Genomic DNA, 72,089 nt, shown 5'->3' on the forward strand with positions numbered 1-72,089 from the left:
ATTATTATTATTATTACTATTTTGCCCTACATCCAAAGATATCAGGGTGTTACACAACAAGATCTCAAAATGTTCATATAATCCTAAAATACAATAAAAAAACAAATCAGAATAAAGTCATAAAACAATTTAAAAGGAAGTAAAATATAAAAGGACAAACTAAACAGCGCAACAACCAAGCAAGCAGAAAAAGTTCTCAGCAGACAAAGTTTGGATATGGTGCAGCCATTACATGATGGCAGCAGTTTCAAGTGATCACCATTGTGAGAGGAATCATTAAATGTCACTTGTGAAAATGCCCTTTTTTATGTTGTTCAGGTTTCACTAGCCTCAGCTTCATGGTATTTTATATTATGGTTTTATACTGTTGTTTTATACTTTGAATGTTTTTAATTTTTGTGAACTGCCCAGAGAGCTTCGGCTATTGGGCGGTATAGAAATGTAATTAATTAATTAATTAATTAATAAAGGGCCAAATTGAGCCCTCTGGGATTCCCCAATGGCCACGGCAACCTCCCCTGGTCCCATCCTTTTCCTCTGACTGCCTATTATTTGGTGGTTTTCCCGCTTTTGCTTAGTTTTGTCCACATTCTGAAATGTTGCATTGCCTCTCCTAAGACTTAGGCCTTAGCTAGACCTAAGGATTATCCCACACAAATGGAGGGGTCGTCCCTGCCTGCTACCGGGATCCCCTGTGTGTCATTTGGATGCACAGGGATGATCCCGGGACAATCCCAAGATATAGGCCTGGTCTAGCCATGGCCTTAGTTAATAGCTTTAAGCTGAAATATCCTGGCATTTTTGCCCCTGTCCATTTTTTTCTTTTGGCTACACCCACCGCTAGAATGCAACCTGAATGAGAAGGCTTTCAATGGCTACTAGTCCTAATGGCTATATGCTACCTCCAGTATCAGAGGCAGTAAACCTTTATATACCAGTTTCTGGGGAACATGGGCAGGAGGGTGGTGTTGCACCCAGGTCCTGCTTGTGGGTCCCTGGTTGATAACTGATAGGCCCCATGTGAACAGAATGTAGGACTAGATGGACCCTGGTCTGATCCAGCATGGCTCTTCTTGTTCTTATTTTTAACCCCCCAAGAACTTTTCTGAAACAGAATTCATTCCTCGACCTGAAAGAGGTTCAACAGCTCTGTTCTAGCCCGTCAATGTACCTTCTGTATCATTTCTTTGTTAACAGATATACAAATCTTAGCTTTGTTTGAGTTCCTAAACACATATAGTAGAGGCAAATACACACTCAAGGTCACCATAAAATGAAGATGTCCTTTAATTCCTTTGTGTTAACTCATTTTAATACGTACATAATATGTATTATGTAATACTTAAACATTCCTTTTTTACTTCTGGGTAAGTGAACTTAGGGGACTGGAGACTTTCCCCGTATTCATTCATTGACAGCTACTTCCAAGTCAGTAACACTGGATCAGAGCTTTAGGGTGCAGACATCAAAGCACTGTTGCTGCTGCATCTCCATGCATTTAAATTGTCCCTGCACTAGCAAAAGCCTCAACATCACATTACATCAATATTTATTTTATTTAGAGTATTTATATTCCAACATGCAACTCAAGGGTGCTTAAATGAGATTCCTAGAAGGTCTCCCACCCAGACACTGACAAAACCCAGATCTGCTTAGCTTCAGCAGAGTGGATGCAACATGTGGACCTCAGGACCATGGCCCCAGTTCCTAGTACTTAAGGACTGGACTCTTCATTTTTATGCACAGCTATATCCAGTGGAGGCTGGTGGCTCCCATGTCAGTGAGGCAGTGAATCTGCTCTGGGTTTCAGCTATAGCTCCTTTAAAGTTCTGACTGGTTCTGAGGCCGTTGCTAGACGAGGAGTTAGCCCGGTGTGAGGCCCGGGCTCCCTGCTGTGCAACCAGATGGCGCACAAGGGATCCCGGGGTTAGGCCGGGCTAAGTCCTCCCTTGACCCAGGATAACCAGATCCACTTATGGCCCAACTTTTCCGCAGTAGCCGGGAGAAGCCGTGCATTGGGCACAGCATTCCATAGGAGCGCTGTGCCCATCGGGCTGGGGGGGAATCACAGGGGCGGGAGATGGGAGCTGGGGGAAAGAGCAGACCTGGCAGGAGAGATGGGGGGGGAGAGCCGAGCCAGGGTGGGGAGATCACAGGGGGGGGGCGCAGAGGGGGCATCGGACATGGCAGGTGGGTGATTGGGTGGGCATGGCAAGTGGGCTGGTGAGCGGGCAGGGGGGGCATCAGACATGGTGGATGGGGGGGAGGGAAGAAGAATGGGGCCAGGGCATGGCGAGCAGGGACAGGCATGGCAGACAGGGCCAGGGCATGGCAAGCGGGGATGGACATGGCGGACGGGGGCGAGAAGAATGGGGATGGGCATGGCGAGCAGGGCTAGGGCATGGAGAGCAGGGACGGGCATGGCGAGTGGGGCCAGGGCATGGCGAACGGGGGGGAAGAAGAACAGGGATGGGCATGGCGAGCGGGGGGAGGATGGGCGTGCGAGCGGGCAGGGGGGCATCAGACATTGTGGGGGGAAATCAGGGGCAGGGGGAGCAGGGAACCCTTTATTTTTTAAAAAAAACTACTTATTTTTCCGTTGGTGCGCTCCTGCGCACATGGCCCTTTAAGATAAAAAAAACTGGAGGACGTGACGGGGCTTTCCCTTACCCCGTCGTGTGTTACGTCTAGCTAGGGGCGACGGCACGCACTAGCAGCTGCGCGGCCTCGCCCCGACTCCCCACCGGATTATCAGGTAGGTCTAGCAAGGCCCTGAATGAAATCCAGAGTGGATTCACCACCCCACTGACATCGGAGCCAACAGATTCCACTGGTCATGTCTTTGCAGGTCTTCCAGTGCAAATACATTGACCTGCAATTCTCACAAACCTCAATGGCTTTTGTAAGTGAAATAATTTAGAGTCATGAGCATATTTCAACAAATTGTCATTCATGGCCTTTTCCAACTCATTAGTATGTTAAATGCTCTGGTTTAGTAGACAACCTCATGGGTGTGTTGTTATTAACCTCTCTCAACTCTGAATAATCTTTTCACTGTAAATTTGCTTCCTGTTTATTGTGTTTTTAATCTGCAGCAAATCTTTGCCCTTTACTCTGGGGCTATTTACTTCTCCTTCATTATCTTCTGCCATAAGATTTGTCTTCTTCTTAAAATCAAAATAAATTATCTAATATATCTCTTTGTGCCACTGCAGTTCAACAACCCAGAGGCCCAGTTTCCCAGCCACTTAGAGGTAAATTGCATGCTAAGTGTAAATCCATGTGACAAAAGTCCTGGCCGTTTTGGAATGAAAAATAGCATTGGGGAGGGGTTATAATTTTGAGCAAAGGAGTAGCAGGAGAGAAGGAGATGCTTCACCCTTTCCCCTGCTTTTTTGTCATTTTTCTGCCCAGAATTACAAACGGCTTTCCCCTCCCCAAGCACATTTCCAGATACAAGTCTGATATCCTTTCAGGGGGGAGGGGATAGCAGCCGGAAGCAATTTTGAGTGGAAAGGGTAAAGCACAAAATGTCACTCTTCTGTTCAAAATCACCGTCTCCTCCTGCTGACTGCATTTCTTTTTTAAGTCAGGGCTTTGTTGCATGCGTTTGCATGTAACTTGTAATTTACGAATGAAACCTTTCATTCGTTCTTGAGATATTAACATAATATTTGATGGGTCTTCAGTTGTAAAAGAATTATTTCTTTGTTACATTTCCAAACTATACTAGACCACTCCAAAAATTCTTAGGGATTGACAAGGCTCAAACTGGAAACTTTCAGATCTGTGTATGTCACAGAAGGCTGGTGGCTCTGATGTCGGTGGGGTGGGGTGCCTACTCTAGGTTTAAGGCAGAACCAATCAAAACCAGTCAGAACTCTGGATTCACCGCCCCACTGACATGAGACCTACCACAACTTGGTTAGCATCTTTAGAGTTTTGACTGGTTCTGGCTGAAGCCCGGAGCGGATTCACTGTCTCACTGACATTAGAGCCATCAACCTCCACTGGTGTGTGGGCAGTCTCTGTGGTGAGTCACAAAATGGCAGGTTGGAGCAATAGCCTGGTTTGTGAAGTACTTGCAGACCCTGGACTTCTCTGGCCACTGAGGCTGATCATTGGACCAAACTGAAAAGTTCCTGTTTCAAAGCCAGAAACCAATCTTTCTGGTTCTCATATATTCCTGCATGTACCTCAGCTTTGCCATACTGAAATTACTTTAAAAAATAAATAAATCCATACACATAAAATGTATGGTCCCAATATATACTCTGAGGGCACATGATGTAGCACACAACACTGAAGCTAAGCAGCTTTGATTCTGGTCAATGCCTAGCTGGAAGACCACCTGGAAATTCCATGTGTGCCACCTTGCCTTCCATGATGGAAGAAAGGGAGAATAAGTATAACAATAAAACTGAATCACAAACACATAAAAATCAGCACCAATACCAGAATAAATCTCTCATCAGGAATCATTAATTGATAGTACAAAGCAAGTTCAGATGCCTACTTGGCATTCAAGCACATCAATGCAATTTCAATCTTCGTCAAAAGTGGTGCTTTGAGCGACCAATGCAAAAGTGGGTGGTAATGTGGTCATTTTCTAGAATTTAAAAATGGTAAGTGTTCTCCTCTGAGTTTCCTAATATACATCAGTTAAATGGTTCTCATAAACATGTTGATATTAATCATGAAAAAATGGTACCCACAGTATAAGCCAAAACTGATTGATTATTTTGTATTTACGCATCTCTTATTCTGTTTTTAAACTCTAATTTGGCAGCTGACACCCTCATTCAAGGTGAAGAATTACTTACTGAAACCCCCAAATAGTTAACCATTTCTTTTCTCCCCTGAAATCAAGAAATATGGCAGAATCCCTTTGCCAGACTCCGATAACCTGAAGGAGTACATTTGGAGGTACCTAAGATGATTGTCAAGGTTCTGTTCTAGAAAAGATCATGACTGGTCTGTGACCAATTCACTAGAACATGTCAGCTGATTTTATATCTATTTTTCTAGCTATCTATCTATTTTACATAGTTTGACAATGTAAGCAATTATATTGTGTTCTTATGTCTGCCTGCATTTGTGGATACAGTTTAGATTATGATGAGGATGCTTTACCTTTCCTTATGAGAATAAATAATGGATCTGAGTTCAATTCAATTATATAAAAAAAACTGTATTTGCCAAAATCATTAAACAAAATGGCAACCACAATTCAGCCATGCTTCATGCTGCTATTTATAGGAAAGTGGTTTCAGTTTAAGAAACAGCAACAGAGGAGATGATTTCACCATCAACCATGTTTTGTGATGGTGAGCCACCCAGATTAATTTTTGTGAACCACCCAGATTATTTTTTGTGAACCGCCCAGAGAGCTCCAGCTATTGGGCAGTATAGAAATGTATTAAATAAATAAATAAATAAATAAATGTTTTGGAATAAAGCAATTTTATTAACAACAAACTATAATCCAAGTTGGTACTCAACACTGGTTGGTCCCAAAGCAATACCCTGTCACTCAAAAGAATTCTTTAAATGAGCAAAAGTATGAAACAGATTATCATTCCTTACATGAACATATAGCTGTATTAAGTAAGCAAACACAAAAGTTAATCCATAGGAGAATAACAAGACTTGAAAAATCAGCCTAAGAATCTGTTGTTGACGACTGCATTTTTCAAGACCTTTGCATATATTTTAGCCACAATGTCGATCAGACTTATGGGCCTATAATTCAAGCGGAGCTTTCAATTTCCCTTCTCATAAATAGGAATTAGTATACTTAACTTCCAGCTGGGCAAAATGAAATCAAGAATGACCAATAAGTGGTACCCATCATTCTATGCTCTTTTCTTTCCCCAGCGCTGTCATTATTTGAGAGATTTGCAATCAGATCTTCCAATTCTGTAGGAGAGGCTGGGGGCCGTGGCTCGATATCAGCAGACGTGCTACAGAGCATTCCAAATTTAAAAAGAGATATGCTAGGAAGAAATGCTACTCCCAAGCATTGTTTGAAACATTAATTAACAGTAATTTCTTACCCTTGCAGCTGCCATTATTAATTCATTTCCAAGCATTATCAAGACCTTTGGATTTTAAAATAATAATGCTTGCCTTGATGAGGGAATTAACAGCCACAGTAGAGTTTTCTCCTAGCTGCTAGGCTAACCCTTTTCTTGGCCCCTCTACATCAGTCAAACCATGTGGGATGATTATATCTAGTATTTGAAGATTTATTTGGAAGAAAGGATGTATAACTATTCAAACTGATGTATGACTTTTAGAAGACAACTGAAGAAGTTACAAATTGATACATAACTGAAACATGGCCCCAAACATTATATTCCTCTTTGGGTGTTATACCCCTCATATATACCCCTCAGGGGGAAAATAGGGGGGAATGGGGATGAATGTGCTAGTTCTGTCCCTCTGTCACATCACTGTGTCTCCTTGCATTGGGGTGGCCAATTTCTGCAGCATGAAGACTTCTTTATTCATGGAGGCTTCCCATCAGGACATCATCAAGGGTAGGCATGATCAGGCACCTGCTAATCCTCCCAGCAGGAGCACACTGACAAGACCCCCTCCCCCTGATTTGCTTCTCCTCTGCACCCTTGCAACCTGCATGTTCTTCTGCCTCTCACTCTGGCCCAGACTATGGTGGCGATGAGAAGAAGGAGCAGTAGAAGCCTTTGCCTACTTGCTCACTGGCTCTCTGCATGTCAAGCAAGAAAGGGGTAGTAATGATGAGAACCAGGAGGAGGAGCAATAGAAGCTGATGACAATGGTGAGCACTCAGGGAGGCTCACTGAGGGAGGGGGCCCATTGAGTGTGTCCTGTCCAACGGCCCTCAAAAACCTGGAAGTGGCACTGCTCCCCGTGCAATCTCCCAGGGTTCTAAATTGTGTAGGGAGCTTCTACAAATAGAGAAGTCTCCCCACTGGAGAAGTTCACCTTCTCAGTGTGTGGAAGATTATGAAGATGCGTAGTGCATCATAACATCATGTCACCACATAATGTATCCCCTTTGTGATTTGTTGCTTTTGTGTTGCTTTTCTACATCCTCAGTGCATGTGCAGAAATAGTGCTTTAGTCCAGACTACACATGCTCAGAAACCCATGATTAATTCCAAACTCAGCAGAGAATTCATAAAATGCCAGTCCAGGCTCTTTAGAAAGGCAAGCATTACAAATGGGTGAAGTTCGATCAGCGAGTCAACTAATTACCAAATTAGGTGCATCACTACTCTAAACTCGTCCTTAATTAGTTGGTGATCACCTAATTGCTCACATGTATGCTAAAACTTCAGCAATCAGGTAGTAGACATAGAGGTGAAGGAACACATCTATAATTGACTTCACAACTACCTCAATATAATCATAATTACATCATTACCCACATGTTTAGTTTTTAATCGGTTTTTAATGCTTTATGTGTATATGTTCTGTGTTTTAGAGTTTTAAATTTTGTATACTTGTTTTTACCTCAATTTTAGAATTTCTGTAAACCGCCCAGAGAGCCCTGGCTATGGGAGCGGTATATAAGTTTAATAAATAAAATAAATAAAATAAATAAATGTGAAATAAAAGTAAAATCATCATATTTGCCATTTTACACTTACATTGCAATCCTGTGCTTCTCTATCAGAAGTCTCACCAAATTCAGTTCCCAAGGAAAGTGTGCATGGAACTGCAATCTTAGGCCTTAGCTAGACCTACCTTATAATCCAGGATGGAAGAGGGAAGATCTCGTGTTGCGATTAACGTGCGATCCCTCCTCTGTTTACACGTGAGGCGTGATGACCTCAGGAAGAGAACCGTCGTGCCTGCCATTTTGATTTTTATTTTTAAAGGAGGAGCAGTGCATGAATGCTCATGTGCTTAAGATAGGTCTCTTTTTTAAATTTAATTTAATTTCCCCGCTCCCCTCACCCTACCTCCAATGGGCACAGCGCTTCTGAGGAGCACTGCAACCTGTGTGCGGCTCCCATCTCTGCACGAGGAATCGCACGGAGCTGGGTCAAACCGCGGCAATGTAAATCTTGGCTCAACCCAAGACCATGGAAAAAGCGGGCCCAAAGGGGAAGGCTCTATCCCGGGGCAAGAGTGAGATGATCCCTCCCTGATCCCGGGATTCCCTGTGCATCATGTGGACGCACAGGGACGAGTCCGGGGTTCACCCTGTGATAAAGCCTGGTCTAGCTAAGGCCTTAGATTCAGATCCAGTGTTAAGTTCTACTTAGAATAGTCCCTTTGAAATGAATGGAATGTTAGACTAACACTAGATACCGCCCATTGAATGGAACCCTTGATGTATAAAGTAGGGCTGTGCTCCACTTTGCTTCGCCTTGGAGAAGCAATAGCGGAGCGGCCTGATTCACCTCCGACAAAGGCGGAGACAGAGGCGGAGACAGTCGGGGGGCTGTGGATCGAGGCAAAGCGGTTCGCCTCGTTTCGGAACATCGGACGCAGGTAAGTGGGGGAGGGGGACTCACCTGGCACCTGCACCGGCGCTGCAGTCTGTGCAGGGATGGCGATGGAGCCAGGGAAGGGGGAAGGGGGAGGGGGGGCTTACCTATGTCCGTCGCAGGCTTCAACTGAGGCCCCGGCTTCAAGCCAGAAGAGGCCGCAGCCTCCTCTTCTGGCTTCAAGCCAGAGCCTCAATTGAAGCCCGTGATGGACACAGATAAGGGGGAGGGGGGAGTTGGGCTTGTTGGACCCCTTTTTGTCCCCCTTTCCCCACTTACCTGCCTCCGCCACCGAGGCAATTAAGTAAGGAAGGGGGGGCAAAATCCCAATCCGCTCCTCCGGATCTTGCTCTGCGGAGTGGAGCGGGGGATGGGTGGATTGGCCCAAAGTGGTTCGGGCCCAATCCAGAAGTTCCAGATCGGGCCACGAAGTGGTTCGGGGGGGTCCATGCACAGCCCTAGTATAAAGAACTTTGAGCAATAAAATTCCACCAGTTTTGATTATACCATTCTTGGAGTTAAGATGTGTCATCTTCTTTTGGGCCCAGAACAGAGAGGGTACTACTCCATATCACTACCTCATGCCTTATGTATTAAAATACCTTAGCATCACAATAACTTAACATGGGAACTTTAGCTCTAACAATTCAATCACAATATCGGTATCATGAAATATAGATTCTTCAAAATATTCAAATTTTGGAAGGGAGGCTAAGAGTTGTATTCAATGTTAGTCTAACCCAAGACCCATTCTTTTCAATGGTTCTACTCTAAGCAGGACTAACATTAGATACAACTGTAAGCATCATCAACAAAATATAATGTTCTGAACAAAGCCTGAACACTTTGTACACTAAAACAAATTGGTCACGATGGCTTGGACCCCCAAAATGACTCTTCTGTTCATACAAGGAAGGGGACAAAATTTCTGCTGATACCACCTCTACCATCTCCTACACAATTTGCAAGTACCTCCCTCCCCCCAATTTCCAGGAGAAGAATTTTTTTTCAGAATTCAAGGCAATACAGAGAGAAGGGCATGCAGGAAAGCCCAGTTGCATGCAGAAGGAGTCTGTTCTGTTCATGGAAAGGAAGTTAAGATCCACACCAATGAATCTGGAAAATGAAACTGACAATAGGCAGACCATCTGCAGTTAGAATAGCCTTATCAGTACATCTGGCTACAAGGAAGGGCTAAACTTCTAAATCATGCAAGGAAAATTGATCGATATGAGATTCCATAATCCAGGTTTCTTGGAAACATCAGGTGTCTTTTTATTTATTTATTTATTTATTTATTTATTTATTTTTAATTTGCAAATATATAACATAACAAGCACAAACAAAACAAAAGGGGAATCCTCTAATAGAGAAGCTGGAAAAAAGAAGAAAAGTGGGGGAGGAGTAAGAACATGCCATGAACCATATCCATACACAATAAACATTTTTATAACTCTTAATGAAGAAAAAAGAAGAATTCTGATACAAATAATTGATACAAATAATTGATGAAACAAAAACATTTCAAGCCATCAGGTGACTTAAGTCAACCAACCTCCCCTCTGCCCTCCAGGTCTGTGCAAATTCCATCCCACTGTATTCCAAAATAGAACTAAAAAGCCACAGCTATGTACAGGATGCTGAGGAGAAGCCTGTTGTCAACTGCAAACTAAACTCAGCTTAAACAGAGAAGAGGTCATTTAGTGAAGACCATTAGTAAATCTTAAAATCAACTTAAAAGGCAAAAATATTTGCTGATCAATGTTCTCTTTAGACCTCAGGCAAGAAAGTCATTTCAATGAGATAATGCAACTGAAGTGCTTTGAAAACTATAAAATGCTGAAAATAAATGCTAAGTATCTTCATCCTCATCACCATCATTTTCTTACACAAAACATGGTTTTTAACTGGTCAGTGGCCCTGGATCTCAAATTTCAAATTAACTATACATGTTAGTTTGGCTCCAGAGATCCTGTAAGTAGAGTATGATGCTCAGGAGATCCTGCTGATGCGGTGGGTGTGTATGTGGATTTCTGCCAATTCACTCTTCTCTCTGCAGCCCCCCTGTGCCCCTTGAAAATCTGATTTGGAGGGTTGGGGAGCACTAGAAAACTGTGAGAGGTGACACAGGGGTTTCCAGGGTGAAGCGGGAACTGGCAAAAATCAGCCAGAGCTTCCACTGGATGCAAGGCCTTTCTATGAATAGAAAGAACTCTCTTTTGTTTGCAGAAGGGTAATGCCAGATCCGAGCCATTCTTCCCAAGTTTGTTCTGGTTCTTTAAATGAAATAGCTACCTTGGCTTTTGATAGCACTATAACTTCCAGACCACTGCTGTAACCACAGACTGGAATGAATGCCAGATAAATGAGGTTACCAATGAGATAAGAGCCATCTGAACTTCCATGATACTGAACAGACATCCATACCTAGTTCCACTGTTTCAGCAAGTCTGTTGAAACTAGATTGATATTATTATTTTCATCTTCGGGCTACTTCATTGGCCATAATGCTTTCAGTTCCCACAATCCTTGGTGCTTCCTTATATCATTTAGTTAGACTAGACTAGCATTGTATCTCTCCAACTGCTCTGAATTCCACTGTGGTTGCTATTATTGCCTTAGTTTTTATTTTCATAAACATTATCAACTGGTGGCATGACATACAGTGGGGCAAAATGTGATGGTGTCATTGTAGAAAGGCAGTAGAAAGGGGCGTATTTCAATACCTGACATTTCAACAAAGAGAGAGGAGACAATTGAAAACTTATAGCAAATTCAGTGAGGGGGCTAAAACATATTTAACCAGTGACCATGGAGAATCTTCTAATCCCCCAGTATAAAGAATCCATTAGTCAGAGCCAGTTCATGCAAGAACTCATTTTGGGCATTTTTTATATGTCTACAGTAGGACACCCAACATATAGAGAGTTGTTTCTGTATTTCTTAACAATCCTATCATAACTGAATGTTCAGTTTTCCCCCTTTCATTTAAACCTTCTCCCTCCAAATTGTTTTTTGAAACCAATGGGTTGAATCTGCCTTCTGCGAAAGGTAGGGACCTTCCATGAAAGGAAGGATGCTGCTCCCAAAAAGTCAGTCTGACTGATTTTGGGGGACCCCTCCCTCTCCTCAACACCACAGCTCAGCCGGGTCTCCTGACTGCCTGTGTAGCATTTTTAGAGTCTGGAGGAGCCACTGTGGGAAGAAGCGGGCGTAGAAGTTCACTTCTGTTAGTGCTGTTGATCCAGTGTAAATCTGGATCCAACCAAATAAGATCATTTTGTGAAAAGTGATTTTAGAATTGCAGCATCTTATCATCTAATAAATATAGATGGTGTGGTGATGGTGATTGATGGATTTAAATTTAGAAGATGGGCCTTCATAACCCTTTCTTTGTGTGATTCCAGGATTATTTTTGTGATGGTCTGAAACATGAAAATTGTTCTCCTTGATCAAACTTGAAAAGTCTACAAGATGGTTCATTTTCCAGAATGTTTACGAAGTTGAAGTATGACTGTTTGCAAGTAGTCTCATCTGTCATCACTCAACAATATTGTTATAGCTGAAATACTAAAAATATGACAAAAGCAGTATGCATTGATCTGTTAACCATATGCCAGCTATATGCTGGTTGTGCAAACCAAACTTTATAAATTCATAATAAACACACACTCTATTTAGATTTGCAAAAAATGTTTATGAAACGTAACTAAATTGATCCCCACCTTCATACATGTGCGTGTGCGCACATACACACACACACACACACACTACAATAAAAGATATTGCTTTGAGAAAGGTGCAGAAATGTAAAGCTAAGGAACCAAAGAGTTATTTTGGCACACAATAAGGGTTGTCCACTGGAAATCCTGACTGTTTGGCTTTGATCAGTGGATCCCTCCATATTGACACATTGTAAGCTGAGTTCAAAACTTTCCTTCATTTCAGAAAATGCTTCCCGTGGGGCAAGAGGGCCTGCTGTTTTGAGAAACAAAAGACCAAAGCTTCCTTAAGCTCACAGAGGTAGTGGTGACTTAGGTCCCTCAGTCATCTGTGGAGAAGGAATGGGGGACAAATTCATTTCATTTCATATGTTTCAGTGCAAACGTAATTTTGCACATTTAAACCAATACATGAAACAAAATTCAGTTCTCCTTTGAAAGTCACATTTCTCTAAATTTTATAATGAAATTAATGATTTTCAAAAATGCATACATAAATGTGTAGAATAAGGAAACATGAAGAAAATGAGTGTATTAGAGGAAATGCATGGAAGGGGAGGCGAGGTCATTTTTGTTCTTTCACTCTGCGGTCTCCTGCACCATCTGCCCCATTCAACTGGACAGTCTTCCAATGCTCCGATGCAGAATTGGGGTGGGTGTATGACCACTGAACTCACTAGGACATACTTTTGTATACATATCCATAGGATTTCACTGCATAGAGTGCACTTTTGGCTGGATCATGTCCATAATACTTAATATATACCCCCCCCCTGTGTTTGGTTTCTTAGGCCTAATCTACACCAAGCACTATGAAAGTGGTATGAAAGTGATATATAAAAGGCAGGAGCCACACCAAGCTGTATGAAAGCAGAATATGGTATGTGTCCAGGGGCCCCAACAGTTGTCAGTGCACTTCAATACTGCTCTAAAGTAGTAGTGTGACTCCTGCCTTTTATATACCACTTTCATATTGCAATATCTTTCTTGGTGTAGATTATGCCTTAGGCCTTTATACCTCTACCTGTGCTCCATGGAACTTTTTCTTCTAGCACACCAGTCTCAAAAGTTTATCTTGTTTCTATCCCGTCATGCAGAACGTTTGATGGTCCAGACATTAGAATCTAAAGTTTGACAAATAGCATTGTCAGAGAAATGAGTTAGATTCAAATGAGTTAGAATTTCTATGACTCCAACCTGCAGATTTCACAACAGCCAGGCTTTTTCCAAGTCATGCGGATTCTGCAGACTTGCAGACCATTATTATTATTATTATTATTATTATTATTATTATTATTATTATTGAGTCTGCAAGAGCACACTTCTGTAAGTATGCATTAGCACAAATGCACATTAGCAAAGGAATGAAATTCTCATTCAAAAACCTCAATTAGCAATGGATCAAAACAAATCTGACAATCCGCGAAACACAGATATAACAAATTTAACAAAATCTGGACATCCCCAGTGAGAAGTCATACTTAAAGCAGGCTCAGATTTGAATATCTTTGTTATCCAGATCCAAATTCAGTTCATAACGTAATGTAAACAGTACTCTCATTTATCCTCCTGACATCTTCCATGCCATTCAGATCAATGAGGCTGTACTGTGCCCAGAACCATAGCGCTAAGACAATATGCAAGGTATGTGACCTTTTTGTGAATAGCTTATCTTGCTTTAATGGTTCCCTGAACATCTATTCCAGGGGAAGATTGAATGAGATGATGTGCTTCTCATGCAGCGTGAGTACGGTTTGATCCGAAAAGACTGTTTACCTTCTGAATATATATTTTCCAGCATATGAAAGAGGTACTTAAGTGAAGCTCAGGCAGCGCCTGTTTATTTATGTAGATTGCCCTTATTCTAGTTTAGGGTATCATAGAATCATAGAATAGCAGAGTTCGAAGGGGCCTACAAGGCCATCGAGTCCAACCCCCTGCTCAATGCAGGAATCCACCCTAAAGCATACCTGACAGATGGTTGTCCAGCTGCCTCTTGAATGCCTCTAGTGTGGGAGAGCCCACAACCTCCATAGGTAACTGGTTCCATTGTTGTACTGCACTAACAGTCAGGAAGTTTTTCCTGATGTCTAGCTGGAATCTGGCTTCCTGTAACTTGAGCCCATTATTCCGTGTCCTGCACTCTGGGCTGATCGAGAAGAGATCCTGGCCCTCTTCTGTGTGACAACCTTTTAAGTATTTGAAGAGTGCTATCAGGTCTCCTCTCAATCTTCTCTTCTTCAGTCTCTCTTCATAGGGCTTTGTTTCCAGACCCCTGATCATCCTGGTTGCCCTCCTCTGAACACGCTCCAGCTTCTCTGTGTCCTTCTTGAATTGTGGAGCCCAGAACTGGATGCAATACTCTAGATGAGGCCTAACCAGGGCCAAATAGAGAGGAACCAGTACCTCACGTGATTTGGAAGCTATACTTCTATTAATGCAGCCCCAAATAGTATTTGCCTTTCTTGCAGCCATATCGCACTGTTGGCTCATATTCAGCTTGCAATCTACAAGTAGTTGATGTTAAGGTGCAGGGATCCGTATTTGAAGTATTTCTGAGGCTATCTGAAAGTCTATATATACCAGTTGCTGGGGAACATGGGTGGAAGGGTGCTGTAGCACTGTGTCCTGCTTGTGGGTCTCTGGTCGACAGCTGGTTGGCCACTGTGTACACAGAGTGCTGGACTAGATGAGACCTTGGTCTGATCCAGAATGGCTCTTCTTATATTCTTATTATCCAAACAACTTTTGGAAACACGTTTCCAACTTCACTGTGCACGTTTCAACTTCACTGTGACGATGAAATCTGAGCTTCGTTCCTTTTTATCTTTTTTTTTAAAAAAAATTAAAAATAACTAAATAGAAACTCAGAAATCTACCAAAGCCACAAGAAAGCGCTCTCTTACGTGTCAAAATAGAAGGTTAGTATCTTTGGAATAAAACTCTGTATGCCCTTTAATCAAATATTACGCTGATCCTCCACAAATGTGCTGATCTTTTTCAAAGTGAGTGACCATTGCCTTATCTTTCAGATTTCAAACAGTGGAGCTTCCCTGCCCTGCGACTGATTGATATCCCTTAAAACACAACACCCCTACTTATTGTTTTCTTGGATTTTTCAGCAAGAAGCACAGCCACTTGATAGCGCTCCATTGCTCCATGCTTCCTTTTTCTGTGCTCTTCTTGACTGTAAAACTAGATAGGATATCTTTATTACAGTGTGATGTATGCTTAATGTACATCCAGGTTATCTTTGCTGCTCAAACAGAATTACTTGCTGTCTGAGCTTTCCAGATTTCTAGATGCTTAAAGAAATACATCAGTCAGAACATCTGCTTTTCTACAACGGGGAAGATGTTTCTGTAGGCTAAAAACTTTTTCACATTTTAAATTTTAAAAAAGCAAAGATACGGGGGGTGGGAAACCTATTATAAAGTATGATATGCAGTGATGTGACTTTCTTTTGGCAAGGCAGGAAATATTATTATGCCATCGTGACATTTGATTTCTAGCCATAGTTAGTTTAAGGAGCATGTTGCAAATTAAATTTTGCTTCACTTCAGACAGATGTAGAGCTGGAAGCAAAAAATCTTCTTAGGTGTTCTGAAATATTCTGAACTGTAAGAGCTCTTACGTTAAGCTTTGTTATATATAGGCAGTATGGTGCTAGCATTGCACTGATTGGGAGTATTACATTAACATTTCTAATAGAGAAGAAAGAAAATATTATCAAAATGTAAGTAATCACATTTGACTAACGTATGAGGGAGCAATAGAAAAGCTGTTGGCCAGAATGTTTAGAATTTTGGCCAACAATTAAGAACTAAGTATAAATAAACTTGGCCACTCACATATTTAATTTGGAGTTATTATTTGATCTTGAGTTAGGTGCAGGTTTAGTCGTGCTTAGAATAAACCCATTGAAATCAATGCAACAAATAAGTCATGATTAACTTAAACCCCATTGATTTCAACAGGTTAACGCTAAGTATGACTAAGTCTGAAACCAGCCCCGCATATGTGATTGGGTGATTATTATTTGTATAACTTTTCATTATTAATATAGTGAAGTAACTACAACCTGGGAACAAACAATTCAGTATTTGTTGTTACAGGGTAGAAATCTATCATCAGAGTTATACCAGAAAATTTCAACACAGTGTACAAACTGTGACGCCTGCCACACAGGCATTCCGCAGTCTCGGGATCAGCCTGGGACTGTGGAAAAACTGGGCTAGAAGAGTAGGGCAAAATCCCGGGGAAATGGAAGGATCATTCCTCCCTGCTCCCAGGATCCCCTGTGCATCATCTGGATGCACAGGGATGATCCCGGGGCCACCCCAGAGATAAGCCCTCATCTAGCTATGGCCTAAATCTTAATCAATGTCTTTTTTAAAACCCTGGACACAACAGGCAAATGCTCAAAAGGGATGTATATATTTGCATGACTGACATGAAAGGAAGATTCACAGTAGCACCCTTGAGGGCTGTGTTCACAGCACTTAATTGGTGCTGCCTTCCCCCAAATCCATGCAGTTTCCATTACCCTGGGTTGCATCGGTAATCCCAACACCAAAGAGGGATTGCAAGGTTTTTAGCAGTCATCTGGGTACCAGAGCAGGGGATGGACGGACACCCTCTTCCTGGTTTCTAGCAACCAATCACTGGTGGCTTTCCACCAGGACCACAACCTGGATCAGCCCCAGAGCAAGGTCATACTGCCCTCAGTCCCACCAAAAAAGCCAAGCTGAATCCCTGACTTTTTCAAACCGCAGCTTCATGGGAAAGCCCTGAGGTGGCTGCGAATCTGCGGCTGTGTCATATAGCTGATGCAGTGCAGATTCACAACCAACACAGAGCTTTGGCTGCATATGGAGGGGCTGTCTATATGCCTTCCCTCTCTTTATTTTTCACTGCAGCAATATTGGGATTTCCCCTTGTTTATAGATAACTTTATGCAACTCAGAGAAGACTCCAGAGTGAATTAAAACAAGAAACAAACACCCACCATGTTAACTAAAAGCTCTCTTAACAGGAAGGAAGCCCTCTTTGTTGAAAAATGTAAAAGGTTTGAGCTGTCCTCCCTTGAATCTTTAGATAAAACAAAGTTGCATTATTAATCTGTATAAATAATTAAAGAAGCACTTGCCACCTACATACTGAACTCTCTCTCTCTCTCTCTCTCTCTCTCTCTCTCTCTCTCTCTCTCTCACACACACACACACACACACACACACACACACACACACACACACACAGAGACAGACATCCCTCAGAAATGAGAAGGTCAACTCCTCCAAGATCTGGACTCTCTAAAAGCTTCCTACAGCAGTTCAACGGGTTCAACATTTGGGGCATGCAAAAGCACTGTATTATTCTATTTTTGTGTGCTTCCAGGTGTCTGAATGGATCAGGTTTTCAATCGCTTATTCTTTAGTCCCTACAGATGTCAAGGTTTCTTTATTTATTTCTCTGAAAACAATAGTTGGAAACCACCAGTAGAACATTTCCAATGGCTGTCTGACGCAGACCTTGACCTTCTCTGACGCAGAGTTTCCCTGTCCCCCACTTAGTGGGCACCCTGGTCCCTCTTGTACTGAAAATCCTTTCTAGCGTGGGCGTGAACATGCTACTCAGTGACCAAAACACAGCTTTAAAGAGAGAGAGAAAGAGAGAATGCTACCAGCTCAAGGACATTGTTCTACTAACTGTGTCTATGGGGAAAGAAATGTGAGAACTAATTATGGGGTGGTACTGATATCCAATACTGAGAGAGTGGTGCAATGGATCTTTTTCTTTCTCTCATCATCCCTGCAATTGCTTATAACTGCCAGCCCTCTGGTCCTGAAAAGCATCTTCAGAGGGGACAACATTGTGGGGCTGTAGTGGGAAAGGATAATTGCTGGAATAGGGAACCATGAACAAATGGACTCTATGATTTGCAACAGGAAGGGAGCCATTTTCATGTCTGTATGTCTAATAAACTGACTGGATGATGATGATGATGATGATGATGATGATATTTCATTTCTATATTGCCCAATAGCCAAAGTTATCTGGTCAGTTCACAAAAATACACACTTTAACAGCTAAAATGGTTACAATAAAATACTGGACCTGATAGAAACAACTGACATTACATATGCCATCAAATGCCTGGGAGTAGAGAATAATCTTCGCCCGGCACCAATGAATTGAACAGTGTTGGCGGCAGGTGGACCTCAGCAGGGAGAGCATTTTATAACTGTAGAAGCCACCACAGGGAAGGCCCCCTCCCTTGTCACCACTTTCCATGCCTCCCTTGGAGGAAGGCCTCTGGTGTTGATCGTAGTGTCCAAGTAGGTTCAGATCGGGAGAGGTGCTCCATCAGGTATTGCACCTCCCCCCCCCCACAATTTTCTGATTTCAGGAGACTTCCGTTCCCACTGCAAGCCTTGAAGACACAGCCCACACTGTTCAGTAACTCCCCCTGACCCTCTAGAGGGACTTTGGGGTGGAGGGTGAAAGGGTTGAAGGGGAAAAGAGGAAAAGAGGAAGAGAAATACTGTTGCGCAAGCAGTCTTCTGCACACACACCATTGGATATCACCATTAATTATTTACATTTAATCATTTAACAATGTTTTTAGGCCATCGTTAAGGGTGGAACCCTACCAAGGCACATATCACCCTTGCTAATAATTTTATTTATTATTTATTATTTTATTTACTGCATTTCTATATCACCCAATAGCCAAAGCTCTATGGGCGATTCACAAAAATTGAAACCATAACATACAACTTAAGTATAAAATTTAAACCACAATATAAAACCACACTACATCAATATAACCAGAATAAAACTGAGCAGCAATGCAGAGATTTAGAGCATCATCATGCCGGGGGAAATTGTGTTTCCTTTTTGTCACTTCTCCGCCCCCACTTTTGTTCCTCATTACTTCCTCTTTCTTCCCAGAGGGGAAAGAGGAAGTAAACAAAGAGCATGTGGCCCATTCAGGGGCTGTTTTTATCACACCGCTTTCCCTGCACACAGCACAACATTGTGGGACATTCTTAAAGGGGTCTATTTTGCAACAGAAAAACTAGTGGAAGGAGCAGGAGGTGTGCAGAAGGTGGATGTCATCATCTAAAGGATACATGCATATCTGTAAGTGGGCAGTAGCGAGCGTGCGATACAATGCTTGTCTGATGGACCTCTTAAAATACAAATGTAAAATAGCAAGTTAAAAGTCAGTATGGTAAAATGTTAAAATACTGGGAAAATAAAAAGGTCTTCACCTGGCGTCGGAATGATTATGTCGGTGCCAGATGCACCTCTCTGGGGAGCTTATTCCACAGCTGGGGTGCCACAGCAGAAAAGACCCTCCTTCTGGTAGTCACCCGCCCACAATGTCCAATAGCTTCCTAAGGCATAACTTATTGAATGGGATATGTAAACAGACTAACACGCAGTGTTGCTTAAGAGACTCTGGCTTCTGCCAATTCAAATGGGGGCATATTTCAGAATTGAGCCAACAACATCAGCAAAATGCTTCACGTGTGTTTCTCGGCCAAGCTGACATTAAGCTACTAATTGCAGACATACCTATAGAAGCTACACAGTTTAAGACGTGTGAAATGATCAATGTCTCTGTTGTTATAGGTCATTAAGTTGCCTTGTGCTTGTCACTTTCTACTCGGGAAAAGAATTAAAACAAGATGAACTGGAGAGAAATGAATAGGCTTAATTGGCACAATAGGCTATTACACTCTTGAATTTGCAACATTAGCCTGCAGTGATTTGCAACAGATGCGAAAAGGAGCTGTTGATCACATTCATATATCCAATGTGCGGCTGACAGATATGCTTTTTTTTTTCTTTGCTTAGTGTCTTTCTCACATGATGCAGATATCTGTATCTAACGCTAACTCATCTTGAAACACAATATAAGTTCTTGCTCTCAAATCTCTCTCTCTCTCTCTCTCTCTCTCTCTCTCTCTCTCTCTCTCTCCTTTTCAAAAAAGACATTACAACTATGTCAACAACTGTGATCTTCAAGCCCCCCTCCCAGCGTACAGCCCCGTCTTGATTATGATGATTGTGTTAGCGTATTGGTTTGTGGATCAGACTGAATGTTAGTAATTTGGTATTCTCAAAGCCTGCCTGCCAAACAACCTCTTGTAAAGCAACAATACTTTAAAGTGAGGGGTTCCAAATTACTGACAGGTAAAACAAGGCATGCATTGGGAAGCAACATCATCATAAAGAAAGCTCTCGGCACCAATTATTGCATTCAAATCTACGTGGGTTTCACATGCTGGAATGTAAAACAGGTGTTCAGTAAACTGACAGGTATTTGGCGAACGTATTATTCAGCATGAAGTGGGTGTCACACTTAGAAGAATAGCTTTTTCATCTCCTATTAGACTCAGTATGCAGACTCTGCTTTGCTTCTCTTTTAATCCATGACCAATTTTTTTTTAACACATAGCAGGATATGGGCTTAAACAAAATAAGCTTGCCCTGGCTAAGCTAGTAACAATACCCATGCTAGTTAATTTTACATTTTAGTTCTTCAAAACCTCTCGGATGAATGCCATGCTGCCCTGGGAACATGTCAGTCTGTCCATTGGTTCTAAGACTTCATCATTTCTTGTTTCTATTTGACGTAAAGCCAGATTGGCTTTGTCATTAGAGCAGCCCTCCCCAACCTGGTGCCTTCCAAATGTGTTGGACTGCAGCTCCCATGATTCCCAGTCAGCATGGCTATTGGCTAGGAATCATGGGAGTTGCAGTCCCATACATGTGAAGGGCACCAGGTTGGGGAAGGTTGTGTTAGAGTTTAAAGTTATAACTGAGGAGACCTAGGCCCAAATACCAATGTGAGGCCCTTGTCCCAGTTACTATCAAGCAGCCTAATCTACCTTATACATTTGTTGTGAAGATAAAACTGGAGGGGGAAGTCTGCTACCATGAGATCTTTGAACGTAATCAGCCTGGCAAGAGCACCTGGAAAATGACCTCTGAAGAAAGACATTTCCGCATAGTCTGGGTGTGTACGTGTGGGAGAGAGCTTGCGCCAAGAGATGTACGAATTTTGTGAAATCCATTCCACCTGCATTTCGAAGATTGTCAGGTGCTTTTCATTCCATCATCCACTCATTCTTGGAATTATCTGATGTCCCTTGTTGTACCTGGCTTTGAAGGGTCTTAAAATCCAAAAATCAGCCTCCAACCTGGCCCAGAAACAGATTGGTAGTCAGTGAATATGATGAACTACCGGTGTGAAGTGCTGATATTGCCCAATCCAAGTTAGCAGACTCATAGCCATATTCTGAACTAACTGATCTCTATAGACCATTTTCAAAGATAGCCCCATATACCACACATTTTAGTAGTCCAAACAGGCTATTACCAAGGCATTGATAGTGGAAGCAAAGCTGTCTTTGCCCAGGTAGGGTCATTTCTGGGATATCACCCTAAGATATAATGCACTATGGGCCATGTGCGGGACTTGTGTCTCCTGATACAAGGGTGGATCAATGATTATGAATCTGGTTTTTAGGGAGCAGTAGGCAAGCTGGTGCGCTCTAGATGTTTTGGAATTCAACTCCTATACTTTGCATCCAGCATAGCCAATGGTCAGCAGTTATGGGAGTTGTAGTCCAAAACATCTGGAGGGCAACAGGCTGTCTACTCCTTGCTTTATGGAGAACCCTAAAGCACAACCTGGTCCAGAACAGATTAAACTGGGCAGACACTCTATCCACTAACAAAACCCCAATTCTTGCCATTTATAAACTCTTTGACTTTTATTTATTAACTTATTTAACTGTCAGAACCCTTTTGAACTAGTTAGTGCATTTTTTAATCATTTCATCTAAGCCTTTATTACAGAAGCGTTGAATGACCTCCACATGTCCTGAACTGATTTGCCGGCTCCTGATCATCTGTTCAGTTTGCTTTTAATTAATTCTACAATTTTTGAGACATTTTTTGTTTCAAAATTAAGTGTGATCACTTTGGACAGTCCAGGCTATTTTCCTTCTCAAATCAATGTTGAATTAGTTGAAGTACTGTTTTAAATCTGTATTTTAATCTGTAAAATCTCTGTGTTGGTACTCAATTTTATTCTGGTTGTATTTTTATTGTGGTTTTATATTGTAGTTTAAGCTTCCATATTTTATACTTTAATCTGCACTTATGGTTTTAATTTTTTTTAACCCACCCAGAGAGCTTTGGCTATTGGATGGTATAAAAATAAATAAATAAATAAATAAACAGACTCTATCCAAGCAGTTTGAGAACACTAGAACTTTGCGCTAGATCAAGCTCTTTTTGCAAGTTCCCCTATATCAGTCTTTCTGTTACTTTGATAGTATTCTAAAACTGATCCAGAGTATAGTCAGGAGATGTATGATATAACAATATTATTGAAGATAAGTAGGTCTGGGTCTAGTAGCTCTAGATTTCCTGGAAAGAACCCCATGTATATTACATTTAATTCCATTATGGAATGAACAGTGGGTCTAGATCAGGGGTTCCTGAATTTTTGGGAGTTGAGTGGACACATTTGGAATATTGAGATTGGGAGTGCTCTCACAAAATGGCTGTCATGGAGGGCTTGCCCATGGACACAATGATAGAGCTAGGATCTGAGCTCCAAAACACACACAAAAACACTTTTTGAGCCCACATTTTTCATCTCCAACACTCATTTCACAGAAGGCAAACTGTTGAGGCTTTGAGATGTGAGACCCAGAGGCATGGTGTTGGGTGCTGACACTTGACTCTGAACCATTCCCGCCAGTTATTTTTTTTAATTTAAAAAAGTTTAAAATCAAATAAAAATCAGGAGGAGCAGAAGCCTCATGGGCACCAAGAGAGGTTGAGATGCAGTTTTGTAACTTAGGTTATATTTCTATTTCATTTTTTATATATATATCATCACCTTTAGCTTTATCTATCATCATGTTTACATAATACATACATGCCAACAGCATGTATGTATTCAGAAATACATACTATTCACTATTCAGAAATAGTGTCTCCTCATGTCAATCTTAACATGGATTTGTATCTTCTTTCATAATTTAGAAATTTGACCTGTGGAAGGTAATTTGTCCCACACAGGCATTGTTGAAAACCCTGGCATGCCAGTTTAGCATGCCACATATTGTGAGCTATGTCCTGCAAAGGCTCACCTTGGAATTTGCATTTAATTGTTTCATATTCCCTCTGTGTAACTGGTAAGGTTTATGCTGACAGAAGATTTTTAAAAACAAAGACATGTGCAATCAGTTCTAAACAGTGGTCTTGTCACATTATTGATTTCCCATCGGTGATATTTTGTGATTTCTAATGTTTTTCTTCTACATTTCAACCCTGTGGGATCCCCCCAGATCCTTTTAGACATTTAGGGTGCAATCCAATGCATGTTTAGATAAAAAAAAGTCCTACAACTCCCAGCATTCCCCAGCTAGCACTGCTGACTGGGGAATGCTGAGAGTTATAGAGGGTTTTTTTCTGTCTCGACATGCATAAGATTGCATATTTTATGTATTAATGTATATCTGACTTCATTTCAGAAACCAGCTCAAACTTTAGAGTCCCTTACAAGTCTCACTAAAAAAAAAACAGTGCTGTGCCAATCATTTTGTCTAAGGAGAGAGGAGGGGTGAAAATAAATTTCCCTCAAAAACAGGAGTATGAGGAGAATTCGGGGAAATTTCAGGGGGTGCAGGGGTTTCATGTTTACTTTAAGGCACAATAATGTTATGAGATGGCTGTTGTGAGTGTATTGTTGTTGCTTTAAAAAATGTGTCCTGTGTTCTTGCCCCCAAATTACAACAATTTCTGTTACACATCAGTCTGTGATGTGCATATATTTTACTACATTGGCTCCAGATTCTTTGTCTCCTGTATTCTAAGATTTTAAGTGGTTTTACAATTATGCATCCATTGAACCTATGGAGGTTGTGGGTTCTCCATCTCTGGAGGTTTTCAAGAGGCTGGACAGCCACCTCTTATGTATAGTTTAAGTGGTTTTCCTGCATGTTGCAATGGGTTGGGCTAGATGATCTTTGTGGTCCTTTCCAATTCCACGATTCTGTGATTCTGGAAGAAAGAAGTAGAAATTGTAAGGAATCAGTTTTTTGGTTAAACATTTGGTGTAAAAATCCAACTCCTATTTAGAGTAGATCCATTGAAATGAATGGGACTTCAGTCTAGTCTAAGTAGGATTTATGTTGGATTTCCACCTAGGATAAATTTCCTAACCCTAGAAGCTGTTCAACAGTGAGACAGACTGCCCTGGGAAGTGATGGGCTCTCCTTTGTTGCAGTTCTTTTAACCAGAGACTTGATGGGCATCTGTCTGGAATGCTGTAATTGCATCCAGCAGTATAGATCCTGCATTGAGCAGCAGATTTGATTGGATGACCTCCAAGGCACCTTCCAGCTTCTATAATTTTATAATTCTTTGGTAATTCATCTCCAGTTTTTCCCTGTTGAACATTTTCTTCTCTTGCACTCAAACTGCTGTTCACGTTCATCAATGGAGGCTGGAGGCTCCGATGTCAGTGGGGCAGTGAATCCACTCTGGGTTTCAGTCAGACCCACTCAGAACTCTAAAGGAATTATCCAAGGTGAATCAGTGAAGTCAAACTGGATTTGAAATACATTTCAGATACATTCCCACTATATTCTGTTCTCAATCAGTGATTACAGTATTTGCCTCTATATAAATAATACTATACTGCTAAGCATTTGCTTCATTCTACCCAATCCAGAGCTCGGGTTATCAGTATGAATCCTGTTCCCACTGCCTTATGATTATCATTCCTTGGAAAGGAAAAAGAAAGAAAAGGAACACCTTTCTCATTTGATGTGAACAAGTTAAGGAACAGCATAACCTTTACTTCCCAAGGGATCAAGTCACACGTGCACAGCACTTTATTGGCACCCTTCTAAGAAAAGGGGGGAACTTGGTCAAGGTTACATCCACAAGCATTTGGGTCCAAGGTTTACAAAAGTACATCAATTACACAACTAGGAGTGATTTTGAATGATTACACTAGCCGACAGCGATAATATCAAGTTGCCAAGAAGGTAGCTAGCTGGCTAGAACAGAGCATCTGATGCTATTCAGCGGTGCCTTTGGAAAAAATACTCTTGAATGCAGATGGATGCTCTTGCCAGCCAGAAGATAAAGAAGAGTAATGTGCCGCTATTTGACATAATGGGAGCAGTGAGCCTATCTGAAATATTTGTAACACGGCTGCATTCCAAGGAGCTTCATGAGGCGCCAAGAAGAAAGCAAACCTGCCTAAACACTTGCCACTGTACGTAAGAGACTGCCTCCCAAAGAAGGGAAGTGAACCATTGTGGGGAGAGGCAGTAGCTACCAGGAATGCCAGAGAAATCTGCAATCAAATCAAACGAGTTTGGAATTTTATGAAACCGGTGGATTCCACAGACTTGTGAACCATTTTTCTTACTTTTTAGAATTTTGCACACATTTAGTAATAGAAAAATACACAATATATATTTTAAAAAGGGGGAAAAAACAGCCCCAAATGTTCATTTCCTCCAAAGGCTAAAGTGTGAAAATGCGGATTTGGGGAGGATTGTTGGGGGGGGGGGGACCATTTACACCTGTAACGGTGCATAAATGGCTGCTTTGCTCCCACCACTTATTTATTTATTGATTATTGCATTTCTATACCGCCCAATAGCCGAAGCTTTCTGGGCGGTTCACTTGTGTAAGAATCAATTTACAGAAAAGTACAAGTCACCATTTTTATGCAAATTGATGGGATGAACAGCTGCTGGGCACTGGTGGAAAGGTCGGGTAAGGGCTGGGGACTTGCATGTCTCACCAAACAGAGGCAGCGGCTCGCTGAGTGGGGTCTAAGAGGCCAGGATGGGCTCGTCCACCCAGGCACTTTGCCCCTGGATTGCTTTGGGGTGGCGGCAGGTGATCTACTACATTCCTTCCCATGTAGACACTGGGAAGGAGCGTCAATGCAGCTGCACTGCTGGGCGCATCATTAACAAACTCGTATAGACCATGAGGGAGTTCACCAGACTCCTGGACCCAGTCGGGTAGTTGAGCTGTCCCCACTGACAATCCACAAAATTCAGATGGAACAAATTTTACTAGGGCTGTGTGCAGGCCACCACCACCCCAACTTGTCTTGGAGGCTGTTTTGTAGCCTCCAAAACAGTGCCAATTTGACTTGGGGTGCTTCACACAGTGCCCACCTCAGTACCAAAGCTGAGGCAAGATTCACCCACCCACCCCGCCAAAAGTGGGTACTGGGTGCCGGCCGCACAGCCAGTACCCAGGAAAGCTAGGAGCAAGGCCGACCAGGAGTCCACTGGACTCCGGACTCCCTGGTCCTCTACACCTCCTTGCTACCCCTCCATGTTCCCAACTCAGAGCCACCACTGACTTATCTGGAAACGCATCCTCCTCCTGAGAGCCAGGCCATGATTTAAAGTTATTGTGGGGGCTCTCTATTTTAGTACAGCTATGGCTGCAAACTACAGCGGCCATAAAAAAAAAAAAATCTCCTTTATGGCTGCCATAGTTTGCAGCTATAGATATTCTAAAAAGATAGAGCCTTCACAATAACTTTAAATCGCAGGCCTCAGCTCTCAGGAAGAGGATAAATTTCAGGTAAGTATCGGTGGCGGAGGCCAGGGAGAGTGGGGAGGGAGGGGGAAGTGAGTCCAGTGAGTCCAATGGACTTACCTGGACTCACGGTCGGCCTGCACTGGCTTTCCTGGGTGGCCGGGTGGAGGGAAGGGCCCAACACCACCCTGAATCAGCCCGAGGCACCCTGAAGTTTCGGTGCCAGTCTGCCTCAGGCACAGGGCACTTTGGGCTGACTCAATACCACTCTGGGTTTGGTCTGAGGTGGTGCACTTCCCTAGGTTTTTCACAATCCATACGTCCCTAGTAACCACCATATACACAGTAAATACATTAAGTTTCACTATTTGAGAGTTTACACCATCCACTGAAAGTGAAATAAAAGAAAATGTTCTATGATTCTATGTCAGGTATGCTTTAAGGTGGATTCCTGCACTGAGCAGGGGGTTGGACTCGATGGCCTTATAGGCCCCTTCCAACTCTACTATTCTATGATTCTATGAAAATCATCCTCATCATAAGGCTGGCACCAAGGGTAAGCATGGTTGGGTAGTTACTGAGGATCCACAACCCAGCAGGTGCCCACTAATAAGATCCACCTGAAACGGCTTCTCCTCTGCACCATTGCAACCTGCTTGTTCCCTAAAGAAAGGTGAACTCACTGGCATTGTTCCATTTGATGCTTTCCCCACACACACTGGTGTTGCCCCACCCTCCACTCGTCAGGCCAGGCGGGCTTCCTTTGAGGCTCAGCGAGGCCTGAGCAGTGAGCCATCCACCCTGGCTCTGGAAAGTATTCATTCCCTCCATTGTGTAAATGGCAGCCATAAAGGCCCTACTTACACAAGAGTAAAGGTTTGAATGGATGGCTCTTACCTTGGAACATGGGTCCACTTGGAGCATGGGTCCGCAAGTGTGCCACAGGAGCCTGACTGGGTCTGGGGGGTGGACTCAAAGGAGTCCATCAGACTCCAGGACTGATTCAGGCAATTTAATGTAATTCTGATTTCAGTCATTTGAAAATTGGGCAGTACCTTCTACTGAGTGCTAGAATATACTTTATCATTAAAAAAAATAAACAAACATTGAAAATACATTATCATTAGCAACATCAATCCAAGGACTGTCTCTGTATTCTCCACTGGTGTTTGAAGGCTCCTTTTTCTTTTACTATCACTGCTGCCTTAGCCCAATTCAACTGCCTTTTAAGTATCCTTAGCTTTTGCTCTACACTTATTTTTCACTGGCATACTGGCTTTCCAGTTGACTTGAGTCAGCCACCAGTTCCAAATCCATTAAAAACTGTGGTTGCCCTCAGATAGGTGTTGGGAGAACGAAAATGGAAGAAGTCTTTTCAGATAAGAATAATAGACCTGTCAGACAGGATCACTTGTCTCACTAAAGATAAAGTGCAGTTCATGGAGTATTTTGTTTAGGGATGTCATGGGAGTCTGATTGGGACTCAAGCTCAGCAATTTCTCGTCAGCCCTGCCCCTTGTGATGCCAGTTGGTATATCCCCATTTTTGCCCAACTTGGTGCGTGCCAGTTGGGGCAAGCATGAGGATCCCCCCTTGTCCACGAGCTGCCATTTAGAGACAATGCCATCTAAAGGATGCATGCACATCCATAAGTGGGCAGTAGCGAGCATGCGATAAAATTCTCGTCTCGTGAACCTCTCTATTCCCACTCCCACCTGGTTTTCTGGGTTTTCCATCCACAACAGTGAGTAAAAATTCCTGGTCAACTGAGCATGCTCAATCCTTATTGAGCTGCTTTGAGGTTCCCCCATCTCTTTTGGGAGTTTCCCCACCGGAAAATTAAGTAGAGTAATGGTGGGTTGCCTGGTGTATTTTCTCTTCCAAAGGCACCCTATATGGCAGGAGTGTCTCACATACATGTGAATCTAATTTGGAAAATGGAGCAACAATTTGCCACCTTTAAAGGGAATATTATTTTTTTGCCAGTCAGAGGGCTGGCACGGGCCAGCATCAAGAATAGGCATAGTTGGGTAACTGGCTAGGGCCCACACCCCAGGAGGGGTCCACGGTCAAGAGCCCCTTGGACTTGCTCCTCCTCTTCATGCGATCTGTAAGATCTTCTTCATTCTGGATCAGACAATGGTAGTGATGAGGAAGATCAGTAGAAGCTACTGGCAACTTGCTACCTGCTATTCTATGGTTCTATACCTAGGGAGGTTGTGGGTTCTCCCACACTAGAGGCCTTCAAGAGGCAGCTGGACAACCATCTGTCAGGGATGCTTTAGGGTGGATTCCTTCATTGAGCAGGGGGTTGGACTCGATGGCCTTGTAGGCCCCTTTCAACTCTGCTATTCTATGATTCTATACTTGCTCAATGGCTCTCTACCTGCTATGCAAGCCAGTGGTAGCAATGATGAGTAAGAGGATGAGGAGTTGTAGCAGGTGGTGACAACAGCAGTGAGAAGGCAGGCTCACTGAGGGAGGGAGACCATTAAGGGCCTCAGAAACCTGGAGCTGACACTGGTTTTATACTAGATAGTAGAACTCAATCACTCATATGCATTTCCTCCTGGATGCAATAAGAGGAATGAGTAAGTCTTCATTCTGTGCTGCAGCCTGAAAAGTCAAGTAAATAGCATTCTTGGCAATTATACTGCTTTTTGCTTGTGGCATTTAAGAAGGAATTGGTATGATGATTAATAGTTGCCTTGGGTCCCCTCTCTCCAATTGGTTTTCCATGCCAGCCCCTGTGTTCTCTCAGCATATGCATGGCATTTCACCTTGTTGATGGGAGAAACATATAGGGATGTTGTGTAGGTCCATTCTTTGAAGAGTACTTACATTTGTGCTTTGACTAATACATCAAGGTCATCGTTTCAGAAGGAAGGATCAGACTGAAAGGGGAAGAGAATATATTTTTATTAACCTTAGGAATGCAGACCACAGCAAAACCAAATGGAACAAGCGAGAGGGAGCTAGAAATGACGTGAAAGCAATCGAGCACACAGGAGAAATGTAGCTTGTTCCGCAATGCAAAATTAATGGTCACCTCCCTCCTTAGCAATAAATATACCTGAAGTCACTCTAAAAATGGAACAAAGAAAAAAAGTTTTAATTTATCGGGGATATGGAACCAACACCGCAGTACTTTAAGAAGGACACTGATTTGGACAGTGACTCTGGCTAGTAGTCCAATTAAAGAGTGAATAGAATAGGTTTCAACTGTGGCAGATTGCATTCATTTCTTTAAATAACTTCATTTGGTTAAATGCTATATTTGTGACATGATATCAGTGATACATGTATGCATGTTTATGCCATGATCTGTGTGAGAGCGGAAGCCTCTCCAAAAAGTAGAACAGGGGCTGTAGCATTAATTTCAATTAGTGTTTTACTGGAACCTCAGGCCACCTGGTGCTAATGTCTTGCCTGTACAAGTTTTCCCCCATGTAGCACACGTCCCAGGCAAATGGAGGGATCATCCCTACCTGCTCCCGAGATCCATGCACAGGGATCATCCTGGTCCTGGGGGGAAAAGCAGGTGTAGAAACGGCCCCAGTCTTGTTTTTAGCTTTAATGGTGTGTGTGAGAGTTTTCTCCCTGTTTCCACTTAAATCTCCAAAGTTCTGAACGGCCTACTTGGAAGAAAGCTGCCCTCAGCTGGTTTGGAAGCCAGTTGCATATCCTGGATTATATCTTGTAATATCTGCAATATATTGAACAGCCTAGTTTTCAAGAGCCTAGCTTGATAGTTTTTCACAGTTAATACATTTCAGAGGATTTCTCAGTTTTGTTTTGGGTTTTTGTTTTGGAGGGAAGGTGTTGTTGTTTTGCATACATAGTAGTTATTTAGGGGAGATAAAAGTGGACACATTAGGACGTGAAAGCTACAAACATGTCACGAATTGATGATTTGTATTTCCAATATGTCAGTAACATTCATGGTCTCATTTATTGCCAGTCTTAATATGGTATATTTATTCTTTAATGTGTGTTACCGTGTATGCCATTTTGGATATTTATTGGTAAAGGAGTGGATAATCTAAATAACAACAACAATAAATATCTTAGAGTTGCTTCCTATGTTCAGATTATCAAATGATAATCGCAAGTATCATGCGAAAGAACTAGTAAATCTGTCAGGACAAAGTGTGCAATTGAGAAATCAAAAGGACTCAATCCATTATTCAACTGCACACTGGATTGTGCCCTATTGTGCCGGTTTGTTTTGCTCTTTATATCGTTCCGATAAATTATAAGCATCCATGAAGCCAAAGAAAAACTGTCACATTCTGCCAGCTACCTGAGTTGAGTGTCGTTGCTGCTCTCCCATAGACTTCAATTAAATACCCCTCCCTTTTGCCATTAATATGTGCTGTCTGATCTGCAAATACAGTTGCATCTGTTGGGCTTTACTTCAGGAATGTGATAAATAAAGCAAATGCTAATGGAAAATCTCTGTGTGTGTGTTTTCTGCTAAACCATGCATGTGTAAAAATTCACCGAGTTACATAATCTTCGGCAATGAATAGGCTCTCCTCTTTGTAATATCAAAAACCTTCCAACGTTTGTGCGTCACTGGAAGGAGGGATGCAAGAGGACATTAACCTGAAACTTCCTTCACTTAGGCCTCATCTACACTGAAGGCTTAAGCTACTTTAATACTTATTTCCTCTCAGCAGGGAATCCTGGGGACTGTAGTTCTGTGAGGTGGACTAGTTCCCAGTGTACCCTCACCAGTCCCTCCTCCCCAAATCTTGCTGCCTCATATTTTTTTAATGGATGATGCCAGAGATTGATCCTATGACTTTCTGCATGTAAAGCATGTAGCGATGTACCTACTTGCTTACTGACTTATTTTTACTATCTTTTGAAACTGCACAAGAAACAAACAACATTTACTTCAAAATACAACACAATGTGAAACCATGTAAGGTGGAGGCTGGTGGATCCAATGTCAGTGGGGCAGTGAATCTGCTCTGGGTTTCAGTCAAGCGGAACTCTAAAGGACCTATCCGAGGTGCGTAGCCCCCAGCACCACTTCCAAAGCTGTTCCAGAGGGTCTCCAGAACAGATTTTTAGAGGGCACAGGGGGCTACAAGGGGAGGGGGAATGAACAGATATTACATCCCACCACTTCCGCTGTGTGCTGTTTCAGGCCACATTGCATTGTATCTTGAAGTAAATATTGTTTATTGTTTAAATCTGTGTTATTACTTGAATATGGGGCAGAACTCAGGAGCAAGATCAGACAAAGCCAGACACAACTATCAGAAAAATCCAGGAATGGACCTCTAAGTGGCCCTGGCTGAAAGCCTGCCAAGGTCAACTTGTTATGTTGCTCCAACAAATAGTAGACTCACTGAGCAATAAGTAGGAGGCGGGCTTCCTAGAGAATGCTACTTCCTCCCACACACTCTATGAGGCCTTCTTCCTTAAATGGCCCATGCTTTCTTTTGAAGTCTTTGGCTATGCTGCAATATGGAGACAACTGGGGTCTGGTGGTGGCTTCAGAACCTCAGGATCTACAGTTAACAATGCAACCTCCCCAGAAGAAGGGAGCAGATTTCAGGGACTCTTCTGGGGCTGAGGGCCCTGAAGTGAGAAGGGGCATCAATGGGTGCTTCTGTAACCACATCCTCATCAAGGTCTGAAAGGTCTATACTAGAGCCTTCTCCTTCTGACAAGGGGAAATAGGAAGTGTGAATAACACCATGTTGGAGGGAACAGAGTCTGGCAATGCACCTCTTTGCCTACCCGTTAAAATATTTGTGAGCTGGGGAAGGAAAGAAAGAAGGTTAGGAAACCCTCTTTTTCTAAGAATTCATTCCATTTTTATTTCAGAGAAAACAGCATAATGTACAATATTTATAAAGCTGTGTTCAGTACTCATAGAAGATTTCTTACTTGCTGTCATCCTCTTTGTTTATAGCTGCTTATTCTTGTTCCTTTAGCGAACTATATTAAGTTGACTTGTTTTTAACTGGTACAAGTATATATAAATTGAAATTCCAACCTCAGTTTCATTTTTAAATCTCCCAAAAGTATATGGAAGAATGCTCTGCTTCATGGCGTAGTTGCTTCGATGGGGTATTTCAAACCAGTTGCAAAAATAATACTTCATATTTCCCTGAGCATGACTGTTTCTGTAAAATCCTGTAAAAATTTGGGGAAATAATATTACAGCATTTTGCCTGCACTGTCATGACAAAACACCCAGCCATAAAGGTTTCAAGTGCAGGGTTAAAGTCAGAGGGACTTTAATGAAATCCAGAACCCTGCCTTAAGATTTTTAGTCTCAATGTGTATCATTTTACACTTGCTTACACTGAACCACATTTACCATTTTAATGTCCATTACCCCAGTTTGGAGAGATCCTTTTTCTCTCCACTATCCTTTTGTTTCAACTGTGCTAAATAAGACAGTGTCATCAGTGAAAAGGGTCCCTTTAAAATAATAATGTTGATTTGATCACTTTGGTACAGAGACTGACCTTAGGTATATGTTAATATTTTTGTTAGAACACCAGCAATTTCTCATTTGATTTTTTTGAAAACCCTCAGATGAATATCATCTGGATATGGTGATTTTTTTTCTCCCAGTTGCCAATAACTTCTAGAACTTTATCTCATTCATGCACAGGTATCTGCCCAACTTCTTTTTCAATGAAGACTGACTCAAAGAATCCCTTTAGTAGCTCTGCAATCTCCTTATCCTCCTTTAACTCTGTTGTCATCCAACGGATCAACTACTTCCCTGTGTGGTTTCCTGCTTCTGATATATTTTTTAAAAAATATTCTTGGCCTTAAGGTTATCATCAATATGCTCCTCAAAATCCTTTCCCCCCCCTCCCCCATATTGTTTGGTTGCATTTTTGTAGAGCATGTTTGTGTTCCTTTTTGTTCTTCTCATTTAAGCAACACTTCTATTTCCTGAGGGAAGCCTTCTCTTCTCTAACAGCCTCTTGACACTACTTGTCAATCATGCCGGTAACCTTTAGGACATGGTGTGTGTGTGTGTGTGTGTGGATATATATATATATATATATATATATATATATATATATATATATATATATAATTTATTTATATAGCACCATCAATGTACATGGTGCTGTACAGAGTAAAACAGTAAATAGCAAGACTCTGCCGCATAGGCTTACAATCTAATAAAATCATAGTAAAACAATAAGGAGGGGAAGAGAAGGCAAACAGGCACAGGGTAGGGTAAGCAGGCACAGGGTAGGGTAAAACTAACAGTATAAAGTCTGCACAACATCAAGTTTTAAAAGCTTTAGGAAAAAGAAAAGTTTTTAGTTGAGCTTTAAAAGCTGCGATTGAACTTGTAGTTCTCAAATGTTCTGGAAGAGCGTTCCAGGCGTAAGGGGCAGCAGAAGAAAATGGACGGAGCCGAGCAAGGGAAGTAGAGGCCCTTGGGCAGCTGAGCTTCTATTATTATGGTTTTGAGTAACCGCTAAACATCCTGGAGTAATTTGACCTTATTGACCACCCTTTTCAACTTCCTTTTTACCAATGCCTTCATTTTACAGAAGTTTCCTGTTTTGAAGTCAAATCTGGCTGTGTTGGACGTCCTTGGCAATTTTGCACTTGCTTGATGGCACCATAGTCACTCTTTCTACTCGGTTTAACAACACTCACATCTTTCATTAGGTCCTGGGCACCACTAGGTTTCTGTGCGGGGTCACTTCCTCTCAGTCAATTCTGTGACCAGGGGCTTGTCTTTGCCCTGGGGTGGATTTGCAGTAGCAGCAGGTCTTCTACATGACGCAGCTGCACATCACGAAGCCATCCAGGGGTAAACCCCAGAAACGCTGCTGAAAAAAAGGCGGGCACTTACCTCAACTTTTTTGGCTGTGGAGTCATGTCACAGCTGATGGTGCTCCTGATTGGTCACCATAGGCTGGACATGGAAGGGGGTGGACCTCCAGAAGCTCAAGAAAGCCCCACGCATCCCTGTAAATAAAAATAAAATAAAAACAGGGGAGGAGAGAAAAGGGCCCCCACACATCCTGTAAATAAAAATAAAAAATAAAAATGGGTGAGGAGAGGAACGGAGCCCATTCCTCCCCACCCCACCCCACCCCACTTGTTGTTGTCTTTATCTGCATCTGCAAAGCTGTGCAGATACAGATAAAAAAAATTAAAGGGAGGGGGAAGGAACAGGCAGCCAGAGGGAGGAGAGTTGGTTTGGGCACTGCACGTCCCTCTCTTCATCCCCCTCTGGCTGCTTCGGTCCTCCCACATCCCACCCACCCACCCCGGTGTTCAGCGTGGCAGCAATGGCAGCGGCAACTCCGCATTTGTGTTCCTTCCCATGCAGATGCCAGGAAGGAGAGCAAATGTGGAAGCCTGAGGACTCGTGGCACCAAGGAGCCGCCATCAAGATGGGAGCCAGCTTTTCTAGGGCACAGTCATTTAGCGTACCCAGTGAATTTTACATCTTTGTTATTCCTAGCAGCAGAAATACAGGCATCAAGGCACAGCTGAGAAAGAGAAGCGTGCTGCTTCCTACAAAGGATCTACCCAATGGAAGAGCATCCCTCCATGGAGGGTAAGGCTACTGCATCCTCGACCAATTTTCTCAAAAAGGGGGTTAGATTTATTGATTTGTGTATCATTATTTATTTAGTAATTTATTTATTTTATTAAAATTATATACCACCCCACAGCCGAATCTCTCTGGGCGGTTTACAACAATTTCTGGGCGGTTTACGACAATTACAACATTATCTGTCTCTCAGTGCATATTCCTATAGCTCATAAGGAAACATTGGTTCCCAAGGCATCTAGATAATAAAAAAGGAATGGAGGTTTAGTTCTTTCTGTGCCAGACAATTTTTTCTTCATGCTGAGTGATCTGTGTTGAAAGAAATTTATACACTTGCAAGTGTCAAAGAGAATTTATATACACTAAAGAGCTGCTAGGATATATAAGGGGAAAGACACACAGAGAAATCTATCATCAGTTAGAGGCTTCATCCCACGTACCTGTTTCTCTCGAATTATCCCCTGTGGCGTAAAGCTGTCGTTGTTGTTGTTGCTAGCTAAATCACACCCTGGGCGGCAGCGCTCCTAAGATCCTTTGCATACCAGGAAAAGGGTTGAAGGGGGGAAATGTAAAAAAATCATAAAAAATCAATGGATGACCCAATCCATTTCAAATTTGTTATGCTTAAAGCTCTCCTTAATATCTATTATTGTGACAATTTTGATGTTTTTATCTTTAAAACTTACGCAGGTGTAAGCATTTGTTTAATTTGTACTTTAACCATATCAAATCCTCCTCCTGTGCCCCCAGTGGCCGCTCAGAAAACAACAAACGATTCGCTCCTAAACAGGTAGCAAAATGGGTCGGGTCTGTTGGCTTTAAAGCACAATTACAGCAGGATGCATGGGAGTACTTCACAGTCAAAGTAGATTATAAGCTGGGAAACTTCAGAGTCCTCTGCACGCAATTTGCAGAGATTGCACAGTATAACCCTGGTGTGATGAAGCTCAGTGAGTGATGAGTGGCATTTCATGTCATGGGTGATTTCAGCTGAATTGCTACTGCACAAGACAGCAGCAAGGGATCCCACTAGGTGAGAGGAAAAGAAGGGGACCCAGGGAATCCAGGCAGCAAAGATCTTGACCAGTATTCACTGTTCTAATGGAGACCGGCCACAACGTTTTAACAGTGTATAAAATTCTTAATTTTATTTGATGGTTAACAGATTATTAGCTCCTATTTGTGTTATTTGTTTAGATATTTCTTTATCTTTGGGATTGCCTTTTATCATGATTTTTACACACAGTTTTATTAAGAGGGAAGGTTGCTGTGCTGAAAGGTGGACTGATTACTTTTCATAAATGAAATGAAATAAATACATTGGAAAGGCAGAATGTTTTGCTGATTATACCTTAAGATAAAAGTATGGAAGATTTGGTTTAATTTATCAAAAGGATAATGGAATTGGTACATGCTTTCCATTTCCTTAAGTGCTGAGAAATCCAGGGGCAAGGCTAAAACATTCATAGCACAATCTTTTATATGTCTACTCAGAAGTAAAGCCCATTGAGTTAAATGTGATTTACAATGCAATCCTATGAATGTTTGGACAGAAAAAAGTCCTACAACTCCTAGCTTTCTCCAGCCAGCCATGCTGGCTGGGGAATGCTGGGACTTGTAGGGTTTTTTCTGCCTTACATGCATAGGATTGCACCCTTAATCCCACACATGTACCTGGAGGTAAGTCCCATTGAACATGTCTACTTCTTATGTCTTTTAGGATTCCTTTATGTGAGAGTGCACTTGAGACTTATGATGTAGTTTACACAAAAAGAGCTGTTCAAATACACAAGCAGAACTCCCCCAGCCCCCAAGGGGCTTCAGCTTCAGCCAAGAGGCTGCCTAAACATCATCTTTGCCCCACAATGGCACAAATCGGTGCTGCATCAGCTATATGATGCAGTCGCCCATTCGCTGCCAGTGCGGGGCAAAGAGATGACGATGCACAGCATAAAAGTTGGGGACTTAACCCAGCTTTTCCTGCTGGAGTGAAGTCAGCATGGCTCTTCTGCGCTGTGCCAGGGGGCATTCCCATGTGAAGGTGACCTCCTATTGATCACCGGAAACCGGGGGGGGGGGAGGAGTGGGAGTGGGGCAGGACTGGTGAGCTGAATGGCAGCTAGAAATCCTGTACTGCCTCCCTTCATTTAGATAACTGACCACCACTCCACAGCAGCGATACCAAAGGCTTTGGTAGTGGAGTGGCACCAACTCAACATCATGAAGGCAGCCTCCCCCCGCCTCACACACCCCCCCCGCCACTACTTTTCTCTGACTTCCACTGCAAACTGCCTCCAAACTATTTATCTGCTTTTCCCCTCCACTGTAGGCTCTCCCCTTCCAAAAGCTGGAGAGGGATGTTCCCCTTTCATTCTTTTGACAGTCCCTGATTAACCACTGAGGAAATATCAACCAATCAACTTAACCGAGGTTGGCTATTCAGAAACCATAGAAATATCTGTTCAGTAGAACTGCACTTATCCAGATGCTTACATTTCCTTTTTAAGAAACAGATCCTCCCACCAATGATACTACAGTGAGCTTCATCGCATTTATGATTGTCATTTGGCTTCAGAAACTGAAAACACATCAACATAGAGTTCAACCATTTCTGTAAAATGATGATATCTTTGAGAAGGAAATAGTGTTAGTGCTCCCTCTAGTGAACTGTGCCTGGGCAAAAAAACTAGGCATTGCTCATACTGTTAAGCGTGCGTTTTCATTAACCAAAGGGTGTCTGTCATGGTGAATACCGTTGTTACTGAGAATAAATGTTTTAAAGCTCTAGAGAGCTACCCAGAGAACGTTTGACATGCTGATGTCTCACTGAAATCACTGGGACATAAGCAAAATGCTAACATTTCACTGGACATTGGCCTTTTCTATTTGTAAGGGCATGAACTGAAGACACAGAAAGCAGCTCCTTGCTGAAGCTAAGCAGGTCTGGGTCTGGTTAATGCAGGGATGGGAGACCTACCTGGAATTCCTTGATGAAACATGGTGGGATATAAATGTACTAAATAAATAAAGCCAACGGACTCACTCAGTAGCTCCACAGACATCTGAAATTAAAATGACGCATAGATGGACCCTCCGACAGAAAGCTCTGGTGTGGGCTGGTCCATGAAGTCACGAAGAGTTGGTAGCAACTGAACGAATAAACAACAACAAAATAGATGGACCATCTGCCCTGGGCTTAATTTTGAGTTATGCTTGGCTGACTTAACTATTTTCCTAAAAAAATATAAAAATATAAAAAAATAGGAAAATATTGAATCCTTTCTTCAGACTCCCGCATGAATCCTTATTGATAACCTCAACCTTCCCAAACCATACTTCACTGCTCCTTACATGACTGCGGTTGTAGGATCAACATCACCAGAAGGATCCCTCCCCTACACACACACACACACACACACACACACACACTTCCTTCCATTTGCTGCAGTAGCTGCAGCTGTGGCAACAGCAGGACACACTCCCTCTTTGCCTTTGTCCTTAGCACCTGGGTTGGTCCCCAGTTTGTTGCTGAATATGCTAGGGGTGAGACCTACTTGCTGAATCTCCACCATCACAGGTACCATCATCAGGTAAGGGGGATGGGGAAGGAATCATCACATGGTGTGGCTGAGAGAATAAGGTGAGTGGGTGAAGGAGTTACTCGGGTCTGGAGGAGGGTGTATTATTCTGTGGCCCCTTTTAGAACCTGAGCCATTCTCTGGGGTCATGACACTCATAGGAACACAAGAAAAGCCATGCTGGATCAGACCAAGGGTCCATCCAGTCCAACTTTCTGTTCACACAGTGACCAACCAGCTGCCTGTGGAAAACCCACAAGCGGGACATGAATGCAACAGCATTCTCCTAACCATAATCCCCAGCAACTAGTATACAGAAGCATACTTGCTCTGAGACTGGAAGTAGCATATAGCCACCAGTAGCCATTGATAGCCTTCTCCTCCAGGAATTTGTCCAATCCCCTTTTAAAGCAGTCCAAGTTGGTGGCCATCACTACATCTTGTGGTAGCAAATTCCATAGTTTAACTATGCACTGTGAGAAGAAGTACTTGCTTTTATCTGTCCTGACTCTCCAGCCAATCAGCTTCATGGGATGACCCTGGACATCTAATGTTATGAGAAGGGGAGAAGAATGTCACTCATCTCAGATGGGAGGTGGTCAATTCCACCAAGCCTGGATGTTGAGGTAGAATTATTCAGTGACTTAGCTAGTTTTACTAGGTTTACTAGTTATACGTGGTAGTTCCGACCTGGATCACAGCCCCACACGCTTACACAAAGGTAAGCAAAATGGTGAAGTTCAGCTAAATACTACAAGCTTAATGTAGCATGTTTAGACATCGCTCTGTTGGCTTCTGTACATAGGATGCAGCAAAATGTCTTGGGCCAGCCCTGATAAGAGACCGAATAGTCACTGAAGGAGGCAAGGAAAGAAAAAGTCAAGTAGCAGTGATGTTTAGAGGACTGTTGCCGTCAGAGCCTGCTGGTGAGCTTTCCCAAAGGCATCTGGCTGGCTGGCTGGCTGGCTGGCCACTCTTGGGAGAAGGACTATTTTATAGGGGTGTGCACGGACCCCCCCGATCTGCTTCTCTTCCAGATCCGCAACTTCCGGATCTGGTCTGCTCCGCTCCGCCTATAGTCCGCTCCGGTTTGCTGCGAAGCTCCGGATCCGGATCGGAGCTCCTCTTTTCCTCCCATAGGCTTGCATTGAAATCCAAAAAAGCCTACAACTTTTTTTCTGTTAAAGTTAGAAACATCAAATTCGGCACCATGACACCTCATGCATGTATACACATGCATGCCAAGACTCAAGTCAATCCAAGCCCCCCCCCCCCGATTTTTGGGGAATTTATGAAAATCGGACACCCCATTTTCAGACATGGACTGTTCTCCGACATTTTGACAGATAAAAACTTGGAAGCAGGCACATCCACATTCATGGCAAGTTTCAAGCAGATTCCATCATCCCCTGATTTGGGGGGGCTTTAACCTCCAACGCAGCACCCCTAACCCCAATTCAAACACCCCTTTCTATATCTCCGTCAATTTTCATGTTAGAAACCTCAAATTCGGCACCATGACACCTCATGCACGTATACACATGCATGCCAAGACTCAAGCCAATCCAAGCCTCCCCTGATTTTGGGGGAATTTTTGAAAATCGGACACCCCAGTATCTCAGGGATTTAAAGCAGCAGACAGCTCAATGGGGCCATTTCAAAGGAAATCCCAACATGCCATGAATTGGGGAGTAGATAACCCTAAATATGAATCTTCTTCCACACTTGAAAAATTGATTTGGAACTTCAAAAAGTCTAAGTGAGCGCAGGAAGGACTTATCCCCTGAGTCAAAGCAAGACACACACAAACCATCCCTGTGAGGCAGGCAGGGGAGGAGGGAGGGAAGGCAGGCAGGCAGCAGACATTTCTGGGGGCACAAGGAAGTGCGGCAAGGATGGCTTGTTTCTTTCTAAGCCAGCAGTAATGCATTGCAAACCAACCCTGCAAGGCGGGCGCAAGGAGTGAGCAAAGGATGGCTTGTTTCTTTCTAAGCCAGCACTTATCGCTTTGCAAATCATCCCTGCGAGGCGGTCACAGAGGAGGAGGACAGGCGGGCAGAGAGCCAGGCAGAGATATGCCATAGATCTAGTATGGGGGAGTCAGTCCTTGCAGATGCCCCACCACAGCAGCACCCCGGGCAGGCAGGCAGCAGACATTTCTGGGGGCACAAGGAAGTGAGCCAAGGATAGTTTCAAAGCCAGTAATGCAAACCATCCCTGTGAGGCGGGAGCAGCACAGAGAGATGCCTTTTCTTTTGCATCCCAAAACTAGGAGGCTAGGAGGATAAGAGTAAAGCTTTGTGATCCTTGCTTCAGAGTTGATTGACTCCACTGTGATCACAGCCATTATTAAACAACAAAATAATAACGTTAATAATAGCAGTACTAATTAACATTAATAGCAATAATAATAACAACAATAAGGAGTTGAACCACAATGAAAACCTGCCTGACTTCACTGAAGAGGAAAACCAGGAGAGCTTGGGCTATGGGGTATAAATATAAAATGGAATAAATAAATAAATAAATAAATAAATAAATAAATAAATAAATAAACAAAGGAGGGGTGGAATTAAAAGCAGCAGTGTTGCTGAATAAACAACAAGAAGAATTTTTTAAAAAAAAGGCTATGTCTGTCTTTTACCAGTAAGAGGAAAGTGGACTTGCCCAGGGGGAGCAAAAATATGCCAATTTTTGACTGGCCCTAAGTAAGTACCAGTCTTAAGAAGCTACCTGTCACTTCAACTCATGACAGGCATTAGCTTCAGTCTCTCCACTGGGTTACTCTTTGGAGGGCTCTGATGACCCTCCAGGGTGGGAGTGTGTGCACGTCCACATGCCCTAGGGGACCTCATCCCCTTGCACCACATCTGTTCAGTTGTTCACCAAGGTTAGGGTGGGTAGCAGTGCTGTGTTTCCTATCTGTTATTTATTTGCTTAGTATATGATTTCAGGTTGTGTTTGTGCATTTGGTGGGGCTACTGTTTTAAAAAACACTGGGAAAAGTCCGTTCAGACTAAGAAAGAGAAGTTTCCCAGTATCCCAAGTTACTAAGTATCCTGTTTTGCCTATCCCCTCCTCCAACTTTGGGATTGGAGGATGCTTCATCAGGTGATCATGACTGGGAGTTGAATCTGCCTCTCAGCACTTCAAAAAGGTACCTCTCCTGCTTTTTTTACCCGATTTTTAAAAAAATTATAGCAACGAACCGCACCACGCAGAGTGCTGAGAGTAGGCTCAAAATGACCCCCAGCCACAACTCTCCAAGCACAAGAAATTTCAGAAAGATAGCTTTAAAAACAACACAGTTATGCCCTAATCTTTTCCGTAATGCAATCCTATGGGTGAAATTATCCAAAATGGCGGGCAGATCACTCCGCGAAAAGAGAAGCGTTTCTCCTATGGCTGCTTCTCTTTGCCATGCTTCTAAGGGTCCCCGGTTCGCTTCTACTCCGCCTCTGGGCAAGGCGGAGCAGGCCAATTTGCTTCTGATTCTCCGATTCTGAGCGGAGCACATCCCTACATATATATATATATATATATATATATATATATATATATATATAATATCTGTTGGCCACCTTTCAGGTCATAACATGAAATACGTAAAAGCAGTTAAAAGATTAAAAATGATAACTTAAACGCAATAAAATAGCAACAAAAAACTTCTTCAGATGAGCACGCTCGTGACTGGCCATTTACAGAATTCTGCAGGTCATTTTAACGATGCTGTGTTGCTCTTGCACATCTCCCACTCATCTCCCATTCCTTACACCATTTTTCCCCATATTAAATAATTTTTGTTAAACACGACTCTTCTGAGCTATAACGTAATTTCCTGCCATGTGCAGGAGAGGTTTTGCTATAAAATACCCACTAGAGGGTGATGTCCCACTAAACTGGGCTACGTTGTCACTTCTCTTCCTGACCTCTTCCTCCGGGTAATTACAGTTCATTGCAGAAGCGGAAGAGATGAAAGAGCTCAAAATAACAGCACCATGTACATTGATGGTGCTATATAAATAAATAATAATAATAACAACAACAAAAGCCAACAATAAAACCAGCAACAACAGCAATAATAGCAAGAGAAGGTCTCAGTAAAATAATACATATTCAGGGCCTTCTTAAAAGCTTGCACTGATGGAGCATGGCAGACCTCTGATGGCAACTTGTTCTAAAGGCGTGGGGCCACTGTGGAGAAGGCCCTCTCATGTGTGGTCACCTACTTAACTGATCTCATGGATGGTCACTTGAGAAGTGCCTCACTTTCTGATCTTAAAGTGTGGGCAGGCTGATATGGATGAATGCAGTCCTTCAAGTAACTTGACCCCAAACTGTTTAAGGCTTTAAAGGTCAAAAACAGCACTTTAATCAGGCTTGAAAACATATCAATAACCAGTGCAGCTGGTGCAGTATTGGCATTATGTGATTGAATCGCTCCCACCAACACTCAGGCAGCAGCATTCTGAACCAGCTGAAGCTTCTGAACCATCTTCAAAGGCAGACTCACATACAGCAAATTACAATAGTGCAGCCTGGACATCACTAGTGCATGGATAACTAAGGCAGGGACCATGCTCTCCTGATAGGGCTGCAGCTGGCATACCAGCCTAAGTTGGTAAAATTCACTGCTGGACACCACAGCCACCTGGGCTTCCCCAGTTAGTGCAGAGTCCAGGAAGACCCCCAAACTGCACATTTGGTCTAGATGGATGTTGGGTTGATACATCAGAGTTCTGGGGTATCCTGACTCAAATTAAGCATGGCCTGGAGGTAACATCCTTTGAAATCAAAAGGATTCCATTGGCCCACAGTAAAAGGTTGTTGATTGTTACCATGTACCCCAGGGAACCAGAAAGCAGTAGAGGGGCGGCAACACTTGGAGGCAGAAGGCTTAGTGAAGAAGCTGGTGCACAGGCTAGCATATTGAAGTACCAGCAGGGTAAGGGAGCTTGTGAACTGCTGCATGTGGACCTTTCACCTCCGTGCCGCAAATGTTGGTTCTGTTTTCACCAGTGAAACTTAGTTCTTGATCAAGCCCAGAGTTTTATGGAACAAAAATAGTAATTGAACAACAAACCTTGGGATGAAAGATAATGCAAATCACATAATAGGGTATTATGGGTGTTTAAAGGCCATATTCAACTGACTCACAACTAGAGCACTTCAACAGCCTTGAGCTTTTGTCTAGCAAACAATACTGTGGCACTAGAATCCAGATTTACTTGTAAAAAGGAAATATTCCCCAGAACGACTCCTATTGTGCTTAAGTGTCATATGTGATCAGCTGTTGCTGGTATGCAAGGCATCTGTTTTCTCTCTTGGAAGACAAGGGTAGCCCACCATTCCTTCTTTGTCTCTTATTTCATTCTGCCTGGTTACTGATGCCAAACAGGAGCCCCGTGGTGCTTACAAGTGGGAAATTGATGGTAGAGCAATCTGTTTATATAACCTTTATATATTACGAAATGGCTTAAATGTAGTTGCTTTTTAAATGACCAGAAAGCTCTATGGCAGCCCAAATATGCTATAAGGACATTTGCCAGATCCATTACAAAAGCATTTGGTTTTTAAATATCTGTTTTATGGATGTTAGGTTTGTTTTTGTTTTTCTCCTAGAATGGAAGGATGTTACATAATTGACTGATCTGTCTATCCGTTTCTCTGTCTATCTAAAATTAATTCTAGGCTGTTTTTAAGGCTGGAACCCTTATATATGTCAGAATTGCTTTTGTTATTTATTTATTTATTTATTTATTGCATTTATGTACTGCCCCATAGCCAAAGCACTCTGGGCGGTTTACAAAAGTTAAAAACAGTAAACATTAAAACAAATATACAAAGTTTAAAAACATAAAAAGCATAAAAACACAGTATCCTTATAAAAACAGCTATCCCAAATTCCTACCTGTGTAATTGTATTTACCATACCTAAAACTCTTCAGATAGTTTCATAGAATCATAGAATCATAGAATAGCAGAGTTGGAAGGGGCTTACAAGGCCATCGAGTCCAATCCCCTGCTCAATGCAGGAATCTACCCTAAAGCATCCCCGACAGATGCTTATCCAGCTGCCTCTTGAAGGCCTCTAGTGTGGGAGAGCCCACAACCTCCCTAGGTAACTGATTCCATTGTCGCACTGCTCTAAGAGTCAGGAAGTTTTTCCTGATGTCCAGCTGGAATCTGGCTTCCTTCAACTTGAGCCCGTTATTCCATGTCCTGCACTCTGTGAGGATCGAGAAGAGATCCTGGCCCTCCTCTGTGTGACAACCTTTTAAGTATTTGAAGAGTGCTATCATGTCTCCCCTCAATTTTCTCTTCTCCAGGCTAAACATGCCCAATTCTTTCAGTCTCTCTTCAAAGGGCTTTGTTTCCAGACCCCTGATCATCCTGGTTGCCCTCCTCTGAACACGCTCCAGCTTGTCTGCGTCCTTCTTGAATTGTGGAGCCCAGAACTGGACGCAATACTCTAGATGAGGCCTAACCAGGGCTGAATAGAGAGGAACCAGTACCTCACGTGCTTTGGAAGCTATACTTCTATTAATGTTAATCCAGATGTAACATTTGATGAGGGAGGGGGAAGGTACCCATATTTCTCCAAACCAAACCAAACCTAGATGTTTTATTCTGGTGTATTTCTTTGTTTTAATTGTTGTGAATTTGGCATGCTTTTTAAAAAATGTAAATTGTTTTGAAATCCATTTCAAAATGGATGAAATGAAGTACCACTCACTCATTATAATGGAATAGTTCCATGTTCCTATGATCATATGAAGAATATAATGTTGAATCAAGCAGGCAACTTACAGCGCTAAGACAAAAATTAAATTGCCATTCTATACAGATGTCATAAAGCAAAAGAATAAGTCAGATGTAACTTGAAATAAAAGCAAGGTGAAACTGACAAAAAATATGTGGCAAAGTCTGGTCAAAGCCCTGATCAGGTTCACTTCAGCCCAATTTTAAGTACCTGGTCAGTGCCTCGTCAGTTTCATCTCTCACGGACTGGCTTCCTTGAGGTGTGCATGCTCCCCTTCACAAAAGTAGACAGTATCCAGGTCTTAAGTAAAAACAAACAACTATCTCCACCTCTTCCATTCCCACAGCAACCCTACCGGTCCCTACAGTAAAGCTTTGGACCTACTGAAGTCTATTGTATCAAGAAAGATATTGACACTTGTGGCAATATTCCTCCAAGAAAAAACTTTCAGTTGGCTAACAATTTATCTGATTGCACGCTAAAGTCCTAAGCTGGAGGGATAGAGAAGAAGGGAACCAAATCTGAAAGAAATGCAGCTTCAGATCCAAATTAAGCTTAAGAACATAGGAAGCTGCCTTATACGGAGTCATACCACTGGTCCATCCAGCCCAGTATTGTCAACACTAACTGGCAGTAGCTTTCCAGGATTTCAGGCAGGACTTTTTCCAGCCCTTCGTGGAGATGGCAGGGATTGAACAAATCAGGTGCTGCTTTGGTTGAGAAGGTGGAGACCGATTATTATTGCTGTGTTTTAGAGGGCATGGGAAACGTTCTAGGCTTTTGAGCTGATCACTGGTCTATGCTAAACCTCACCAGGAAGAGGCAGCTCTTCATCAAGTACTGCTGGGTCAACATAGAATGCCTCCTACCCTCCTTTCCTGGAACAAATGGGATGCAATGATGCCAGGTCAATCACTGGCTCTGATTTGTACAATCCTCACAATCCTCAACTCCCTTTCCGGTCCATACATCCGTGTCTTGAAACTCACATATGGCAGATGATGCTACAGAAAACTACACTGTTTATACAACCCCTGGTGCAGTAAGACAATAGGTTTCCCCGCCATGATTGGGGAAAACATCTCATGAAGTTCTAATATGGTACACTGAACTGGAAGAAGGAGAAACTACCACTGAGCTAAACTTTCTCAGAAAACATTTTCTGAGAAAAACACTGTGATTTCCTCCCCTCACATTCCTCCCCCAGGAAAAGCGGGGAAAGTCCACTTTCCAGAATTTTCTCCAAATATACCCAAACTATTTTAAAGTGGTGTCTGTCATCCACATCTTGCACCCCCTCGAAAAATGCCCTGGAACTATGCTAGGTTCAGGGCATTGCGGAGTATGCAAAATGGCAGCCAGCCTGTCAACACAGTTTTTGCTGCTGCCACTAACAGCAGTGCCCTCCCCATGAAATAAAATAAAATCCTTAGGGAAAAAAGAAAGAACCTGTGAAAAAACTGTTGGAGAATATCTACTCTTCCTGGAGAAATTCGGTGAAATAATTCCCCCAGTTTCTCTGCCCACAAATAGAGAAGAGTATTTTAAGAGGTAATTTGCACAGAGCTCTAGGAGAAACTCCTTTACAAGTTTTCAGGCGTCATCTTCAAATGTGTCATTTTTAAAAAAAGAGGAATATTTTCAATCAGATGTTTTAAGCTCTATCATTTGTTCCACTCTCATTCCACCCTAGAAAGAAGTTATATACAAAATAAATCAACATGAGCCTTTTTTCCTGCTTCTTCCAATTTCTCAGAAAAAGGATTAGAGGTAAAGCCCTGGATTTGTCTATTTCAGTGATTGCTCAAGAATGAGTTGATTTCGTTTATAGGAGTCTTGATTTAGTTTATATTTATTTTATTGCATATTTAGTTTAATGCTGCTTGAATCTAAAATATTTTTGCTACTTTGCTATATCTGTTATGCATTAAAAAGAGCTACAATACATTTATATTGGTTTTTTGTTTTTTGTTTTTTGTTTTTTTGTTTTTAAGAAAAAGTGATTTAAACACGTGTCCTGAAATAATTTAATTTTGTTTGGCATAACTTTCATATTTCATCTCTCTCTCTCTCTCTCTCTCTCTCTCTCTCTCTCTCTCTCTCTCTCTCTCTCTCACACACACACACACACACACACACACACAAGTTAGAAAGATATATAGATGAACAATAAATACAGAGAGATCATCATAATTCCCCTTTCAGCTATTGGGAAGCATAAAAATGTAATAAATAAGTAAATCCCTCTATTTCTGATGTTCAGGCTTTGAGTTCCTTTGCTCATGTAGCCAAAATAACACACACACACACACACACACACACACCATGCACAAAGGGGAAGGACCAGCCAATTTCAATGAACCCCAAGATTTTCAGAAGTACAAAAACATTTAAGAAAATAAACCTAGGTAAGGGAACTCCCAAACAGTCCAGTGAATCTGGCTATAATAATCAATAAAGTGAGGCAAAGTGCAAGTCAGGATATGTGAACGCTGTACTGAAACAAACAGACCAAATTCTGCATCCAAATGTTATACCCAAAAGGAAGGATGGGTAATTTGGTGCCCTCCAGTTGTCTTGGACTGCAGTCTGGTGCCCTCCAGATGTTTAGGACTGCATGACCACTGACCATGTCGTCTACGGTGTCAGGGAGTTGTTGTCCACAACATCTGGAAAGCAACTGGTTGGCTACCCCTGGAATAAAACAATGTGCTTAACATTACTTTTTCCTTACATGGAATATAAAAAGAACCACGCTTCTCCTCACCTGGTTGCGCAAGCCCTGCGTTCCACCATTGGAACTGTGCCTTGTTAGCTGCATGTGGGAAGCAGGTGAGTGTGGTGCCAATCACAGGGATTTTTCTCATTGGCTTGGAGCGCACGCTCGCTAATCTGCCGTTGCCTCCGCGTGCCTCGCTCTGTAAACGGTCAGCCTAAATGAGACACAATTATGCCTAATTGGACTAGCTGGGAAATAATAGTATCGAACATAACTCTTTCCCTCTCCCCCAGGGTGTAGTGAGGATTAATTAGTTAATGCTTGTAAAGAAAAGGAGGGGGAAGCTTTGAAGATGAAAGAGCTAAGCATGGTGTAGTAGAAAAGCCCTATTCCTGTTGGTTTCACTAGCAGGCCGCTCTTTTTTGGTTAACAAGTAATGCTCTTGCTCAGTGGAGGCTGGTGGCCGCAATGTCAGTGGGGTGGTGAATCTGCTCTGGGTTTCAGTCAGAACCAGTTAGAACTCTAAAGGAACTAGCTCCTGTAGATTTCTGACTGGTTCCGACTGAAACCTAGAGCATATTCATTGCCCAACTGACATTGTAGACACCAGCCTCCATTGGTCCTGCTGCTCTCTAGGGGGCTATATTCGCAGTGCTGAGTTGGCTCCACACTCCCGCCCCAAACCCTGCACTTTTGCTTCTGTGGGGTTGCACCAGATAACCCCCACACCAAGGAGCAAGTGCGGGGTTTACAGCAGTCCTCCGCCCCCTCCCCCATCTCTCCATGAGACTAGGACGAGGAGGAGGAGGAGGAGGAGGAGGAGGAGGAGGAGGCAACAACGGCGGCGGCAGCTTGGGGGAAGAAAATAAACTCTTCTCTCCATGGCAAGGCAGTGCAGGCATTCTGGCATCCATTCCACTCGCTGGCCTGCCGCCTTCCCTCTGCCTGGGTGGACAGTGACCAATTAAGGATTGCCATCTGCTGGGAATGCCCCCAAAGCAACTCTGGAGCGAGAACAGACTAGGGGAAGAACCAGTCTGCCCTCACTTTGGAAGTGTGTGTGTGTGTGTGTGTGTGTGTGTGTGTGTGTGTGTGTGTAACCTCTCGTTTGGATTACTGCAATGCGTTATATGTGGGGCTGCCTTTGAAAACGGTCCAGAAACTTCAACTGGTACAAACAGGGCAGCCCGATTACTAACAGGGACTGGCCGGCGAGACAGTCCAGGTCCGGGCCCGATTCAAAGTGCTGGTACTAACATTCAAAGCCCTAAACGGCTTGGGGCCAGATTATTTGAAGGATCGCCTCCTCCCATATGTACCTGCCCAGACCTTAAGATCATCTACAGGGGCCCTTCTCTGTGAGCCCCTGCCAAAGGAAGTGAGGCAGGTGGCTACTAGGAGGAGGGCTTTCTCCGCTGTGGCATCCCGGTTGTGGAATGAGCTCCCCAGAGAGGTCCGCCTGGCGCCTACACTGTACTTTCATCGCCAGCTGAAGACCTTTTTATTCTCTCAGGTTTTTTACACCTAATTTTAACTTACACTTAAATTTTGCTGTTTTAATCTTGTATCAATTTCTGCTGCATGGTTTTATCCTGGTTGTGCTTTTTATACTGTATTTTGTATTTGTGTTTTTAGATTGTTGGTTGTTTTATTATGTTCTTCATGGTTTTAATTTTTGTGAACCGCCCAGAAAGCTTTGGCTATTGGGCGGTATAAAAATGTAATAAATAAAATAAAATAAATTAAATAAACCTGGAGAGGGTTGGGTAATTTCAGTAAGGACAGCACTGGAACATTGAAACCATTCGTTCCATGACCTGTCTTCAGCTTCTCCAGCCCACCACCACCACCCCTGTGAAGCAAAGATCATGTAGCACAACTGTGTTCTTTAGGTTTTCAGTGAAGTGTAGCAGAATTCTGTGCCAGATGCTCTCCAGTTGGAAAATCACTTTGCTAGTACGATAGCAATCTGTGCATTATTCCCTTCATCTAAGTGTTTTATTGGTTGCAACTTTCTTCTTCAAGTCAAATGGCATCATATTGTGAATACCCCTCAGCCCTGAAGTTCACTGGGTTCCCTTGAGACAGTCACTACCTTTAAGCAACGTTGGGAGCAACTTTGGGGGCAACTTTGTTGGGGGGGGTTGGGCCCAGGGCCCCCACTTTTGAACCTCTGGAAACACACCCAAACTCAAAGGTTGCAATCTGGCCAGTGGTGGCCAAAAATATATATATCAGTGGTTTGCCCTAGAATTTTGGGAGCAAACTGCTACAGAGTGGTAAAAAGGTCAACTTTAGCTTGGTGACCTCTACTTAGAAATTTACTGCTAAAATTCCGTAGCAAAGTACCACATGTGGCCCACAGGGCATGGGTTGCCCACCCCTGCTCTAAGTCAAACCGGTATCACAGGGTCCTTGATATGATAAAACTCAGAGACTGTGTATAACACCCTGAGTTTCTGGGGTGGGGGGGAATAAAAATGTAAGATGAATGAAAGGATCCCAGACTGGTTTGAAAGATTTAGGTCAGTGGTTCCCAAACTTTTTCAGGTCACCGCCCCCTTGGTTCCACAAACTCATGCCCAGCGCCCCGCTACCCTACACTATAAAAATAATTATTCAGAATAGTGGTTTTCAACGACCCACCAAGGAAGATAATAACAACAAAATTCAAAACAGTAACAATTAATTGAATACTTTATTCAAAATCCAATTGGTGTGCCCTGCCATGCTGGCTGCAAACAGAGGCGTTCGCTCTCTTTTCCCTCCCTCCCTCGGCAAGCCTGGGGCAGGTGCTTCCCATTTAGAGGGGATTCTAGGAGTTGGACTTTTTTCTGTCTAAACATGCATAAAATTGTGCCTTTAACTTATCATGTCACACTAGCATGAATACAGGAATCAAATAGGATTTCCTTCTTCAGTGGAACACACTTACTTAGGAGTAAGCACCATTTTGTTATAGGAAAGGATAATGTATTTTAATTAAAATTTTAAAATAATTATCTGCCACCTGGTACAGAGTTTTCCTATGGAAAATCTGGCTGGGACTGAAGTAGAGGGGCACTAATTTTACTGTACTTATTGTCTTTAAATATGGTTAAATATCCCACAGTTACCTTGCTATTCTATTTCTACAATTCATTTTCTCCTGTCTTTTCTTCACCCTCTCTTTGTTTTCAGGCTGAATCCTATGCACATTTACCTCAGAGAAAGTTCTATTGATCTCAGTGGGGCTTACTTCTGAGTAGACATACTTAGGATTGTGCTGCAGCTCTGTTTTTATGGTGACACAAAATACACACATACCATGTTTACCAAAAGAATGCTTGAAAAAAGGGGGTTGGACACCCTGAAATAAGCAAGGGCAGATAGGAATTGTTTCAGCAAGCATTCTGGAAAAAGGTGCTGCTGAATCTTCTTTAGCCAGGAAGAACCTGGGGAATTGCAATTCTCTCTCCCTCCCCCTTTTCTTTTCTCTCCCAATCCTGTTGTAGTCCAGATTTTTGGGGGGGAGGTGGGAGCACACACACAGACACACAGCATCTCTCTCTCTCTCCAACCCCCCCTCCCCCCAAGCCTCACAATAGCTGCTGGGCTGATTATGACAGGAGGGCAGCAGCTCAGAGGGGAGATGGCCCCAATCTGCAACTCTTGACAAGAGAAGGGAGCCTGGTGATACCCTATTTCTTCGATTCTAAGATGCACTTTTTTCCCAATATAAACATCTCTAAAAATGCGGTGCGTCTTAGAATTGCGGGTGTGTCTTAGGGTGTTTTTTTTTTCTGTTGGTGGTACTGAAATTAGTGTGCGTCTTACAATCGATGGCGTTTTACAATCGAAGAAATACGGTACCTTGCAGCAGCACAAGCAGTCCTGCTCCCCACCCACCCAGCCTGCCGGCTAACTGCTGTTCTTGGCAGCTGCTCTGCCGCCCGCAGTCCTCCACATGCTCCTTCCTCTCCTCCACATGGCTGCTGCTCCCGCCTTGTGCAGCAACTATAGCGAGAGGACTGCCAGGGCAGCTTGTAGGAGGGAGCAGCTCTTGCCAAGGGAGCGAGCGAGGGAGCAAGCAGGCGGCGTTGGCTCCAGCAGGAAAGAAGCCCCGGGCCCTCCTAGGCAGGAAAAGAGTGGGCAGAGCAGCTGAATTCGCCACTGTTTCCTGCTCTGCTGCCTCCTGTGGGCGCTTCCCCCACCCCCTACTTCTGGTGGGGCCGCTGTGGGCTTGAGATAGGAGGAGAGAGTAGCTGCGTGAGTGAGAAAGTCTTTCCTGAGCAGGAGCGGTGTGGGGAGAGCAGCTGAATTTGTCGCTCTTTCCTGCTCGGTCCCTGGGTTTTAGGACCTTCTGGAGAGACCACCTCGAGCGCCCCCCTGCCGCCCCTTTGCCTGTTAGCGCCCCCTGCCAGCGCCCCCCTGCCATCCCTTTGCCTCTTAACGCCCCCCTATGCAATCCCACCGCCCCCAAGGGAGCAATACCGCCCACTTTGGGAACCACTGATTTAGGTCATTATGGAGAATTGGAGAAGTTTGTTTGTTTGTTTACTTATAAAACTATTTATCAATTTACTTTTGGCTCAAAAAGGGATTCCAAAGCAACTTACAGCTTAAAATTGTAACTTTAAAACATTAATATCATAGCAAAAAGATCAAGAAAGAAAAAACCTCTTTAAAAATAGGAATAAAACAACATAAGAAGAACCTTGCTGGATCAGACCACAGCTCCATCCAGTCCAGCATTCTGTTCACAGAGAGGCCAATCAGCTGCCTGTGGGAAAACCACACAAAGGACATGGGGACGTGCACCCTCCCGCCCATGTTCCCCAGCAATTGGTGTACATAGGCATACTGCCTCTGATATTGGAGGTAGCATATAGGCATAAAGGCATCAGGACTAGTAGCCATCCCCTTTTAAAGCCATCCAAATTGGTAGCCATCACTACATCTTGTATTAGTGAATTCCATAGTTTAATTATCTGCATTGCGAACAATTCCTTCCTGTTATCTATCCTGAATCTCCCACCGATCAGCTTTATGGGATGACCCAGGGGTCTAGGATTTTGTGAACCGCCCAGAGAGCTTTGGCTATTGGGCGGTATAAAAATGTAATAAATAAATAAATAAATAAATAAATAAATAAATAAATAAATAGGATTTTGAGAGGGGGGGAAGTCTCCCCTCCTCTCAAAATGACTAAGTTGAAAAGCATTGGTTGCAATGTAATTCCTTGTGGGACCCCACTGTTTACATCCCTCAATTAGGAGAATAGACCATTTATTCCTCCTCTCTGTTTTCTGTTCTTTAACCAATTATTGATCCATAAGAGGACCTCTCCTCGTGTTCTTCCACGGCCTAATCTACACCAAACAGGATATTGCACTATGAAAGAGGCATGAAAGCAGTACATAAATGGCAGGAGCCACACCAAGCAGGATATGGCACTATGAAAGTGGGATATGGTACGTGTCAATAGGCCCCAACAGTTGTCAGTGCTGTAGTGTAGATCCTACCTTTTATATACTGCATTCACACCGCTTTCATAATGCAATATCCTGCTTGGAGTATATTGGGCCCATGACTGCTAAATGTGCTCAGGAGTCTTTGCTGAGGGACTTCGTCAAAAGCCTTTTGGAAATCAGAGAGTAGTGTTAATTAGATTTAGGCTGCAATCTGTTAGTCCCTGGCAGGGAATTCCAGGATCCATAGGAGAGAGAGAGAGAGAGAGAGAGAGAGAGAGAGAGAGAGAGAGATGTGTCCTCTAAGAGAGGGAGAAGGATGAGCGGCACTGTTTGATATCTGTGCAAATAATTCAAAAGTGCATATATTAGGAACATATTGATGTTACCTACTTGCCAAATCAGGAATAAAGTGTGTGTGTGTGTGCGCACACACACACACACACTTCCATAACATTTATTTCCAAATTCTCTTATAGGCCCTGTTCAGAAGACACCTTAAACCATGGCTTTAACCACGGTGCTTAAACCAAAAAGCCTTAAGCACCATGGTTAAAGTTGTGGTTTAAGGTGTCTTCTGAACAGGGCCAATAATAATGTTATTTACAAAAGCCATATAGAAGCATCTTTTTCAGGGTAGTCTCCATAGAATGAATTTGGACCTTGAAATTCCTTACAGAATGCCCATTCTGCCGTGCCAGGCAAAGCCTAGGCATGGGGAGGGATTTGTGGGCGGAGTAAGTGAGAGACTGACCATCCTGCATTGGGCAGGAATTCACGCCATTGCTGACTGGGAGGGGACTTGACCAGATATAAGCTGGTCACTTACCCCTGGAAGACCCTCTTCCTCGCTTCCGCGGCTCCCAGGACAGGATATCACAGCCTACAGCCTCGACGCCGAGCGCATCCTCAGGAGCAGCATCGTCGGGCTTAGGCCCCAGGTCTGATGCTGCGGTAGCGAATCGGGGACACCCTTCTTCTACGGAGGCCCAGCAGCCCCCACCTAAAACGCTTGCCCTGCATCGTGCTAGCGAACAGCGCGGGCAAACCCATTTACGGGGAGGGAGGGCCCCGCCTTGGCCTTGTGCCTTAGCCTCGGCACGAGCAAGCCACGGAATGGGCCCCTACTCACGCCTGCGCAGAGAATGATTCCGGCCCCGAACGCGGAAGCCCTCATCCCGGTCCCGAACGCCTCCCCGCTCCAGCCCAGCCCTAGACAACGAAAGAGACGTCTAGCCTTACTGGGCCTTCCCGCTCCCACAGGACGCCGCAGCCTGGTTCTTCCGGGTGCCGGGCGACATTGGGGGGGGGAGTCCACCCGGCCCGGTTGCGTCAGCCACGAGGGAACAGGAGGCCCTGTTCGGGTCCGCTGAGGCACATTAAACCCCCAGCGTGGCCTCACTCTGAGCCTCACTGGCCCGGGGATCCCACGAAGAGACCAGAAGCCCTCCTGGTTCCACAGCCCGCTGCAGCCCGGTTCATCCGGGTGCCGGGCGGCATCGGGTGGGGGGAGTCGACCCGGGCCTTTCTCTCCTGGCGGCGAGAGAACAGGAGGCCCCGCGCGGGCCCGCTAGGGCACGGGACACCCTCAGCGTGGCCTCACTCCCAGCCTCGCCAGCCCGGGGATCCCCTTAGGAGACCGGAAGCCTACTTCCGGCCTCATTGCTAACCGGCGCTCCCAGGGGCGAGGCGTCCCAGCCGGCTAAGCAGCTTAGCCAGGAAAACAGCGAGGGGGGCAGCGAGAGGTAGAGGCCCCAGGGCTGCTTTGGTGCGGCCGGGCCCTGCTGGGTGAATGTTGCCCTGCGCTGTGGGCGGGACCCACTCAGGATCGGGTGCTGCGGCGGCGCGTGGTGGCAGGGGGAGCCCGCATCCCAGGGTGCAGCTGCAACGCTCTCCTGAGGAGGCGCGGCAGCGCAGGGGCTCACCAGCCACCGCGCTTACCCTGCCCTCACTGCGTGGCCTCGTCCTGAGCTGTGTTGTGCGCACTTGCGGGGCAACCCGCTGGGTGTTTGCACTTCTCGACAGGCGAGGCCGGCCCTTTACCCGATACTCGGCGTGAGGTGGCGATAACGGGGCGAGGCCGCGTATCGAAAGGCCTCGTCAACCGAGTCGCTACACGTCCCTCCCAGAGCGTTGGTAGCGCCCGCTCCTAGCCAGAGAGCTTCGGGCATTCAGCGGTATAGAATTATCAAAACATTTACAACCCCATTTCACCCCTCATTCATCAAGTGCGGAAGGGCATAGTTTACCAGCCCTCAGGCTCTGATACAACCCCATACACACTTACATTAAAGAAAGCCCTGAATATGAAAATGCCCCCTAAAAAAGGAACAGGAGGGGCCAATGGGAAAGGGAAAGCTACCCAGACTCAGTCCAAGCGTGTAAGGCACCGCGACGACTCGTCCGATCATGAACTGGAGCCCCAGGTCGCCACCTTACTAGCTAAAGTCCAGGCCTTAGAGAGGAGCAGAGGGTGGAGTCAACAGCATCGGTAAACCCTCATTCACTAAGCACTAGACCACGCCAGACACGCAGTCAATCTCAAACCGCTTTGCTTCAATCTCTCGCGAGTAGAATCAAAGCCATCGAGCCTGCGCACACCCAGCCCACGCAGCAGCAACAAAGCTCTGAGCACGATACATCAAATGTCAACACGGAGCCAGAACCAGCACGCCAGCAGGAACAGGCCATGCCGCTCGGGACCCAACTCAATCCCACCTTTCCTGCCATCCCAACCACAGATATTCAGGCGGGAACACCCCTTGCACACACAATGACTCCATGGGGGTGGTTTCCCTGGCTTTCAGGCATGCCTTGGCCTCATATGCATGCAGCCGGCCTTCCCATACACCCCCTTCCCCCATCCACCCACCCCTCCTCAGCCGCCCCAAACCAGGCAATACACACCATACCGGGGCCTCCGGCCACCGACCTTACAGGTGCCAACAGTGGAAACACGGGGGTCAATTATGGGCAACAGGTGCTAATGAATCCAACACAAGGCAATACACAACCCACAGGCCCTGATTTACCTGTTACAAGCCCGTCTGCAATTAACACGGCCTGTGCTTCCGTATGGCAGGGCCCAGCTGGCGGCGGAGTAACTTTGGAAACCGACAATTCCCCAAATTCTGACCCATTCTTGGGGGCAGAGCGCAACACCCTGCCAAAAGGCTGCGCTTCTACACCTTTAGGCTACCATTTGCTCCCTTCCTCCAGGGAGAAAATAATAAAAAGTGAATACGTTGATATTTTCTCCTTACTCTTTAGAGAGTTAGAAAGCAGTGAGAGGGAGAAGTTAACCGAGAAGGAGTTAGAGCAGCTCAGGAGGCGTAAAGCAGCTAGGACATGGGCCAATTGGCTGCCTGGCTTCCTAATCTACATGGTAGTCTTACAACAGCGCTTCCCAACAAAAGCTTTCGTGTTAACCAAATATCTTGATATGATCTATCGAGCGTATATGGAATATGAAGGGGGAGCATGGTTGGCCTACGACGAAGCCTTCCGTAAAAAGGCGGCCTTCGACCACTTAGCACACTGGGATATACGGGATCACCACCCGCTGGGCCAAGAAAGCTCGCCCCTTCGTATAGAAGGTCTGCTTGCAGGCTTGACTGGATGCCCGACAAGAACCCTTTGCAGATCTTGAATAAAAGTGGCCCAGTTTAAATCCAATATGTTGTGTCGTCTCTTATTTCTTGCGTCCGCCCCACAAATGAAACTTTAAAAGTTTCATACACCAACATTTGTTAAGCATAAATGACCATGAAATGAAAAATATAGCAAGAGTTTATATATTAATCACCAAACTTAGCACGCTGTGTTAGACTGTGATGAAATATCTTTCAATGCTTCACTCACTTGGTTTTAATATACAGACCATACTGTCTGTATCTAATTCGGTGGGCTGTGAATTCAAGAGGTAAATTGTTTAAAGTAATATCACTCTTTTGCTTTATTTTAAATGAGATCAGGTATATGATACAGCAAGAAATTTCAATTGGTTGTCTCATACGAAAACATGGAATTTGTATGTCAAAGGTTTCTCTGGGCCATATATTTACTTACAAATGTGTTTTTCATAAAACAAAACTTTTATGCTAAAAATTACTGATGATTTTTATCAAAATTAGTTTTGTATTGAATATATAACTATATGTATTTATATAACATAAAATTTCTGGAAAACACAAGCTGCCATTTTTACACCAAATGGCGATTCACTGAGTGGATGGGTGGCTCCGTGGTGCTCACTGGACCATCCAGCAGCTCATTCGGTGCTGTGAATGGGCATGGGCAACAACAGCAGTTCAGCGAAGGAAACTGGACGTAATTAATTTTATTTATTTATTTATTTATTACATTTTTACACTGCCCATCAGGCAAAGCTCTCTGAGCAGTGCACAATTAAAAAACATAAAATACAAGTAGAAATTTAAAACATTAAAAGTTTAAAAGGCAATATAAAACCAGCTACATTAAAGACCATGGAAAGCCTGTGTAAAAAAGTATGTCTTCAGGAGACGTTTAAAAGATATTATTTTTTCCTGCCTCCCGAACCGCACGAGGGAGGGTCCTCCAGAGGGTGGGTGCCACCACAGAGAAGTCCCGCTGCCGAGGTTCTTCACATCACTAAAAGAGATGGCTCTGCCCACTGCTGAATGTGGTCCCTGAATTACCTAGAGGTACTGCAGATCTTGATAGAAAAACATTTTCTGCCATTGGTATAGTGGTGGAATTGTGTGAACAGAGTGCTGGACTAAATGAACCTTTGGTGTGCTCCAGCATGGCTTTTTTTAAATGTTCTTATGTTTCTTTAATCCAAATTTGGCCATTCTTCAGTAGATCCATTGAAATCAATGGGACTTAAGTTACTTACGACTTAACTGCCCCATCGATTTCAATGTCTACTGTAACTATGACGAAATATGGATCTAACCCTAGGATTTCAGCCTCTGTAACTCTCCTCTAGCATATATCCTTGGTCTGACTCAAAGCTGCGTTGGCTGTAGAAGAATTTATAACAAAAGCGAAACAGGATGGGGCATTCGGGCTTCATTCCAATTAAAATTGTCTCCCTTATGTGACACGTCCTGCTTTTTTAAAAATAATAATGCTACATCACAGTTGATCCTGCAAAAGATTTAGTAGATCTGCAGCATTCTTTTAGCATGTCCTGTTTTTGTTTTTTATTTGTTCAGTCGCTTCCGACTCTTCGTGACTTCATGGACCAGCCACGCCAGAGCTTTCTGTCGACCGTTGGAGGTCATGTCTGTCACCTCCAGAATATCATCCATCCATCTTGCCCTTGGTCGGCCCCTCTTCCTTTTCCCTTCCACTTTCCCTAGCATCAACATCTTCTCCAGGGTATCCGTTCTTCTCATTATGTGGCCAAAGTACTTCAGTTTTGCCTTTAATACCATTCCCTCAAGTGAGCAGTCTGGCTTTATTTTCTGGAGTATGGACTGGTTTGATCTTCTTGCAGTCCAAGGCACTCTCAGAATTTTCCTCCAACACCACAGTTCAAAAGCATCTATCTTCCTTCACTCAGCTTTCCTTATGGTCCCGCTCTCGCAGCCATAGGTTACTATGGGGAATACCATTGCTTTAACTATGCGGACCTTTGTTGTCAGTGTGGTGTCTCTGCTCTTAACTATTTTATCAAGATTTGTCATTGCTCTCCTCCCAAGTAGTAAACGTCTTCTGATTTCCTGGCTGCAGTCAGCGTCTGCAGTAATCTTTGCGCCCAGAAATACAAAGTCTGTCACTGCCTCTACGTTTTCTCCCTCTATTTGCCAGTTATCAGTCAAGCTGGTTGCCATAATCTTGGTTGTTTTGAGGTTTAAATGCAACCCAGCTTTTGCACTTTCTTCTTTCACCTTCGTCATAAGGCTCCTCAGCTCCCAGAGAGCTCTGGCTATTGGGCGGTATAGAAACGTAATAAATAAATAAATAAATAAATTATCCTTCCTATACAGATCTTCCGTATATTCTTGCCACCTTTTCTTGATCTCTTCTGTTTCTGTTAGGTCCTTGCCATCTTTGTTTTTGATCATGCCCATTTTTGCCTGGAATTTACCTCCGATGTTTCTAATTTTCTGGAAGAGGTCTCTTGTCCTTCCTATTCTATTGTCTTCTTCCACTTCTGCACATTGCTTGTTTAAAAATAATTCCTTATATCTTCTGGCTAACCTCTGGAATTTTGCATTTAATTGGGCATATCTCCCCCTATCACTGTTGCCTTTTGCTTTCCTTCTTTCTTGGGCTACTTCCAGTGTCTCAGCAGACAGCCATCTTGCCTTCTTGGTTTTCTTTTTCTTTGGGACGTTTTTTGTTGCCACCTCTTGGACAATGTTGCGAACTTCTGTCCATAGTTCTTCCGGGACCCTATCTACTAAATCTAGTCCCTTAAATCTATTCTTCACTTCCACTGCATATTCATTAGGAATATTAGTGAGCTCATATCTAACTGATCTGTGGGTCTTCCCTATTCTCTTTAGTTTGATTCTAAATTGTGCAATAAGAAGTTCGTGATCCGTACTACAGTCAGCTCCAGGTCTTGTTTTTACAGTCTGTATAGATGTCCGCCACCTTTGGCTGCAAAGGATGTAGTCAATCTGATTTCGGTGTCGGCCATCTGGTGAGGTCCATGTATAAAGCCGTCTTTTTGGTTGTTGGAAGAGAGTGTTTGTTATGCACAGTGAGTTGTCCTGGCAGAAGTCTATCAGCCTATGTCCTGCTTCATTTTGTTCTCCTAGAGTAGACCATGCTTACCTGTAATTCCAGATGTCATTTGACTGCCCACCTTAGCGTTCCAGTCTCCTGTAACGAAAATAACATTTCTTTTTGGTGTATTATCCAGTAGGTGCTGCAGATCCTCATAGAACTGATCTACTTCTGCTTCTTCAGCATCTGTGGTTGGGGCATGTATTTGCATCACTGTGATGTTAAATGGCTTACCCTGAATTCGAATTGAGATCATTCTATCATTTTTTGGATTGTATCCAAGCACTGCTTTAGCCACTTTATTATTAATTATGAAGGCTACTCCATTTCTTCTGTGATCCTCTTGTCCACAGTAGTAGATCTGGTGGTCCTATTAGTTCTCAAAAATGTTATCCAAATAGAGATGAACAGCTTTATCAGTGAAGTGAATTTCCAGTTCTGAACTTCAAATGGGTTATGATTTGGGTCTAAGATATAGCCATTAACATTGCATACATGCAAAATGTAAGCTAAAACATAACAGTATCTTTGTTGATACATAACAGTATCTTTTAAAAATCAATATGTACATGGTGTCTTCTATTTGTACTTAGTCACTGGTATATTATCACTGCATAAATGTGTTCTGTGGATGTGTGGTTTATGAGGATAACAAAATCTCTTTCATAACTTATAATTACCATTACTGCTTTTGAACTAAGCATGGCAGCGTATTTTTGGTCTTGCACAAGAGAGTTCCCAGGGGGCTTCTGGTAGCTCTAGAGAATTCTCAGTTGCATCTCACAGTTCTTCCTTTTCAAAAAGCAACGGAGAATACAGAGTACAGATTTAATGTACGTTTATTTAAATTTTGGATTGAGTAACTGTTTGTTTGAGATGACAATCCTGAAGTCCAGCAGTTCTTGTACTGCAAACCACCATTCTTCCAGTCAAAATATTGGACTACAACTGGAAATATTTTCGCTGCACCATGGTTGCTTCCATCTGTTGCGACTCCACAGTATGGTATGTTGTAGTCTTTCATTGCTTGCAAGGCACTTTCCACAGACTGTAGTACAAGCACAGAGTTCACAAATGCTTCTGTCTTGGTGCGAGCGCTTGCGAACTTCCAGGCTATATCTAAGTCAGGGAATATCGTCTTGATCAAGCCAGAGGTACAATCCATTAATCTAAAGATGCTGTGATGCATCACAGTGTGGAAGGCCACCTACCCTCAGTTGCAGTGACCTCATCCTCCGATTTGCTTCCTGGTTTCACAAAGAAATCAGTCACTTTGGCAGAAGACTTCTCTCCTCGAACAGCCGCCCTGTGCTTCACTGAGTCCACATGGTTTTGCAGATCTGAAGCACTTTATGTGCAACAGACATGAAAGTGTCAGGCTTGCATATGATGCACTCAGCCTCGTTCTCATCACAATCCTTCTTGAAGCAGGGAAATTTGGCCTTTAACTGTCATTTGAACTTAAGACTTTGCTTTTGGCATTCTGATTTATTTATGCAGAGTGTTAATTAACTTGTAAACCAGAATCTAAAAGACAAGAAAGTAAGATATCACTGAACATCTCTGAATCCTACAACTAATCCATTATTGTTGTGAAATGCAGTCAGAGTTTGGAAAAAGGGACAGAACTACTAGAACAACACTTTCCTTTACATAGATTTCAAGTATGAAAACCCATATAACTTCTGGTACAAGGCAAAAATAATATGGACATACTATAATTCTTAATTTTAAAGTTCAGTTGTATTGAACACAAAAGTATCCTCAACAAGTGTGTTACTATGTTCAAAACAATAAATAAAACCACTTTCAAAGCAATTAGCTAAAATTCACAAGCAAGTTCCTTTTAAGTACAATCTCAAAGACTTCACTTATTTCACTTCACCCTAACAATAAGACTGCCACTACACAGTATAGCATAAGTATAGGGATTTTAAGCATGTTTTTTTCAGAAGCAGGTAAGATTCAAGACTCAAGTACATTTTACACAACTGTTCCACATGACAAGGAAATATTACAGAACTGTATCACATGCAAGTGAAATGACCCAACATTTCCTTGTCTGAAAAGCTGTGTAGAAACAGTGAGTAGCTGTAAAGATGCAGGGCAGCTGTTAAACATCAAGACGTTATACATTTTGATATATACATGAAAATACTTTCAGACATGTAAAAGAGCTGGCACAAAAGTACACAGTTTTAGCATACACTTTTTTCAATATACGAAGACCAAAGTTACACCTTTCCAATTAGGAGTTGAAAGCATTATGTTTGTAGGTGAAAACTCAGAAGACCTCTTTCCAACAAAGCAAACAAGCATTTCATAGCAAGCTTATGATTGGCCACGCACGGATGTTCATGGGTCATTATGACGACGACGTCTCCTGCGCCATAATAAACTTCAGAAAACTCAACTCTTCTGAGATATCTCGGTATTCATCAGGATTTCCTGCCATGTGCAGGCAAAGTTGCACTATAAAATGCCCACTAGAGGGCAGTATCCCATTGAACTGTACAAGCTATGAGCTTCATCGCACCAGCATTATACTGTGCAATCACTGCAAATTGTGTGCAAAGGACTCCGAAGTTTTCCAGTTTATAATCTGCTTTTACTGTGAAGCACTCCCATGCATCCTGCTTTAATTGTGCTTCTTAGCCAAAAGAAACATCGTATTTTAGTACCCCTTTAAGAGCAAATCTTTTGTGGTTCTCCGAGCAGCCATTGTGGGTGCAGGAGGGTGACAAGAGCAGAGTTGCCAGCCACCTCCCTCTGTAGCTCCCAAGCGAGTGCCGCGCGGAGCCCTCCATACTAAAAAGTCAGCATTCTGGCACTCAGGAAGGTGCTTACTTTCGAGTAAAGATGCTAACAGCCCAATCCTATCCCTTGCCAGTCACAGAACTAGTAAGCTCTTTTCAAGTTGCATTTGCTTGTGTGTGTGTGTGTGTGCTTACTCTTGAGTAAAAACACACCCAGAAAAGCAGAGGGGCCCTGAGGGAGCATCTCTCCCTTGTCACCCCCATCCTCCCCGTGAAGAGATCCATCTGGGCAGCGTGAAATGTCCTTCCTCTCCCTCTACAGGTGGTTTGATGGGGCTAACAACAACAACTACAGCTTTCATACACTATGGCACAATTCAAGGGAAATGGGTCTGTGTGATGAAGGCCTATGTGGTCGTTGCTCTCTTACTTGTGTAATTTCAGCTTGTTGCAAATGTGGAAGAGAAGCAGGAAGCAGAGCTACAGTAAGGAAATGTGATTCCCCCCCCCCCATCTGAAAGAGCCTGTAACCCAAAATATCCCGAGAGCACCAGATGGGGGAGGTGTGTCTTAAAGAGTTTATCAGCAATTATATTTCTTAAAGTGCAAGGACTACTGACTTACAGTGAAAGCTATTAGCGTTTTTCCCTTGTGGTGTAAGCAATGCACATATTTCAAGCTGATAGCCAGCCTGTTCATTGAACACTTCGAAATACGAGTCCCCTTATTAAGTGGCACTTTAGAAGTTCTCCGCTGAAGGCATTTGACAAATGAAGCAAAAGAAATCATTGTAACAAGCTGTATTTCATTAGCTGTTAACTCAGAAAACAAACTATAATATTATAGTAATGCAGAACATCTTTTAAAATATACTTTTCTCTAGGGATGCCCAAAGAATTTACGATATTTTTTGTTTTTTTAAAAGGTTTGCGTAAGAGCACTTTGTGTTAAAAATAGACATCCTGCTAGAAATATCCAGGGCTATAGAATGTAGAGTTACCAATTTGTTCATGTCTGTCAGGTAACATTAAAGCAAACTCCCTGTATTCATAAGTTTTAATTTAATATGGCCATTACTTCTCAGGCTTACTCTGTGTGAATAACTCCTGAAGGGCAGAAAATGATGATTTGAGGGGGGGAAAGTAAATTTAAAGGAAGCAGGGTGAAAGGCAACTTACTCCAACCATCTCATGATTTAAGTGGGGGATGTATCCTAGGGTAGGGTGACCATATGAAAAGGAGGACAGGGTTCCTGTATCTTTAACAGTTGTGCTGAAAAGGGAATTTCAGCAGATGTCATTTGTATATATGGAGAACCTGGTGAAATTTCCTTTTCATCACAACATTTAAAGCTGCAGGTGCCCTGCCCTCTTTTAAATCTGGTCTCAGTATAGCTGCAGTATAGCTCCTGCAGCTTTAACTGTTGTGATGAAGAGGAAATTTCACCAGGTGTGACATGCATACAAATGGCACCTGCTGAAATTCCCTTTTCTATGCAACTGTTAAAGTTACAGGAGCCCTGTCCCCCTTTTCATATGGTCACCCTATGTATCCTGCCAACCGGCCTGGATGTTGCAAAATTGTGGAACACCTTACTGAAATTTATAAACACACACACACACACACACACACACACTGTCAATAGAGGGATACTTAAATGGGGTTTTGATCCTTTTTTAAAGCCAGTTCAGAGAGATAGTCAGGAAAAAATAACAAGCCTATATATCCACTTTTGCAGTGGCAGACTTGAATAGGAGCTTGAACCACTATAAATCAACATCCTGTGCCTGGCAAGTGGGCAGAAACAGTCAGCCAGGCCCTTCATCATGTTTGTGACAGATCCATTCCTTGATCCTAGCCAGGATTCCTGAAGATCCTGACACATTGCTCTGCCCTCCATAAGATTTGTGATGGATCCCATGACATGTTGTGAAGGTTTGAGGCATACACAGGCTTCGGTTTGGTTTAAGCCTGAAAGCCCAAAAATCTCCTGATGGTAGGGGACATTCCTTAGTTTCATTTTCCTCCTAATGGAGTTAAGTTTCATTTCCCCAGTTTTAGGTCACCTGATTGCATGTTTTCAGTTCTGGGGAGGGTATAAAAAGGGATGGAGTTAACTGTACACACAGAGAGAGGGAGAATTACAGAGAGTCATGGAGACAGACCCTGAAGAAAAACAGCCAGGAGAAGGCTGGAAGGGACTTTAGGCCAAAGCCTACAGGTGAAAGCATAGCTAGGCTAGAGGAAACTGCAGTTTTATTTCTTTTATTTCCATTATAAATGCCTTTTGAAGTCTTATAACTGTATTTTAGTAAATGCCTTAAGTTTATGTGACTTTGCCTTATATCATATAATCTTAAAACCTTAAAACCTTTTAAGTTGTTTTAAGTTGTTCTTAAAACCTGGTGGTTTGGGGTGTCATTTACACCATGCCTAAGGCCTAAACCCCACATTATTGAGAGGGGAAGGTAAAAACTTGACATCGGATGGAAAGAAGGGCTCTTAAAGAGGCAAACTACCTTTAAGGAACTGATCAAGGACTCCAGGTAAAGGAGGAACGTTGACACATGTCTTGCACTAAATTAGCAGAACAGAGGGCACCCTGGAGTGAAGCACCTGGGAGTAGCTTGGCTGTATTCATGGATGGAACGAGAGACACTGAAACGTTCAGACCTTTTGGACTGTACAAATGTGTGTACAGTCAACATCTGTAGAAAGGGGAGCAGGACCATGCCCCCAACACAATTTGGAGAATGGCACATGGAGAGGCTCTGTGCATGCAATCAGGGACACAGCTTTTGGAATGGTTCCTAACTATGCATATAGAGCATCCTTGCTCGTTATGTTGAATGTGCACAAGAAGTAAAAGAAAGGCCAGCTGGCATAAGCATGTGCAATCCCACTTCCTTATCTGTGCGCATTGACTGTCTGCACATCTATTATGTCTAGCAACCTTTGTATGTCTGATGTTTCTTAGGGTTTCACTGCATTAGGATGCAAAAGTCCCTTTCACTACAACGTAGGGCTTGTCTATATGAGGCATTTACCATGTACTCATCATTCCTGACCCACGGTTGTTTATGGGTTCGTTAGATAACATTTTGACCCTCCAGTTTTGTTTCTGTGCCTAACTAGCACTTTAGGCAACTTTTTTTTTAAAGCAGGGAAAATGCAGCATTTAATTGTGGAAGTGAAAGGAAGGCCGGAGTGGGGTTGGGTGGGAGGACGTTCATGCTTAAAAGCCAACTGAATTGTATATGTTGGGCTGGAAATACGCTGATTCTGCAAGGTATTTCTGAGCAGGTATAGTGTTTTCCAAGCTTGCATACTAGGACCAAGACAAAATAAACAAAATGCAGGTAGGAACTAGCAACAATTGCACTGAACAGCCAAAGTTATCAACTGGGGGAGTAGATTGGGGATAACTGTGATGGCCACCAATTTGATTGGCTTTAAAAGGGGTTGGATAAATTCCTGGAGGAGATGGGTATCAATGGCTACTAGCCCTGAAGGTTATCTGCTACCTCCAGTATCTGAGGCAGTAAGTAAACTGTGTGCACCAGTTGCTGGGGAGCATGGGAGGGAGGGTGCTGTTGCACCATGTCCTGCTTTGTTGGTCCTTGGTTGGCCACTGTGTGAACAGAGTGGTGGACTAGATGGACCCTTGGTCTGATCCAGCATGGCACTTTTTATGTTTTTACTGGAAGAAGATAGATACAATGGATTCTGTATTTGGGGCCACCCCTGGCTATTTCCGCCTCCTAGATCTCCCTTCTTTGATCTTTTTCTTTCTGACGTGAAAACCGCTTGATTTATTTATTTTACCATTTGTATATAAGCTCATAGCAAAACACAGTGTCTGGTTTTAATCGCAAAATATCAGCTGGTGTGTTCTAGCATGAAAACACTTCTGGGACACACCTGCTGCTATCATCTGATATCTCTTTGCCTACCAATGTGTTGTTTAATTATTATTATTTTAAAAAGACACTGCATCTTGTTGCTTTCCGTAACGGTCCAAGAAACGGCAGGGGTTTGGCTGAAGCATTGATGCCAGCCGCCCCGCCTTCGTCTACCCCCTTAGATTAACATATGTAGCTCTTCAAATCTGAAAAAGGGAAAGTGTTTTTCAAAGCTCTGTGCCGTGTTGCTTTGATATCAAAGACAAGGCACTAGCAGCTAAGATTTACAATCCATGAGATGCCGTTTTCCTCTGCAATAACAACCTTTTCAATGCAATGGCTAGTAATATCTTTTACTTATCATTTTGCCTAATCCAAAATACCCCAGTGCTGGGACAAGATTCATTCAGCAGCATCCAGAAGCTTTGAGTGGTATCCAATTGTGCCCCAGTGCTATTACTGATGACATTACACTAGCAGAAAGCAGCACTTGTGGAATGTAACTAGCACTTCCTAGGGCAACAGGAAGTAGTGGTGATTTGCCACCAGAATTTCACTTTTCCACATTGCCCAAGCAAGTGCTAGTTATGTTGCCCAAGCAACCATCATCATGAGCAGCCATTCCAGCAGGCTTACTGAGCAGGGCCAGCCCAGCCCAAAACATTTTGCTGCCTGAGGCAGAGAACAAAATGGCACCCCCTCCCATTCCATGTACTGGCAGTTTAATCTTTCTTCAACACTGGTGATAGGACAGCATCGTCCACCATACCTGAAGGCAGCGAGCTAGCTTAGGGGGCTTGGAGCAGGCTGTGTGGCATACACAGACAGCTCTCCTCCAAGCCCTTGTTGAGCGTGATTAGAGGGCCATTCCACTAGCCCTGCAGAAAGACTTAATTATTTTCCTTTTCCCACCCCATTCCTTTTTCCTTGTGTGCTGTATCTTATTAGACTTTAGGCCTGCAGATAGGAACTGCTTGTTTTACTGATTATATGTAAACTACTCCAGGGATCTTTTTGGTTGAGGAGCGGGGTGGGGGGATACTCGCTTTTATTTATTTTTCATATTTATATCCTGTCTTTTACTCTCAGGAGCCCAAGGTGGTATACATGATCCTCCTCCTCTCCATTTTATCCTCACAACAACCCTGTGAGGTAGGTTAGACTAAGAGACATTGACCAGCCCAAAGTCACCCAGTGACCTTCATGGCCAAGGGGGAATTTATTATTATTATTATTATTATTATTATTATTATTATTATTATTATTATTTATTTATTTATTTATATAGCACCATCAATGTACATTTAAACCCAGGACTCCTGAGTCCCAGTCCAACACTCTAAACACTATTCCACACTGGCTACTTTAAATAAATACAGTTTACACCAGGCAACAAGAAGTGAGAATAATGTCGTAAGATCAATATACTAAAAGAAGAAAAAGAAAAATATGGGACATCAATCTTCAAGGCAAGACATCTCCAAGGGAAGTATATAAAATCTGAACAGCACCTCTCCGTACCACTCATGACTTCACATTTATTTTAATGGACGTACGTTATATCTGAGAATCTTGCCAAAATTCGATAGGATTGGGGGTTCAAACCTTGTGGCTTCAAAATGGTCATGAATATTGTAGAGCTACTAAAAGGATCTGATCCATCCAGTGATACATGCTAAAGTGAACCTGGATGCATCAAACTTCATTTACATTCCTCATTCTACAGCCTGAGATATTTTCAAGCGGTCTCTGTGCAAATTGAAGAGCTGGTTATAGTTCAAGTGAGTTGCTAGGCGAGAAAGACATGCTTTTAAGGACAAGAGGGCTTTACCGTACTTTACTCTAAATCAAAACAAACTTGAAGACACACAGATTTTCTTTTTCATCTACTTCTATGCAATGTGCAAAAGAACAGGATGGCTTTGGCATGGTTATGCTTGTAATATATCAGAGGAGAAAGCAATTACCTTTGCACTGAGAGCTCATTTTCTCCTGCTGTGCTCCTGGTTTTAATGAGGGGACAGCAGTGACAAACGTACTCTAGGTGGGGAGAATAACTGTAGAATTCAAGCCTATTCATCGGAATGGGTGAGAAGATGGCAGAGAAAATGAAAGGTTCATGTCTATGGGCATCTCTATGTGGAGGGCAAATCATGTTGCCTTACTGGGGCTTTGTGTTTCCTACTTCTTTTGAATGATTGTAATGGGCTGCATTACATGGGTGGAGAGAGATGACAAGGTGCTCTGTAATTGAAAACCTCCTCTTCCTCTCAGTGCTCATATACTTGAATGGGACAGGGCCCTCTAGTAGGTGCTTTGCAGCACACACATCAGGAAATCCCACAATATTTCAGAAGAATCGGGATAGCCAGGGTACTTTTAGAACAGGATAATCAGGCAAAGCGGTGGAGACATGCAGGAGGTTGAAAACATCACCCAAAGGACCCACAAACTTCCATGAGAGGAAGTTTAAACTGGAGACCTTGTTTGTACAAATATTTTTGTACTTGATATTAGAAAGGAGCAAACAGATGTAACATCATCCTACAGCCACCCTTTAGTCCAGTGGTTCCCAAACTTTTTCAGGTAACCGCCCCCTTGGTTCCACAAACTCATGCCAAGTGCCCCCTATTCTACACTATAAAAATCATTATTCAGAATAGCGGTTTTCAACGACCCACTAAGGAAGATAATAACAAAATTCAAAACAGTAACAATTAATTGAAGATTTATTCAAAATCCAATTACATTTTTTTAGTTTATTCAATTAAACATAATTGATGAACTTGATGCAGTGATATCATCTTTTCAAAGTCTGATAGTTATTTAGCAAGAATATTAGATATCACATTTAGTAACTAGGGTAGAGTACCTCACTATTCTGTAAATTCTTAATGTGCTGGATGGGCTTTATGAAGTGATAGCAGTTTCCCAATGTCTGGTTTAAAGTCACTTAACATGAGTCTTAAATCACCACGTTTAGTAATCTGGAGTCGATTTCTTTGCTTGGAGAGAAGTAGGCAGACCACTCTAAGACCACATTCCACCAAATATGATGTTGGAAATGCAACCAGGAGCTTCTGAACCACTCTCCATAGTGCAAAATTGTGATCAAAAATTTCCTTCTGTAACCAAAACTCCTGGTACGGAAAAGACCACCTTGAGCGCCACCCACCGCCCCCGCCCCTTTGCCCCTTAATGCTCCCCTATACAATCCCCACCCCACCCCCCAAGGGGGCAGTACCGCCCACTTTGGGAACCACTGCTTTAGTCTCTCATTTCTATCCCTCATGAATATATGACCAGACACAATCTATGTACAGGATCTCCATGAAGCTACTGTCCACATTTCTCTTATAACCCTGAGTACAAATGAAACTAGTACTACACCAGCAGCTTGTACCTTACTTTCTAACCAGGTTGAAGATGAGAGGGGGCAATAAATAATAATAATAATAATAATAATAATAATAATAATAATAATAATAATAATAATAACACCTCAGTAAGTGCCAGCTCAAGAATTTGGAAGGCCTTATAAGCAAGAGGACCTCAAAGGGTCCTTCCCTGAGTGGGTCTACATTCTCAGCACCATTGCCAGCAGCTGCTATTGCTCCTCCTCTTTCTCTTCATTGCTAGCTCTTGCTTGGTTGACAGGCGGGAGAACCATGTACATTGATGGTGCTATATAAATAAATAATAATAATAATAATAATAATAATAATAATAAGTAGGCAGTGGCATCTCCTCTTTCTCACCACCATCATTGTCTGGGCCAGAACAAGAGACAGGTGAGCAAGCAGGTTATAATGATGAAGATGAGGAGCCACTGCAGGAGGTGCTTGTCAGTGGGCCCTTCCTGGGGGGTGGGGGAGCCTTTGGGCGGTGCCCAAGCATGCCCACCCTTGAGGCTGGCCCTGGCCTTCACACCCTGCTTGTGGGTTTTCCATAGGCAACTGGATGACCATTGGTAGAAGCAGGGTGTTGGATCAATGGACCATTGGTCTGACCTAACAATGCTCTTCGGGTTTATAATTTAAAACAAAAACAAAAAACAAGAACACACAATCATACATGAAGGCCTTGATGGGCAGGTTGGAACACTGGCCTGACACAGCCACTGTTCTGAATCTATGGGAAGCGTTATGCTTATGCTTGCATCTAACAAAAAGAGATGGGTGACACAGTGCAGGTTGTGACCTGTGGTGATGAGAAGATGCAACTTGAGGGCCCCTGCTGAGGTGTAGATCCTTTGCAGGTACCCAATACCTACTCTTGACACCAGACCTGATCTCAATACATTAGTGTAAGTAAGACAAAGGCATCAGAATATGTGATCCTTGAGTTACTGTCAAGGCCCCAGTGCTCCAGCAGGGTCTGTGAGTATACCATTAAAAAAAAACCCACAACTGGCCAGTGTTTCAATCAGTGCTGGCCACCAGGAAACTCCATTTCAGTTTCCCATGATTCCCCCCAACATAATACCTCTAATGGAAACTGCAACTTTAATTTGTCACAATGTCTTAAACCAGTGGTGGTCAACCTGCAGCCCTAGAGCCTCATGCAGCCGTCACCCTTGGCCTAATTTCAAAAACCCTCTGCATATAATCACTTCAGACCTGTACTTTCCTGGGCAGCCCCCTGGGTGGGAAGGAAGGGGGAGGGAGAGAGAGAAGGAGGTGGCAGAAAGAGAAAAGTAATTTCCCTACTTTTCTCCAAACCTGCCTACTGCTGGCTTTGGCCCCACCCCCTGTAAATGGTGCCACCAGATGCCCAGGACTAACTCAAAACTGTTGCTGAGACTG

General features: G+C 43.2%; 1 long non-coding RNA gene across 1 annotated transcript; it reads right to left on the reverse strand.

Moving 5' to 3' along the window:
* Positions 1 to 20,177: 20,177 nt before the first annotated feature.
* On the reverse strand, positions 20,178 to 48,638 carry LOC134399060 (uncharacterized). The gene is made up of 7 exons (XR_010025478.1): positions 48,499 to 48,638; positions 38,434 to 38,539; positions 35,831 to 35,922; positions 34,680 to 34,851; positions 30,310 to 32,977; positions 29,663 to 29,715; positions 20,178 to 24,301 (listed from the first exon to the last, which is right to left on the reverse strand). It is a non-coding gene; the product is annotated as an uncharacterized LOC134399060 (long non-coding RNA).
* Positions 48,639 to 72,089: the final 23,451 nt, after the last annotated feature.

The sequence above is a fragment of the Elgaria multicarinata genome, chromosome 5, assembly GCF_023053635.1.
Source record: "Elgaria multicarinata webbii isolate HBS135686 ecotype San Diego chromosome 5, rElgMul1.1.pri, whole genome shotgun sequence".
Lineage (NCBI taxonomy): Eukaryota > Metazoa > Chordata > Lepidosauria > Squamata > Anguidae > Elgaria > Elgaria multicarinata.